Raw genomic sequence first — 60,948 nt, forward strand, 5'->3', positions numbered from 1 at the left:
CTCATTTCCCCCAAAGGCATGGACTCTCCCCGCCCCTCAAAAAACACTCCCACTCCTCAAGCACAATAGCTTGCGTTCCCTCCCCTCTAACGCCCCGGAGTCGCATAAATAGGAGGCTCTCCGGCGCTCTGTCTCACTCGAACTCAGCTCCTCCAGGAGAAAGTACAAACAAAGCACAACTGCAACAAGCAAACGAAATGAGTCCGAGCATCTCCGCTGAGGCTGGCCAGCCTCTTCCTGCGCGCTCCACTGTGGCCCAGAGAAAACAAGCCCACGAACTCAGAAAGGTAAGCAAACGAGAGATTCTGAACAAGCAGTGAGCACTCTAAAATGAAATGAACCAAAGAGCAGAGAAGATTTACAATCACTGTTATTCCTTCCAGACTTTGAAGCCCTTGCTGGAGAAGAGAAGACGCGCTCGCATCAATGACAGTCTCAGTCACTTGAAGAGTCTGATTTTGCCTCTTGTTGGCAAAGACAACGCGCGTTACTCCAAGCTTGAGAAGGCTGATATTTTGGAGATGACCGTGCGCTTCCTCAGAGATCTTCCTTCTTCCCTGGTCAAAGGTGAGCGCCATAACCCACTAAGAGGCTCTATTCCACTGACCCCCCCCCCCCCCCCCCTCTAATATTCTTCATTTTGAAATCGGTGCACTAATCACATCTCCAATCTTCTCCCTCCAGACTCTGCAGACAGTTACAGAGAGGGTTACAAAGCCTGTCTCCAGCGGGTCTCCGCTCTGCTGCCCAAAACCAGCCTGGACCAGGACGCGTGCCGGCGCGTCAACGACTTCATCCAGCAGACCATGTCCAGCACAGTCACACCGACCTGCCTGAACTGCTGCGCCCAGAGCTCCAGGACTCTCCCTCAAATCCAACACAGACTCTTGAGCCTCAAATCCAGCTTCAGCTCCAGACTTGAGAGCAGGTCCCGCAGCGACCTGGGAGCCGGGGCCCCCATCCGAGCGCAGGCCCTCCAGCAGCCTGTCAGCGCTGCCATGTGGAGGCCTTGGTAGAATCTATCGGACGTTTATCCCATCTTTGTCAAATTATTATTTTTGCCTGTTCTTATGTTTATTGTACGCATTCCGTCGTTCTAGCACTGAATAATCGATGGAACTGCTGTATATTTATATATAATGCGCTAATTTTGCTTTTGACTCGTGACGGGCGTTGAATGCCTGAAGGCATGAAGCACAGATCGCAAACAAACTGAAGTCTATGAACGTTTTAGGAAACAATCCTCTTTTGGGGTTTCAAAAGAGACGGGCTGTAGACAACACATTTGTAAAACCCCAGGGGTTATTTATCTTGGAGGGTTGCACTGTGGACTTAAATATATTTTGGTCTGTGCAACAGAACAGTCTGTAAACACTATGTGTTCAATATAAGTATTCATTTTCCATTTGTGACATAGAAACACTTGTTTCCTGACGTTTGCGATGTTCATTTTTTCTGTAAGATTTGAAATAAATGTACGCTAAACACAAACGACTGTCTTGCGTTTTTGCTGCAGTGGCTCAGATGTGTCATTGACCTTAATGAGAAGATTTAAGAGGAGGGCAAGGGTGGGGGGAGAGGAAGGGGAAAAGGCGCGCAATCGCAGAAAACCAGAGGTCAGAAAGAGCAAACTGGTGCCGAAGAGCAGCTGGCCTATTGTTGGTGATGGAATAGGCGCCTCTCTGTTTACCGCCAAAACTGTGGGAAGATGCGTGTGAAGGGAGCCACCCTGAGAACAGGAGCGATTCCAACTTAGGAAACACAAGCAGCCATTATGCTTCTCAATCCTCTTTGTTTTAGTAGCTCTTCATTAAAATTAATACCAGCTTTAAAGCCATATATAGATGTCAGGGACCTCTCCACAGGTAAGAGGAGATGTCATGGTTTTTGTTTGACATGAGTTTAGTTCAGAAAAACAACTCAGCCAATATTATATTGTATATGAACCATTTATTTTCATATAAGGTCTAAATGAAGACGTTGGTGCACTGCAAAAATCATTTTCTAAGAGTAATGTATATTGTGTGTCTTTAATTTCACTAAAGATGGGAACGCTGTAAATTCATTACCACATTTTTATATATTGAAAAATAAACTAACCAAAAACCTGATGAGGACTTTAATGTTGAGATCTTCTAAAAAAAAAATCATGGTTATTTAAAAATAAAATAAAAATCACATTTTTTCACATTACAACAAGCTGAAATAAATGTTATTGCTATTAGTATTTTATTGGGTTGGTAATAGGAAATAAATGTAATTTTTTTCCCCCGCACAAATAAAAAAATGAAAATGTTGCAGTTGTAAACTTTAAACTTTCAAACCTGAACTAAGCAGGCTACTCCCCATCTTGAGAGAATGGTTTAAAACTTGTTCATCCCAAACACAGAGAGCCAGGATGGTTAAATGTAACCTTGGTAAAACATTCTTTGTCTTTTCTCTGACATCAATTTCCACAGCCCATCAAAAGATCCTCTGCACTCTGCTGCTACCACAGGGATTTGTATTTAGTCTCCTTTACAAACAATGTGCCAGGTTTTGAACGCCTTACTGTTCAATCCATCATCTGCAGATGAAGAATATGACCCAATAGAAGAAGAACATTCATTGGATAATCAGTCAAAAGGTCTAAAGTAGCTCTGGAAGAGCTGCACAAATTCACTGTTTAAATTGACATTGGAAAAATCTGTCTACAAGGCAGCTTAGTTGTTCTCATAAACCTGTTCTTTGGCAAATAGGCATTGTTGAAAGAAATCCATATGCAATGTTTATGCTTAAATGTTCCAACAAGCCACATTGAGCACACAGCTGAATGGAGATGCTCTGGTAGACCATAATAGACCTACCAAAACAAGAACTTCCTGAAAGAGGATTTAGAAAGTTCTTTTTTTTTGTTCCAGATTCAGACTGAGTGAATCTTCGTACTGAGCCATTTTTTTTTTTTTTTTTACAAGAAAAATGACTTACTTCAACAGATTGAACAAAACAAGGCAAAACATTTCTGGTTTCTGTTGTGGAATGGTCCAACCAGTTTCCCAGCTTGAATCTGGAGGAGCTAAGAATTAGGGTGACGACATGGAGACCATTGAACCTCAAAGACATGGAATTCTTTACCAAAGTCCTCGGAATACCAGTGGAAACGTTCAATAAGCTGTTTTGCTGTAATGGCAATCAAGAATTTTTCACAGCTTTTTGAAAGACAATTGTCAAAATGAAGAATTTTAAGACAATTTCACATTGTAAAAACATTCCTTTTACATTACTTTCTTATCTTTCAAGTGTTTGTTTTCTTATCAGAAACAAACATTATGGTTGAATGAAAATTATCCAAAATTAATCCAGCCACACTACACAGGGTCCAGTGGAGGAGTTAATGGGAGCTTTGGAGCAGTTTTGGTGTTGCTCCAGAATCTTCCTTTACTACGAGCTTGAGGTTTCCCTCTCTGGTGCATCACTGTTCATGAGTTCAGGCCCTCAATGGTTGTGTTATCTTTGAATTCAATATTTTTATATTTGTTTGAGCTGTGGTTTGGATGCAATCTTGGGTGAACAAGAACACAAGGGTGTGTTTAGGACGCAGCTTTGGAGATCATTGGGTGCTGGTACTGATGTTAGGTAGGTTTGAAAAGCCTACCCAACATGAAGCGACACATCAAGAAAAAGGTGTGTTGTGTGTTTCAGCTCCTACTTTAACCAATAGCTGGAAAAGCTCTTGCGATGTCATTTTATCATCCATTTTCTAACACCCTTGTCCCTACTGGGGAGTGCTGGCACCTATCTCCAGCTAACGTTCCAGGCGAGAGGCAGGGTACACCCTGGACAGGTCGCCAGTCTGTCGCAGGGCAACACAGAGACAGACAGGACAACAACCATGCACACAACTAGGGAGAATTTACAGAGACCAATTAACCTGACATGTCATGTTTTTGGACTGTGGGGGGAAGCCTGAGTACCCAGAGAGAACCCACGCATGCACAGGGAGAACATGCAAACTCCATGCAGAAAGACCCCAGGGCCGAGAATCGAACCCAGAACCTTCATGCTGCAAGGCAACAGTGCTACCAACTGCGCCACTGTGCAGCCTACTCTCATTTGATCAAATAGTGTAAATTATTTTATAGTGAAAATAAATTGCATGAATAACTTGCCAAATAAGTTCTTAATTATCAAGTTTTATTACTAAATTCATACAAAGAAGAGTCATATTTTGGGGAGTTGGAAATTTTATCAGTGTAACATTTGTAGCAAACAACCTTTATGTCACACTGTTTTTGCAGAAACATGACCGAGTGAGCGCTCTAAGCAGCAAACTATCTTTTCCGGTAACCTAGTCAACATGAATTTAGGCAGTTCGGACAAAGGAAACGGCCCGTGAACACTTTGAATTTACTTTTTACGCTTTGAACCTTGGAAAACATTAGTCTTTGTAAGTATTTATTTGATTGGAAGACATGTGTTGATTTTTTTGGTTGATAAATAGCAATATTATGTCTATTGGCTAGTAAGGATGTTTTTCCTTTCTTATTTCAGTTAAAAACGTTTCGAGTGTTGCATTACCATAAGTGTATTACGATAAGTGTATTATCTTAATGTTTGTTCAGTAACAAAAACACATTTCTAAAAACTCTTCAGTTAAGAAAAGCCGGCCTTGTGTGAAGACCTGTTGTTAGTTGTTTGCTGGTTGTCTAACATATAGTCACATGCTGTGATGACTGCACAGCCCTCGTGCTTCTGAATGCTAAAATTAATACTATCATAATGGACTAAATGAAATATCAAATATTCTGTACTTTCTGTAGTATTTTTTAATATCTAAAATTTTTTTTGTTTCAAGTTTGCTTGCTTCCTATAGTAGAAAGCTTCTCTTTCATATAAAATAAGTCCAGTAGGCAAGGTTCCCTATTTGCAGTTGAGCTTTAGCTTTTCCAACTAAAGAAGAAACTTTTACATTTGACGCCTCTGTGTATACATATTTGGTAGATATCATTCTTACAAAATACTTGATTATTTTTGGCCATTGGTTCAGTTAGGGTAAACAAAATCCGTTTTATTCTCTTGGACCTGCCCTTATGAACATTTTAATGCTCTATATTTCTGAAGGAGTTTATGTTTACGGCGGTAAATAAAAAAAAAAAAAGAATCCTAAAACTGCGATTTTTTGTTAAATGGCAAGAAAAGCACTGAATCTGTATGGCGTCTCTCTCCCACCACGCTGCGGTAAAAGTCACTTGCTCTTGAGCTTGTGTTTCTTAATTCCCATGATGTGTCGCTCCGCGGTCAGACAAAGGCTCAATGTTATCCTGACCGCACAGATGGGTTTCTGACGCTGAATTTGCCTGAAAAGACAAACGAAGGGGGCTCTCGTCGTAAGAAGAAAACCGAGAGGTGCCGAGCCCCTCCCTCTTCATCACCCGCCTCTGTTGCTGCGGGGATGGTGGGGGGTGGGTAAGGGACGCGTGCAGCAAGTGTGCCGCTCGGTTCCAGGAAAGGGCTTATCTTTGTTACTTCACCACAAAGTCATGCTGCTGGTCTTCATAATTCAAATACATACCATTTATCAATGCAAAAAATGTCACATAAATTTAATGATGATGAAACACAATTTTAACCAATAAACAGCGTTGTTGAAGAACTAATTATAAGCAAAGTTTAAGCAGTTTGACATTGGCAATAATCTGGTTGCCAATTTTAACAATGCAGACCTTTTTTTTATCCCAATTTTCATGTCCATATCCATTGTTTTTTCTTTCGTATTACACTTAATTTTGCTCTTGAAGTGTTGTCTTGTATTTTAATAGTTTTCTACCATGTAGATTTTTTTTAAAGCTAACTGCGGTAAATGCTGTTATTTCTCCGCCTCTTTCTGCTAAATGTTATCCTTCCACTTAACTTTGCGTTAATATGCTTGGACACAGCGCTCTGTGAACAGCCATCTTTTTCAACTTTTTGTATCTTACCCTTGTGCAGACCAAAACACGGTGCTAACAAATCTGTATTGTCGATATATATTTTTAAAATCTAACTCTCATCGTCTATTGAATTTGTGTTTCATCAACTGTAAGCTATGATCATCAATCAACATGATCTTCACTATTCAACGTTTGAAATGCGTTTGCAATGAATTGGATCATTGAAATGAATAGACGTTTGATGTTATTCTAAAATACTAAGATGCACCTGTACATAAGGAAAAAAGAGTCAAATTACTGCTGTATAATATAGATATTTAAAAGAAATGAATAGAAGTTAGTTTTATGTTGTATCGTGTAAATTCTATTAATTTGTGCATATATATATATATATATATATATATATATATATATATATATATATATATATATATATATATATTTTTTTTTTTTTTTTTTTTTTTTTTGTCACCATTAGTGTCCACATGAAATTGAAAATTGTCCATGGGAACACGATGCAACACTCCTGTAGAAAGAATCTGAGTCATGCCCAGAATCTTTTGTCCTCAACAACTGACATATTTTTTTTCTTTTTTTTCTTTTTTTTGCCTTTTGTGACCAGAACGCTTTAACGAAAGCTTGGACGCTGAAAAACACCCAAGACTCAAGCTAAGAAAGAGTAAAATTGAGTTGGGGGAGTGGGAGAATCACGTGTTGTGATTGGACCGGAATAGGACGGACCTATGAGATGCGTGCAGACGGGATACCCAAGCCAAAACTGCGTGGAGATCATGTGTCTTGAATTTGAAGTTTGGACTGGAGGGGGGGTTGTAGGGGAAGGTGCACGCGCGTGTCCCACTGCTTCGGATGAGAATCGGAGGGATAGAGAGCCACGACGCAGGAGATGAATGGGGGAGGAGAGATGGTGGTGATAACATGGAGGAACAGGGTGAGGGTGGGGTCGGGGATTTGTAACAGACAGCCATCTGGTCCCCGTGGCGCGTGCTGCGCGCGTGGTTCCCCTGAGTGCAGAGGCATTTGATGGGCTGTCAATGTCGCTTCATTTTTTTTAAAATTCAAAACCAGAAACATTGGTGCACATTTTAGATGTTCGTTTGCAGAAAATTGAAAGAGAAACGACGCGTACTCAACGAATGCTTCGTGTCAAACTCGACTTAAACTTTTACAAAATTCAAGTACTGAAAAACAACAACCAAAAAAGAAGAAGAAAAAAATCAAAATGGTGTAATTTTTATTTTAAGCAAAAGCTGTTGTTAACGAGCACCCCCTTCCCCTTTTTATCCCCCGATTTTTCGGCCCCCACCTCTCTGCTTGAAGCGGTAGCTGGAGTCGGACACTCCCTACAGGTAGAGACCCTCCCCCGACCCTCCAGACAAAAACTGCATAAAAACGTCATATGGATATGCTAAGCTTTTGTTGTCAAAGTATAGGAGCAGATGTTATATAAAAGTAGCGTGGCTTGGGTGTGTGATCGAAGAATGAGTGTGTGTTTGAGGGAATAATTTTCTGAACACACACAAACCTGACCCCTATATGAGTGATGCACGTACTGCAACCTGCTTTGGTCTGGATTTTCATTCAGAATACATAGAACCATTTAAACTTTGATATTATAAAGAGGACCAGATAAGATCACAAAAAGGAACATTAGAGGGTTAAACGTAATTATAATCAAATTACATCCAGCGATTCAAAAGCCTTCTTCTCTATGCCTTATAGAAATATTGTTTGGAAATACATATATACAAATTAAAACATTTGATCTCAAGTTACTTATTATGTCAAACTTCGAGAAGCACCAAAGCTGTGTTTTGTTGCGCAATTACGCATTAATATTAGAGTTTATGTTCAAAGAATGAATCGTAAAATAATTCAACCACTAAGCAAAAAAGAAAAAGTGGTGTTGATGTCTGTTAGGGAGTTTTGAAAATTACTTTCTGGTAGGTAAATAACCCACCATATGATTTGCAATGTTGTGCGTCTTTACGCACTGATTTCTCCAGCTTTCTGACGCAGCTTTTGTTTGGTTTATGTCTGTGGATCAAATTGCAGACACGCAATTTTTTTCCACATACCTTATAAACTGTGAACAGATGGTCATCTTATTAAATTCAATGCTTTTGTGTTGATTTTGTCGCATACGGGCCAGTCCGGATCGTTTGAGTCGGCTTGGGGGCGTAGCCGTGACGCACGGAAACCGACGCCGCGGACTTGGATAAATACCGAACCGTCAGTCCGTTAGAGACACATCCTCCCCGATTTAGCTCCTGAACACTTCTGTGGTACAAAGACGACACTCAGAAATGTCTCCAAACACGATCTATGACGCTCTCCAGTCTTTTTCTCCAAGGCTGACTGTGGCCAAAAGGAAAGAGGCTCTGGATTTGAGAAAGGTAAGCTTAAATGCCTGTTTATTTTTCCGGAGGATCAGCTCCAATTTTTAGCCGTATGAATGTAAACTCAAACTCTCTGTGTTCTCTTCAGACTATGAAACCACTGATGGAAAAACGAAGGCGCGCCCGCATCAACGACAGCCTGAACCTCTTGAAGAATCTCATTCTTCCCCTCACAGGCAGAGACGTAAGCCTCTCTATTCTAATTTTATCATAAGCAAAGTTCAAATGTGGCTCCATAAACTCAAGATAACTCTGAGCTCTGCGTGTTTAACATTCGCTTTTGTGTTTTTTTTTTTTCTTAACAGAAAACCCGCTACTCCAAGCTGGAGAAAGCCGACATCCTGGAAATGACCGTGAAGTTCCTCAGTGACATTCCTCCTGTTAACGTCAAAGGTGAGTCCGAATTCTGCGCCTTTAAATCGTTTCAATCAGTACTTAAGCCCCGGACTCCATTTGTGAACATAAAAAACTCACGTTTATTCGTCTTTTCAGGTCCAGCAGACAGCTACAGAGACGGTTTCAAAGCCTGCCTCCAGCGCGTCCCCGCTCTGCTCCCCAAAACCAACCTGGAGCAAGAGGCGCGCCAGCGAGTCGAGGACTTCGTCCAGAAGTCCATGTCTGCGAACAGCGCGCCGACCTGCCTGAAATGCTGCACCCATAACGCCAGGGCTTTCCCTCTGCTCCATCAAAAACTCCTGACCCTGAAAACCTGCGTCAGCGCCAGCCTGGAGAGCCAAGCAGCGTCAGCAGCCAGCCGAGCGCAATCAGGCCCGCAGCCAGTCCGCGTTGCTGTGTGGAGACCCTGGTAGAGCTCCGCAGTTAAAGATCCCTCATCTTTAACGATGAGGAGTCTTTAATCGTGCTATTATGATGTGTTACTTTTAAGTTGAATTACTTGTAAATGTGTATGGTTCTTTAGAACTTATTGTTAAAGTGGTTTGATTAAGTATTATATACTTGAGTTTTGCGCGCAGGTCCGTTGTCTTGTGTAAGTTGACAATGTTAGACAGTCGTATTCTTCTTAAATCCGCATGTATGTATACGTTCAATATTTAGTCCTCTCGCTGGACTGAATGATGAAGGGCTATTGAAACAGCCCTGTAAGACCCAAGGGGTCATTATGTGTACGGATTTGCACAAAAGACTTCAGAGTTCTGAGTCAGTGCAAATGGACTTTGTAGACATTGAATGTCTCTGTAAGAGTATCTTTGTTTGGGGACGTGCTGTAGTTGTGCTGTTTTCAGCACCTATTGTATATATGATGTAAATAAATAAAACTACGATGTCGTGGTTACGTCTTGAGTTGTTTTTGGTTTTTTTCTCTGTGCACACTTAATGGGGATTCGCTTGCTGCATTAAGAACAATAAATGAATGAAAAATAAAATCAATTAAAAGCATTCTTTTCAAATTAGAGCTAAAATTAAAGGGAAACCAGATTTAAGAGCTAAGGAAAAAATAAAAATAAAAAGACACCATAAAAAGGATAATTTTTTTTAACCTAAACCCACTTTAACTGCAAAATCTAACCATAAAGCACTTAATGTTTTTTACATGTGCCTTTTTCTTATGTTTTCCTATGTTCTGGTTTATAAACTGGTGTAATTTTAATGTATTGTGCTTTTCACTACCCTTTGCTTCTTTTTCAAGCTTATTTAAACAGTTTTTATCATTTGGAGTTCGCTTTACTGCATATCTTATTGAGGGAAATTTATTTCAGCAGTTGAATTTTAGTTGTGTAAAGCACATCGCCAGACTATGCCTGTTAAAAAGAGACTCCATAAATAAATATTGATTAATGTAATATTACATATTGGTGCAAAAATAGCATAGAATGTGAATCAACACGGGCACTTTATTGAGTAAATAATTAATCACACAGTGTTATTAGCATGTCTGCTGTGGGACAGATGTTTAGTTCAAATGCGCCACCTACTGACATGATAAAATGTAACACTGGTGAGGATGATGTTAGAGCGGTCTCTGCTGCCCCCCTCTGGTACGTTAAAGTACTGACATAGTTTCAGTTTTTACTGCCCAACGACATCTTATTTCACCAGAGCTCGGTATATAAACGCCATTCAAGTTTCCTTTACTTTATAAAATGTAAACCAAGCATATGGAAGTTTGTTAAAAATATATGAATAATCTGGTCAATATTTTTGCGGTCTCCGTTACTTTCCCCTTTCAAACAGTCTTGAAAGAGGCACGGTGACCACAGCAGCCCTGGGACGCCGCCGGGGGAGTCTGTCTGATTTCTCAGTATCACGCAGGAAACCATGTCGTCGCCGGGGATGGACGAAGCATCCTCCCTCCAGTTATGCAGGTATGACGGCCATGGTTCATTTTCTAATGTGGGGCGAAGATAAGACTCGTTTAGTTTGTCGGTAATGATGAGCACAGCGCTTTCTGCTCGCGACGCCGTGTGACCGTTTGCTCACCCGGATGATAACCCGGATAATCCGCCGCTTCGGGACTCATTCTTACACAAGATGTCCACTTCGTCCGTGAAAACACTTCCTTTATTAAGTCAGCGCTCCACAATACGTATTCTGCTTCGGTTTGTCATACCCTGCAGCTGCTGTCTTAAGGATCTTAGCTGTGTGATGACCTTAGCTCGATTAGCTACCCGGGCAGGAAGCGCTTTAACTGCCAAGAACAACTCGTTATAGCCTAAAAGCTAAAATAGAGGTTCATTTTTAAGAGCCAGAGATCTCCTTTCCTGTGACTCCTGAAAAATCTTTGGACTTATGTTTTAAAGATATTATCCAAATGAACGACATAGAAAGAAACAGTCATTCAGCAGACTACACTGTAATGAATGCTAATCTAATAGCCGGCCGGCGTATTAAAAAAAATCCCTTCTATGAATAAACTCATCATGTACTGCTGCAGCTATTCTCTTTCGCCTGCAGAGGGCGCTACATAACTCGTTCACAATATTATGTGTCTCTAATATCTGAGGTCGTCACATCCCAGTCTAGCTTCAAGCTAACCAATGGTATACAGTTTTATCTAACCTGCCAATGCCATTGGGTTTTTACATTGTTTAATAAAACCCCAGTGACTGTAGATTGAATCTTCATTATTAATTGAATCAAAAATAAGCATTTCAATATGTTTGTCAGGTAAAAACACAAATGTCAATGTATTCTACTGGGATTTTAAGAGAAAAATTAAGACTAAGATTTATACTGTCGGAAGGCTTTTCCTTAGAAGGGATTTGGAAACTGGTTAGAGTTGATGAGGGGACAGATCAATCTAATGGAAACCTTTTAGAGACAGCAAAACAATTGGTACAGAGACAGAGGAATGCAAACTCAAGTGTAAGAGTGGCTCTGTCAAAGTTCAGAGTTCTGTCTAATTTAGAATTTGTGGCAAGTTGTGTTTGGGCTGTTTTACGAAGAAGAATGTGCAAAACCTCTAAATGTGCAAAGATTGGAGAGATAACCCAGCATAATGTTAGAGGTGCAAAGCTGATAGACATGCAGCATGTCCAAAAAGACTTGTGCCACACACAATTTTCCTTCTCCTTAAACATTATGCAATACTTTGTATTGGTCTATGACATAAACTGTAAAAGTGGTATGAATATTTTTGCAAGGCACTGTATACTGGCAGTTTTATGAAACACTTTTCTCACAGAAAATAAACTTAAGAGTACTAATTAGGATTTATGGTTGCATCCAGTTTAACAAGTTTAAAGCAGTCAGAACTTGAAACATTTCAGCATTTAAGCCTGCAGAAGCTTTGAAGTGATTCATGTAACGAACATTTAGATTATCAAAGAGTCAGTAAAGTTACACGTGTATAGAATGGCCGGAGCTGATCTTTTGTGCTTCTTTGAATCTTTCTTTCTACTATGCTGTACTCTACAACGCTGTAGAGCACTACATGCATGTGTATTTTAGAAAGCAAGAACATTTCACACGTGGGTGTGGATGCAAATAAGCAAAAGTAGTTGACTTGTTTGGTTGTAGGGAAAAGGAGAATACCCTAAAAGGAAATGTTTTGTTACCAAAATGTCCATTTATGGGTTGTTTTTTTTCCCTCCTGATGCTGACGATAACTCTGCCTTCTTAACTTAGTGACTGGGTTGTTTTTTAAAGCAATCCAGGAGCGAAGCAGCTAATTTGTTTGCAAAATCAAAAGTTGCATTCTAACAAAGGCAAAAGACAAATTGCTTCAACCTTATTTCAGTGCGGATTGGAGCAATCAACCCAACTCTAGTTTCAAATCCAATTGAAAAAAGCTTTTCATATGAGAGTAGAATGACTGCTACGACATAGTCAAAGGCGTGAAAACAAACAAAAATACCCAAGGCATTAATTACTCTAGGAGATACGGTTTTGTTTTAGCTGTAAATTTTATTAACCACATTTGAACAGGTTATTACAAAATTAATCATAAGGCAGATCTCCAAGAACTTTAGGTGTAATAATTCATAAAAACCACTAAGAGGTGGGTACAGTGTAGTAAAAAACTACAGTATGCTGAGTTACAAAAACATTAGCTTGAGGGTGTTTAAAAAAATCTTTCAAAACCAAATGACATTTTAATCTAGATTTGGGATTTATTTGAAAATCCAGGCTACTTTTTACTCAGGCATTTACGAAACAAATTGTGACCAACGGTGAGTCATTTTTTCATGTCCCTGCGTGATGTCATCATTTGACACATTTCCTGTTCTTCCTGTCCTGACAACGTCAGATTTTATTTGTCTGTTGGTGAGTGTCTGCCGAGATCGGGTTCGTCGTCTACTCTCTGGCATTTTTTTAAAGCCAGCTTGGGGTTTACCCTGCATGACATCAGCTGTAAGAACATTGCCAAAACCTAAGATCACAGTAACAGGGAGGCTTCCAGAGAGAACAGAGTCAACCAGGGTGTGAAGATGGATTGTAAAGAGGCAGCAGATGAAGTGGACAAAACAGTAACAGTGATGGAAAAACGGGAGCCTAGTCAAAGTCAACCAGGCTGCAGGGATGGCTGTAAAGATGTGGGAGCAGGATGTGAGGATGTGGTAAAGAAATTCCAACTCAGCAGGTACTTTATCGCACTGAGAAATATACACTTTTTTTTTGTTGTATTTGTTTTTGTTAAACTCGCATAGCCTAATTATGAAAAGAACAATTTAAAACCATAACTATTCACTGATCTTAAGTTTCAAACTAGTTTTCAACTTCATATCTAGACTTGTTACTGCATCCTCACCACCTCTGATACCACATAATACTACAACTGTTAAACGTCCATGAGACTCATCAGGTTTCACAACACTAACCCTGTTTTATGATCTCATACTTATTGTGTACGTAGTTGTAAAAGTCACTTTGCTTTGTTCTGAGTCATAAACACTCAGGTCACTGTGATCTTGGAGTATTTTCAGTGCTGATAACTAATTTTCCCCACCCAACTGAAAAATGTCTCACAGGAAGCCTTCTGCACTCATAGGAGAAGCTGAGTGAATGGAGTGTTTTATGGGAACTAAACCACATCGCAGTAAAAGATTAAGAATATTGTTATGAGATGGATTTCCTTTCATTATTAACTGCATTCTTCTGTGGTTAAGCATGACTTACTGCCTGATTCACAAGATTAGTGGGTCTTGTTAGACCCGTTCTTTAACTATGACGAATGTAAAAAAGAGAAGAAGTTTTCATAGGACTGCAGAGGATACTTTCTCCTGCTTTACTGTTTTCTAGCAATGAAACCCAGCAAGGACACAACAATCTGTTACAGTAACCTTCATCAGTCTCAGTTGTGACTAATCACTTACGGTCTCTGAGTCTTTCTTGTCTTTGTGAGACTGGCACTGTGCCTTTTGACTTGATCCATGCTAATTAAATGCAATCAAAAATTAGGATTATTAGTATGATAACTTGAAAGTAACATATCACAGCTTAATGACAAGAAATTTGTACTAAAATGTACGGTAATACAACAGTGTATAGCATGCTTTTGGATTGGATGCTTTTTGTTTAAAGGAGAAAAATAAATATCTAATACTGAAGAAACAACACTAAATATTGGCTGTTAAAGAATCTTATTATCTAATACTTGAGCGAAAAACAAAAAAAGGACAAAAAAAACCAAAACAAATGCTTATTACATTTAGTGATAGTTTTTGAATGCTTATTGCACAACTCAAAAATGCTTTGCTTTGTTCTTTGTATAGTAACACTGGCATAACAAAGTGATTGATTGCTAAGTTCTTAATCAAGCTGTCCACTGAAGGTCGCTCTGAGGTCGACTTTTTAACAGACGTTAAAGCGTGTGATGCGAGGCGGTGCTCCTTTACTTTCCATAACAGCACTGTTTGTGTTTTTCACCATGAAACAGCCAAATGTGTCTTTGCTGTAAATGAGGGAAAACTGTATTAAGTTTCTTTCAGCCAGTTGACCGGAAGTGTGCAGAAACAAGTAGGATAGGGGGCGTGATGTATTACTCTGTGCTCCATAAAGCTGGAAACAACTAGGCTCACTCTGGCCCTTTTTACTGCATCTCATTGAAAGTACCCTTTACTAGCATGAGGGAAGTTTTTTGCATTTCTGAAACCATAATTGTATAAAAGTTTGGTATACTTTGAAACTGGCAACTCATATCTCAAGACAGCATCATATCTGTGTGAGTGACTTTATTAAATAAAGACAGCATTTTCCATCAAAATGGACGGGCCACATTAACAAAATAGAAACGCGCGTCTGTATAACTGTTTGCTATTTAGATTTTATGTGTATATGTGGATGTGTGTGTGTTCATTTTAAGTCTTATTTTTTACCTTCCTTTAACTATGACTCCAGAATCCCACTCCAAAATAGTGGGATTCTTTATCTTACTCCAAAATTATTTATTAATGCAAACATATTACTATCAGATTGAGACACTTAGTCTGTTGCTTTGCTGCAGGCTTATGCTGCCAGATGACGCCAATTTTATGGGTAACGTTCACGGCGGCATCATTCTCAAGATGATCGAAGAAGCTGGAAGCATCATTGGCACGAGACACTGCAACACACAGAATGGAGTAAGTACTAACCATATTTAGTCCTCATTATTTTTATTCCAGTGGTAAAGTAAACAAAAATATTAGGAAGTCCTCTCAGACCTGAATCCCCACAATGCAGCCCGCCATGTTCAAGCATAAAACCATTGGCAGCATGACGCTGCATTATGTCACACAGACTGTAAATGCCTTCATCACTTGTTCTCATCCCCCATTTTGAAGGTACATTGAAGACAATATCCATTATATACAACAAGAAGAAAATATGGCTCATAAACTTGAGGCTGGTCCTCCACACAGCCACCAGGGTTTAATTCCTGGCCTTGAAACATGTCTTACCTCTTTTGTCTTTGCTCATTTCCTGTCTGCTGCAAAATGTTAAAACAAAACATTTTTTGTTTTATTTTTTTATTTGAGATATCCGCTTTATTTCAGATTGCTTTAAGTGACCCATATTGTGGAATGTGAACTTCAAATGTTAAAGGCTGTGTTTATATGATGATAGGTGGCTGAAAAATGTGGGAGCAAAGTTAGAAATTCATGAAACTCTACTAAATTTGACAGAGTTTTCAATTGTTTTCTGAGCTAATGAAGGTGAAACAGCTGGTGAAACACCATAGTTGCAGACTGAAACTGGAATTCCAAAGGTTTTATGTTAATGTTATTCAAGCTCATTTACAATTAGACTTTTATTCTGTTTTGAACAGAAGTTGAGTTGGTGGTCATTTATGTTGGATTTTGACTGAAAGATAACCTGAGATATAGAAATCATTATTTTTAGTTGAACACGGTGCTTTGCTAAAGCATAGTGGGATGACACAAGATGTCTTCCAGCATTATTACTCTAAGTTGATTATTTAACTGCATCACGAGAAAAATGACTCGTCTTTTATTCTTCTGTCTGTAATTACGCTAACTTTTCTTTTTCCTTTCTGTAGGACAGATGTTTAGCCGCTCTGGTTCGGGTGGAGAAGACGGAGTTTCTGTCGCCTGTATTCATCGGCGAGGTGGTCCACGTTAGCGCCGAGATCACTTACACATCCAAGCACTCGCTGGAGGTTCAGGTCAAAGTCATCGCTGAAAACATCTTGACAGGTGACTCCACTTAACACCGACATTCAGTAAAAGGACATGTCCATGCATGCCATTAAGTAAAGGTCAGAGACACCGAATGCAAAGCGGCCTATAAATCCCATGCTGCTGTACACTTTAACAGAAATGATTGATTTTATAAACACTGACGTTTCATGTCTTTGTGGTGCTTTAAAGGTCTTGCAGGGATTAAAAACAACATGAAACTGTCAAGTACTAGAGGATTTAAAAACAGAAACTCACACAAAGGCCCTCCGTCTGAAGTGAGATACAGATCAGGATAAAAGCGGTGAACAATGGCAGTTTGAACCTTTCACAGCTCAGGAGGACCTGTATTTTATTTGATCAGCATTGTAAAACTTTTTGTTGTAACAAAAAAATCCCCCCAAAAATGTCATTCTAGCAGAGATGGGAGGATAGATGAACTTTTCTTGATAAAAACCTATTATCAAATTTTCTATAGCTGTTCTGCTGTTCATGGTTTTGTAGGTTGGAGTTTATCTCTGCAAGACAGGAAGTAGGGGCGGACACACTGAACCACATTGCAAGCCAGAAATGTGGAAATGTGCAGAATTAAACCACAGTTCACTCCCTGAAGAAAGTGTTGAAAAAATGTAGTTAAACGGTGGTGGGAATTTTTTGGGTGAACTAACCTGAGATTTAATGACAAAATCTTTAGACCTCATTTCTTCCCTTGCAAACATGCACGGCATCTTGGAAGACCAGCAACGACATAATCCTGTACGGACCAATCAGAGTTGCGTACAGTGAGCCAGAGTTACTCAATAGTGTTTGGGCAGGGTATGAAAATGATCCTTTTTCTTTCTGAATAGTTTGTCAATGTTCAGAATTTTTAGCAATAAACAGTGAAGAAAAAAAAAACTTTCTTGTGTGCATTAAATAATATCATTTGCACCAGAAAGTTTATTTTTTTAGTTTTTCCTTCAATGTCCCATTAGGGACTCTGTAAGAGAATTCAGCACAGTTTTGTCAATGTTTGATCAATACTATCTATTAAAAAAAAAAAAAAATAAATAAATAAACAAATAGAGAAAAAAATATATATGTTACACTTCTATCCTAAACACACGAGTGTTAGGATTAAATGGCCTCAGAACTCCGTACAACATGTTCAGCCTTACGGTTTTAAACGTTCAGAAATATTTTGTAGAATCTGGATCTCATTTTCATCTTAGCAATTATTATATTTACCTTAATTATGCTTTGCACAATATCATATCCTTGTTATTTAAAGCAGTAATTTATCCCTTATGTTTCTACTGAGAAGGTTGAGAGTCTCACAATTAAAGATATTAGGATAGCATATTATCTTAATTATTATTATTTTTTTCACAAAGCATTGTTGAGATCATTAATGCGGGGGATTTATATTGTCATCTACTCATTCAATATCAGTAGTTAAAAAATACCATGTTTGTTCAGTAGAGGGCAGCAAATCATACTTATTGTGTTAATAACCTTTCTAGATATGTAAAAATCGCCTTAAAATAGCTTGAACTGTTTTAACAAGATGCTGCATTCTGCACTACAGATTATTATTACAGGCTACATAAACCAAGATTCGCTTCTGCAAGCAGGCTTGTATGAAGCTGCAGGAAAATTAACATTGAGCTGTGTTTTATATATGAACCTTTAAATACCATCTGCACACATAAAAAAGCAAACTAAGCTGCAACAGCCTATATTTATATAAAGGTATGTTTTATGTGCATTTACACATGAGACAAATGTTTATTATTATTAAGGTAGTTTTTGAACATATGGTTGAACTTTGACGAAAAAGTTGCAAATACTGCTGACTTTGCAGATTAGTTTCAAACTACATGTAGTGGTTGGTTGTGCTTAAAGAGGGTAAAAAAAGATGCAGAGTGCAGAAGATAGAGAGATGAGAGGGAGACTGAAAAAAGCAAACAGAGGGAAGCAGAAAGGCAGATGGATGTAGGAAACTGGCACAGGGAATTTGAGCAGAAGAAGAAATACTTTGCGAGTAGGGAATTATGGTATGATAGATGAGAAAAAAAGGACTTGTGAGAAACAAAAGAAGTATCCCCTAGACGGCTGTTGCCGTAGCAACAGGCTCATAGTGGTTGGTTGGCTCGTTGCTGGGCCGAGCTCTCATTGATGGAGGTGGAGGCAGAGATATGAGGTGACAGGTGTAGAGCGGTGGGCATACAGGCAGGCATCTGCAGGGGCAGTCCGCTGTGGCCTTGACAGGAAGGACCCCTGAATGGCGAAAAAAAGAAAAAAGAGCCCATTGAGTAAATTCATTCAAGACATGGGTTGAGGTTCAGAACACATTCAACCATAAAATACTGTGAATGTTTAATGTCAGAGGAAGTACCCTAAAAATACCTGTTGCATGTGGTGCTCAGTTTTTCCTGTTCTCACCCACAATCCTCTGCAGAGTCTTGGATTCATCAAAGTGCCTCTCGCACTGTTATGAATAATCATGAATAATTTTGAACGGCTAAGAGAACAAATCGATTAGCATAAGATTCATATGGATATTCTAGCTCAACATCCATCATTCTGACATGGTCTGTATTTCATAAACTTATTGGCTGCGAGTTTGCAGATCATCGGCAATCACTTCAGTGTCATTATGACTCACTTCTATCCTGCTGCATCAATCTAGTAACCCCCTGTTGCATGTACGAAGGTAAAAATGCCAGTCTATAAGTTGTTTTCTGAATTTATAATACAAAATAAGTATTAAAAAAAAAATCAAGTAAGCCCAAATGCTCCTGTAATATAGTTTTTTATCTCTACGTGTTTGTGTGCATGTCTAAAATCTTTTGAGTTTTGAGAAAATTTTGAAGTAAACTTTGTGAATGTCAAATCCTGTAATCTGGTTCTGAATGTGTGATGTCTTATGAGTTGCTGTCCTGTGGATATTATAATGAAGAGTGTACATTTTACTATTCTACTGCATTTCTTTTACCATGATGTAAACATCTAGTTCTATGTTTTTCTGTGTATTGAGAATCAGCTGACCACCTAGGAGATCACACAAGTAGTAAAATAATTAGCTAAATGAATCATAAAGCAGGTCAAGCTGCCGTCAGTTAGAGCCACTTCAAGTGTTCAGCATGCGAAGGTGAGTGAACCTTAATAAATGTAGCATAAGATCAATGCCATTATTAGGCTGTTGATTTTTGTTTGAAATCTGAAACGAGACAAGTATCTTATAAAATAAATTAAATAATATACAATAATTATTAATAATATTAATGCATTTTCTTTTCCCATCCAATTTAAAAATGGAATATTGACAAAAGATGTATACAGAATCCTTCTCAATAATCGGCGTAAAAACCTTTATTGGCTTTACAGCAATCAAACCCTTATAGCTGCTCACTAACTTTATACATGCTTTCACAGTATCTTTAAACATTTGTCCTTCACAGTGTGCTTTGAGGTTGGAAGATCCAATATAAACCCTAGTTTTGTTTATTATGTGTAAATTGGAATAACACATGAAATCCACAGTCTCTCACTGCATCACAACACTGTTAATTAACTTTTCTACTTATGTCACCATCTAATTTTTTCATACTTAATGATCACTTAAGCATCTTCGGCTTAAAGTGAATTTATCTATACCCCTAATGCATCAAATATTTATTAGTTGAATTAAACAGAAATTTGGTTGTGCCTTTGCATGAACTCCAAGCATTTGGCATGCTGAGGCAAGTAAATCGTTAATGCAGATAGAGCATCTGCATAATGTAGGATCATTTATATAATTTAATGAATGAATGAATGCAACGAATGAGTTTCTGCTGGCTATTTCTTTTGTAAAAACTTTTGCATTACACACTACGCACAACATCTGAGGCGTCTCAGCCGCTGAATTTGTCAAAAAACAAATGCATAGCAATCTGACTAAAGTGACAATCAAGTTTTATAGTGCGTACACTATAGTATAAAATGCATTAGATGAACATGTGGGAGAACTTTGTAATTAAACTTGCATATGCTTTTATGTAATTGAAGAACAAGGCGCACATGCAATAGGCTGATCTGTTTGGCCTACTAGAAGTGGAGCTGAATCTGACTGAATCTGATGATATTTTCCAACATTATTTTTTCAACTATAAACTGAGGAATTAAGGATTGAAAAATGGTTAGTCTCAGACAAGGTCACTGACATAACTACCGTATTTTCCGCACTATAAGGTGCACCTAAAAGCCTTCAATTTCCTCAAAAGCCGACAGTGCGCCTTATAATCCGGTGCACCTCATATATGGACCAATATTGAGCAATAACAGGTCTAGCAACTACAGTAAGCAGCTGCCGACTTCATTTTCGCCTGTAGAAGAAGAAGCGCACGGTGCATACTGGGATAGTTGTCAGAATGCTGGTTGGTAATCTTTTAATAAAGTTTGACTGACCTATCTAACTACCGACCATCTAGAATCAGGTCGTCTGCAGGTCATTTAGCACCACGTTCTCCACCAATATGCTGTGAGCGAATGGAGAAGGGTGACCATCGTCCGGCCACGCCCCGGCCCAGTCGCTGAAGGCTTTCCTCGCCGACCGGAGTCGGACTGTTTTGTTGACATTCACTTTAGTGCAGCTCCATCTAGTGGATGCATAACGTAACTCCAGTGTCTACTGTAACGTCTATTCTATGCGCCTTATAATGCCTTGTATATGAAAAGAGTTTTAAAATAGGCTATTCATTGAAGGTGCGCATTATAGTGCGAAAAATAACAGTATTACAAATTGCTACTTTTAGAATATTGGAGGCCACCATTTTAATGTCTTTTATAGCAAAGATGAGGTGAGATATTTTGGGATAACCATTTTATCTGTATTGTCCAAAACACAGCATATGCAATCACAGTCATTCCTATAATAGCGAAACAAGTTGTATACAGTTCTAATCATAGTAGTTTTAACACAAGGTAGTAAAACAAACATTCTAAAATATCTGGAAAATATTTACAGAGAACAAGAAGACCGGTTGTCGCTTTGTGCAGATTTTGGTCATATGTACTGAATGGGAAGTGGGTCATATCTGAGTGTATGTACGGACACACGCTCGTGTTTGTGTGCGTGCATTCAAGCTCAGTGTTTGAATGCATCTTTTTGTGTTCAAGCCTTAGTGGTATGTGCCCCTTTTTTTTTGGTGGGTGGGCATGTCTCCCGAACATGTAAAAGCCGGGTTTTTTTAATGATCTTCACTTAGATTCATCATTTTGTGACATGTGCACTTTACATATGCAAGCGCGTGTTTTTCATCAGCGTTTGGCCCTTTAAAAGGTTCCTGCGAGGCCGAGGGGGAAGAAGAAGAAGATAACGGGAGCAGACATTATTTGCTTCTGTCATGTCGGCTTAGCGTCAGTCCCTCGCACACTGTGGCCCAGTCAGATACGGATGCGCAAGTGGATGTACCTGCACACGCGGCCTGACGGGGACGCACGCGCGTACGTTCTCCACCGCGCCGCTGATGCAGGCCGACGAGCGGGGAGCGCTGGGAGGAACAGGGGGCACACGAGGAGCCTGAAATGCTGACACGTTCGACGCAGAGAGAGAGAAAAAAAAAAGTCGCACTTCAACGCATCCTCACACCCACATGGCTGCACTCTGAGCAGACATCCTCCCCCTTCTTAGTAAATGAAGCAGGACTGGCACCATTTTACACATTCAGGGCCAGACTTGAATAAGTGTATTTTCATGCAGAAGTTTGTTATAACTGAGCGTGCCTTTGTACAGCCGTGAGGGTTTTGTGGTTTAGTGGCTGATGAGTAAGACTTGTGTATATAGTGGTTTTTTTTTTGTAGATACATCTTTGTGTTTATGCATTCATGTTTATTGTCTGTGTGTGTATGCCTGCGTGTGTGTGTGTGTGTGAGGCAAAGCATCCAGGTTCCACAGTCAGTCAGGCAGCATCTCGTCAGGCGGGCCTCGGTCACAGACCCCCAGGGTAAGACTGCCTACTGTGGGCACGAGCCGTGATGATTGTCCCTGCTGGGGGATCGCACATGCGCACTGACACACGCATGTGCAGTCACAGTCATGCCACAGTGCTTAGAGATTTTCTTGTACCCACCCATGTACAAAACTGTCTCGGGACACACGGATACCTCAAGTGAAGTACACACAAATTCTGAAGAGCTACATGCGCACATGGCACCCGTAGCCACCCAGATCTGCTTTGCACACATGAGAAACACAGGTTGTTTCTATGAATAGAGGCATTTGGGCTTTGTGTGTGCATGCACCTTTAAGCACAGGTTTACATAAACATATAATAACCAGATTATGCCCCCTCAATACACACATAGCTGAGAGGATTGCATTGTGGATTGAGGCTCAGTAGTGACAGCTCTTGTTCTTGTAACACAACTACAGCTAACCCGTACTGTTTGTTTCATGCTCACATGAGACCATTTAATGTAAAATTGACATTAAGGTTTGAAAGACAAAGGACTTTGGTCAAAATGCTAGTAACAGTACACCATCAGTCCTTTCAAATTCTTATATCATCTTCTGAAAAAGATGAGGACACCTTTAGCAGCCTGGGTTTTTGTAATAGGTTAGAGTACAATTTCTGGTGAGGACTCAGTTATTCCGCATTTATCTCAATGTAAAATGGCTAAAATTACACCCAGACGTATCACATCAGTAGCACATGGTTAGAATATCATTACTCAGTGTTTTATCGTAGGTATACCCTGTTCAAACCTCAGACATTTTATTTGTTGTACTCCTGACTATTTGAAGCGAGAGTGAACACCAAGAAAGTGTTCACTCTCACTTGAACTAGATCAAAAGAGCTTTCTGAAGCCTTCAGAAAGAAGATTATATGCTATGGGATTTAAAGAGGTCTCAAAAGGATTTGAAATCATCCATTCAAGTATCTGGAAAATAGTCTATAAGTGGAGGATATTCACAACAGCTTCCAACAAGCCCAGGTCTGGTTGTTCACGCAAATTCACCCTGAAAGCAGGCTGCAAGATGCTAAAAGAAGTCTCTAGAAACTCTAAATGTAGTCATATGTGGAAAAAGTCAACCTCTACTCTCTAAGAAATACATGAAGATTTTACAAAAATTTCCTGGGACAACGCTAACAAAGACCAAGATCAACACAGAATGCACCATCGATTCTGCTGTATCAGAGTGTGTTTGTGTTCTGAAAAGTCAGGTGTTAAGTCAAAGTAAAAATCTAGATCTTGATACTGCAGGACCACTTAGGACAAGCTGTTCATGCAAGAATCCTCTCCACAATCTCACAGCCGAACGTCAGGAGTGGAGCAAACTTTCCTCAGACCAATGTCAGAGACTGGTAGAAAGCTACAAAAAAGCATCTCGCATAATATTAGCTAAAGGGAATCTCTGGGGGATTGTGCAACTTCTATTAAAACATATATAAAAAAAAAAATTTTAATGAATAAAATCACACAATGTTTCACCCTCTGCCCCAGAGCTCTGAAAGATGGAGGAGATTTTTGGACAGCTTTGGTGCACAGATTATGCTCGATTTAGATTGTTAAGCTAACATTTTCTTTATCTTACATTCATATCCGAGATTTGCAACAGGAACTGCAGTGGAGCTAGTGTAAGGATGAACTGCTCTGGAGTTCATCAGCCGTAGAGCTGTTTTTGTCCCGCAGTCGATGTAAATTTAGTTCGAGACATTAAGTGCTGACAAAGGTTTTCTTTTTCTTTCTCCTTTTAAACATCTAAAAGCACTCAGAGAGCCTAAAGTATACTGTCATGTTTAAATTGAGCATTGGAAATTCACAAGAAAAGCGCTGCCATTAAACGTTTCCTGCCCACATGATTAATCTCTTCCTATCAGGCTGTAACATCTCACAGGGAGAACATAGTAAAGTTAAAAGTAGAGTAGGAGCCTTGGCACAGTGCAATGGAAAAATCTGCGGTTTTGATCACCGGGACTGAGCACCAGGAATGATCCTCTCTGTGCTCCATCCAATCCTGGAACACATTGTCCAGGATGGAGGACGAAAATAATTTTTTTTACTCCCAATGTGGAAGAACTAAGAGCAGAGAGTAGGAGACAAAAGGGGGGAAACAAAATGGCAGTAAAAACCCTTTGAGGGGAAAGAAACACAGGCGGGCAAGAGGAGCAAGACCAGAGATCAAAGATGTTCAGATAGCAAGTCTGATCAAAGTGTTTGAGAAAAGAAACATGCTTTTAGGTATTTATCAGGAAATGCAGGATGCCATGATTGATGACTTAAACTTGGATAAAAGGGGATTGAATATGGGATAATCCATGCCGGAGGGAGTCTTCCTCCACATAAGCACCGGCCTTTTAAAAAGCCTCTATGTTTAGTCTTTGGTGTTTTGCCTTGTGTTTGGAAATTCTTCTGTGGCAGCTTGGATCTATCTGTCTTTTCATTCTTGCTCTTGGTTCTTCTCTGAGTTGACTTTTTATATCGGCCATCTTTGAGATGGTTCTCATCTTATCGCCTCCCCTCAAGTTGAGGGGACAAAACTGTCTCTTTAAAGGAGATATGCGTGTTTTTATCATAATCAGGAAATGAGTCCATTACTTAGGGATTTTTTTTCTCTTTTGTTCATGGACTTAAATCCAAGACTAGCTGTGTCTCGTCAGACTAAGGTCAATTTCAAAACCAAACGCACTCAGTCAGTGGAAATTTCAGCGAGCAGATTTGTGAGACTTCTGTTCCTGGAAGGAATGTAGCCAAAATCAGATCTGTAATTTATTTAGTAATCCTAAATAAGTGAACCAGCTGCCTGTTCTGCCATCTCTTCTGAGTAAATTAATTAAAATTTCATGTGACCACACATAAAATCAAAACCAAACCATGCTGGAGTTATTTTCTTAAAAACAACACAATTTCTCGTTTTCAAGGACAGTTTTTCCCTTGACCCCTTAAGATCTAAGATTCCTTATCATCTAACGCAATAAATAATCTCCCACGCATAACAGGGAGGAAGTTTTGCTGTTTTATTGGGGATATGGTGAAGGATAAAGGAGGGAGTCAAGGCGATGTCATGCTCAAACATCAACATTGTCTTCATGTGCTGCAGAGGGATTTGGCATTCAGAGCCAGCTCCCTGTTTCCACTCTGGTCAGAAAAGGTCATCAGTCGTTGTGGGAATGCTTCGTTCCGGAGATTCTCCCTTCTGTCTTCCTTTTCACTCCTCGCCTTCCTTCCTTGATTGCGAGCACAATTCACTTAAAACTTCCAGCAGGAGCTAATAATAGACCGGAGCTGCTCAGTCCTGGGTTGAGTCGAGGATATGTAAATACGTCTCTCTCACTCCTGTGGGCAACTTCCTGGTTGTTGGCAAGGGTTTGAGCCAATGGGAGGAGGAGTGGGAGAGAAGCACGGTGGGCATGGCAACGAGGCCCAGCTGCCTGCGCAGTTTTAACTTCAGCGCATAACATGAGCAGTGACCTGTAGGGTACTCTGTTCCCAAGAGTCTTTTGTCAAATGCTAAAGCCACGGCCCTTGTCACTAAGATGACCACAGGCCACATTAATAGCTCTATTCCTGCTTATTTTCAGCTTAGCATTTCTGTTTCTGAGAGACAATTTATTAGAATCCGTGTGGCTGAAATGTGCATTCAGTTCTGAACCACTTCACATTAAGACAGCCATTTTAAGTAATGTGTGAATATTTTATAATAAGGTTATTAGTTTGGTTGGGGCCAAACATACAGGAGATGTCATCTCTGATCTAAGTTTCAGATTGACATTAAAACCTTCTTTCTGGACATTAACTATGCAAGTAAATGGGTTGATGGTTAAGGTTCAGTTCAAAGTGTAAATGGTGTACTTAAAGCAATGTATTGTGCAGCTCTAGCTTGGACGAACCTCTCAGATTTCATCCACACATGAACACATAGCTATCAGAAAAGCTGATTCCCGGTCGGATTCTTATTTCTGTAATCCACTGTGTGAATTGCATCGCTTTCCAGACCAATATCCCTGAATTAATCGTGAAATTAACCTGTCGTCTTCTCAGTCTCGAGAGTCCAGCTGTGAGGCACGTTAGCAGCTGAATTGATAGGAGCTCTCTATAATGCAAAATAAAAGGCTCTAATTGTTATTTGCCCTGGTGAATCTAGCTGCTTGTTCATTAGCTACTTCACTTATTAGTCTGTTATACTGTTTTATGAAGCTGTTCACTCCAGTAATAACTTGGTTATTATTGTTATGAGTATCGTCTTCATTAAAATGCCTTGAGTGTTGGGGCTAAAATGGGTTATGTTGCAGATGCATTTGTTTGTACATTTACAAAAGTGATTATTAGAAGCTCCATAGTTCATTGCGAAAATCAGCTACTTGTCCACAAGTTAAAGACTAGAATAGCTTAAGAAGGTTATTTCCTCTTATTTCGTGTCCTCACGTGTGTGTCGTAATTCCAGCACTTTAAAACAGACCCTCTCTCTCTGTTTGTAAATTAAGTGACACAAAGTGTGGGATGAATGGAAATCGCTATAACAACCTCTCCTCCTGATTGCATGATTTCAGTGAGTTTCTCGTCCTGACCTTAAGGCACAGACACAAAACTGGAATGGCTGCATTCAAGTGCGAGGGCCTTTATTTGGCCTCGGTGTAAACAACATGGGTATTTGTTGGGAATATTTATTGTGTGGAATGTCATGGTATTTAATGTGTTCTACACTTGTGGGATTCACACTGTATAAATTATGCAGAACCTTGTGCTAAAAAAACTTAGTCTAAACGATCGTTTCTGCTCTGAACGGACGTGGACAATTGTCTCCGAGTCTTTGTTGTTCTCTTCGTCTTCTTTGTTTGCAGCAAAAGCCGGATCTATAAACCGCGACAAAAGGACGGCTGAAAACTAAATTGGCCGTTGCGTTTTGTGTGGAGAGTGGATTTTGCTCCATTGTTCCATTTAATAGAAAAAACATGTCAGAACGTCTTGACTGCCAAAAACAGCTGGAAGCTGCCCTGCTGACATAACTGCACAAGAATTCACTCTGTTCTTTCCTGTTGCAGGTGCAAAAAAGCTGGCCAACAAGGCAGCGCTGTGGTACGTCCCCTGTTCTCTGCAGAATGTTGACAAGGTCATGGAGGTGCCTCCAATTAAGGTATGTTAAAGCTTGTCTTGGTCGGCTTAGAGCTTTTGTTTTGGGCTCGCATTCTGGGGTTGTGTTGACCCCAGAATGAGAGAAATTCGCATCTTAACTCTGGTAAGTAGCAGTCTTATCTAAGTTTAGAGGGTTGGAGGAAGCTAATGGAGAAGCTTAGCTACCAGTAAACCGAAGTAGGGCCCATTCAGGAGAAACTCTCTCCCTGAACTCTCCAGGAAAGAGTTCCTAAACTCTGTCACTTTTGTATGAAACAGTTGTTCATTTTTATGTGTAAATTTAATTAATCAATGTTACAATGCTCTCACTACGTGAGTTATATTTTAACATTTAATGTTAAAATGTTATAAAGTTGATCAATTTGGTCCAACACAAGTTCTTCTTCTCTAACTGGCAGTTCTTAGCTAAAATTGAATTTATCATATAAAGGAATATAGATTTTTTATTTTTAATTTTTTAAATGGAGGTTTTGATAAACTTGCTAGCATAACTTACTTTGAAACATCTGTTGTTGTGTTGTGGCTTTTGCATTTTTGGTCCTTCTGGGCCATCATAGAAGTTCTTATACTGAGTTTTTATAAAGAAAATGGCTTCGATTTGAATTAATAGTCTAAAAATAGAACTTTTATGGTAAACTTCAATGATTGCACTGGCTTTGAAGTAAAAATGCATAACAAAAGTAGACTTCTTTTGTGAGAGTGCCATTGGAGTAAAATGGCACTGTGAGGTCTTTGTGAGCATTGCTAATGAGGAGGATATTAAATTCTCTTTTGGATTTCACAAGAAGGTTAGGGAAACATTTATTATTAAACAGTGGAGAAATATTATTCTTCTTGGCACCTTCAGTCATGCAAGGAAACACTGATCAGTGAAGTGAAGCTCTTGATGAGAACCAGGTTCACTTTGTTTTTGTGCAGGAATGACCACCAGCCTTCACTAATATTTAGTAGAAGTTTGTGCTGCGCAAGACAAAGAAGTAAATTAAGTCAATTAAAGTTTTCCTTTAGTCACATACGTATGGTTTCACAATGTTTCTGCTGTTATTTGACGAAAAATATACAAGTTGAATAAATCAGAGCATACATATGTTTTCACTGTATGTCTTCTGTGTTGCAGTATGCTAGTCCAGAGAAGGAAGAAGAAGGCAGGAAACGCTACGAAGCACAGAAAATTGGGAGAATGGAGACCAAAGCGAGGGTTGAGGAGCCGATGCCGCTTCGACCAAACCTAGGTACGCTGCAGCTGCTTCTACCTGTTCATGTCAGTGAATCAGGTTTCTTACAGTCTGGAAAAGTCTGAAATTTCATTTGACATTTTAAGTTCTGAATAAGTGTAAATAGAAGAGAATGGAATCACACTAGCATTTCTGTCCCTATCCTATCCTAATAATTTTAGTGTTTTAAAATCATCACAAAGTAGTGAGAACAGTGGGAAGTTGTCTCTGGGAAAGCAAGAACTTGATGTTGATGAGAGTGAACTGTTTATCATGGTACAATCTGGAAACAATATTCAAATTCTTTGTTGCTGTGCAGTTCATACTGCAATTTTGATCAGTGGTTGTAATTACGTGAAGAACAAAGTGAAGAGCTCGGCGCCATGTAGAATGCAGTGTTCAGTTTGTGTTTCCATTACGTTCTCTTTCCCAGATTACTGCAGTTGTAATGACATCCAGACCATGAAGTGTAATACAGACATACCACATCTGTAATGTGAAATACCTGCAATTCAGAAAATATGTGGCACTGGGTGCTGGCTTGGGAGTTGTTATTACTCCTAGCCCTAACCCCAACCCTACTCCTGTGATCTAATTCGAGTCACCTTACTAAAGAGAACAAAGACAAAAGAAAGAGAAATCAAACTGTGAAGAAAAAACATCTTTCAATGTTAAAGGGTTGTGCCAAAGTTTTACCTTTTATATGTGAAAAACACAAATAACATCAAATGTGTTTTTATAGACTTATTTTTGTGCTGCAATTTAAAATATTGAACTATTATACAACTCTTGTCATTTTTGCTAAACCATAGAGGATGCACCTCAGGGTAAGTGAACAACATCAACATGTATGTTGAGAATGTTGGTCAGAAATCAGGCATGCCTTTCCATTTGTAGCTTGGTTTAGGTGTTGTGGGAAAATTTACCTTTTCTGTTATTCCAGAATTTAGATTGTGATAAGATTTTGTTTGTGTGTTTGTGTGTCCACATGGCAGAAAGGCACACAGTCGGCTTCAGCCAGTCCAGCCTGATCCATTTGGTGGGGTCTTCAGACTGCACAGTAGTGGACTTTGTTTATGGTGGTGAGTTTATATCTTTCTTATGTTGCTTTTAATACATGTTACTAACGGGACAGTTTGTTCTGAATAATGTTTTGCTGAGATAAAAACTCAACTGGCCAGGAAGGGTTTACTATTTCCCCTCCATGGCTTTAAAGAGAACTTTAAATGGCTTTCCTTCAACAATGGTTTTCTCAGTAAAATACATTAAGGTTTTTAGTTCAAATGTGGCAAAATGCAGAAAAGTATAGCATGTGGAAATTCCTTTTCTATTATGCAACAATAGAAATTAATTCTTGAACACATTTTTTTATGAAAGAGCAACATAAACAACAGAATGTTTTTTCTACACAATAAAAGAAATACACGTATGAGTCACATACGTTCATGTAGGGGAGGTTAAGAAAGAACATATTAAGAAATTATGTCACAATTAAAACCTCAGTGATTTGGCCATTACCATTTCTCTGCTTTTTGCAAATACTGACTGTGTCATGTGTCTCACATAAAACCAACAGTGTGCCAGAACAAAAAAACAAACAGAACTTTCAGGTCAGGTTGGAGGTCCTGCATGTTGTGAGGAAGCTGAGAGCTGATGCAAACCAAGTGAAATCGAGGAATGTCCATCATGATGCTTTCTGGTACCTTTGAATTCAGTTAGGAATCAGTGGACTGTAAAAATGTTATTTTGAAAGTATCTATTTTTGTCGATTTTGAAAACTGCTTTAGTGTTAGACTTGAAATCGTTCCTAAAGCAGATAACATGTACGGGACAAACCTGAATATATTCATTGAGATTTTACATGTAATGTTTACAAATTTTGTCTACCTGAAACAAAAAATGTCTCTTTCCTCACAATATTTTATTTTAGATTAATTCCTGTTAAACAGCTAATTGTACTTGGACTTATTTTGGCTTTATCTATAAAGTTTTAGACTGAACAGAGGTGTTTAAAAGGAATTGAACGTCTTTCACTACATCAATTTTCTGCGGAGATTATAATAATTAAAAATGCTGTTGGGTTTTATCTAGTTTAACTGTAAACAATTAGCCTTGAGCATGATTTACCGTCTATGTAACTTAAGTAACTGCTTGAGCAGCTGTAGTTCACAGTTAACTGCGCTCAATTGTTATGAGAACAGCTGAAACGGGGATGGATCAAAATAAATTAACAGCGAAGAAAAGTAGGGCAGGAGTGTGTAGCAGTAGGAAGATAAAAAGGTGTTTATAACAAGAAATTATATTGTGTCGTTTGCACTTTCCAGTGCTTCAAGTTTGTTGTATAAAATGTCTAAATAAACCGCAGAAAACTTAATTTTTAGCTTGTAATATTCAGATGGACCTGATTTTTTTAAAGGGGTTTTCTTGAGAAGTTATGGATACTCAGTATCTTACCTCTTTCCCTTTGTATCTACTTCTCTAACTAAGCTGATAGGACAGTGTAAAATAAGAACATAAATACATATCCAGATTTGTTGGTGTAACTTCCTGTAGACATCGGATCAGACTTCTAGTGATTATAAAACAGAAACCTACTAGCATGCATTTGTAGCAAATCCAAAAATGTATTTTCCAACACAAAGCAGACGCTTTCTATTAGCTGAAGTATATTGTTTATGACTGGATGTTTGTGCCTCACCCTGCCGTTTCAATTGAGGTCAGCTATGTTGGGAGGCCATGAGCCCAGTCAAGAGGATGAACAGAAGAAAGATGTTGACTAAGAACAAGAGGAACTGAACTGAGCACTAGACAGGATAGGAGAGACAGGATAGGAGAGACAGGATAGGAGAGACAGGATGGAACGACGAAGGATCACGGACAGAAGGATAAACGTTGTAGATTCACAGTTGCCTTTTTAATTTTTAGGGCTCGCAAGTAAATGTGTCCAATTAAAATCAAATATGGTAAAAGCATGCAGGTCATTTAAAACGCACACACACACGCACGCACACACACACAGTTGACTCTTTCATGCCATTGCTCATTAGGCAATGTACCCTGTTGTTTGCTTGCTGCTGCTTTCGCTACACTTATTTTGTTTACATAACCGAGTCAGGTCAGGCAGTCAGGGTGCTCGCTCGCTCGCTCTCTCTCTCTTTTCCTCTCGTAGCATGTCTTCCATCCCTCCACTCTGTGAACGTACTGTATCCTCAGCTTAGAGAGCCAGTGGTTCGACAGTTACGTCATGGTCACTAACATGATAATCCAACTGTCATAGTGCGTTATCTTTTGTTTCGCAGTTGTTTGGGCTTCTACTTTTGGGTGGCTTTGATAGTCATTATTTAGGACACTTTTTTTATTTTGCAAGCTTCACCTTTTCCCTATTTTAGGAAAAAGAAAACGGCTGAAACATTGAAATTAAACAGTCTAGATTATCCAAAATAAACTTCCTCCTACAAGGTTTTAAATTGTGATTATGTTTCATAAATGCAGGGACAAACTCAAAAACAATTTGTATTAAAACACATAATAAATTAGATAGTCACGTGTGGTACATAATATAACAAAATGTATCATTTGATCTAAAATGGTCTCTGGATGGAAAGAATAAGGCTGACGACAAATATGAAATGGTTGTGATCTCCAGGCCCTGAAGCAGCGCTGCATTAAAAATAGACATGATTCTGTAAGTGGAAATCGCTGCACAGGCTCAGGAGCACATCAACTTTATTGTCGCTGAACACAGCTTGTTGCTGCAATCCACTAATGTAAAATAAAACCCTGTCATAAAGGGAAAAAAAACAACAACCTTATTTAGCCTTGAGTTTATTTGAGATGGGGTGAGATACAGACATGTCCTATAATTAAAAGCTAAGTTTTATATTCTATGTTCAAAAATCTGCTTTTGTGGCGATCTCAGGTATAGTTGTACAATGTGTCCGTGTTTTACAGCCACTAAACAAAACATTCTTCCAGAGAACACTTTGTTTATTTCAACAACTTTATGCCAAACATTGCTTGTGTTAGGACATGGCTGATGTAATTCTGGAAAATTCATGTCATCAGTTCAGAGTAAGCATTTGCATTATTTAAGATAAAAATAAGTAACACTCTCATTGGGTCACTTCTGCAAGTTTACTCTTGAAAATTCCTTAGAAATTCTAAAGTAGGTGGCAACTGGACTTTCCTTGTTTCTTGAAGGCGTTGCGCCACTCATCCTTCTTCAGAACTAAAGAAGCTACTTGGAAGAAATGCAAAATGTCTTCAAGAAACAAAATAAGTCCAGCTGCCTCATACTTAATCACTTGGGATTGGCATGTCTTGCATGAATGAGAATCTTCAACTTCTTAGAGTTGTGATGGTCCCGCTACACAATTTTACAACATGTCCAAATAAATCTGTGTAAAAAAAAAAATCCAGAATTTTAATCAGCTCGAGTATTATGGGAAAAAGCTAGCATAGAAGCACAATTATTTGTTTTGTAGATATTAGATTGTATATACTTGTAATTATGTAGCTTACTATATTAATAATTGTAGAGCGATTAATAGATTATATTTCATCTTCTAAATTGTTAGATTGTCCATTTTATTTTTTTTCCATAAATATTAATTATGAAATTGTAAGAAATCTTTCTAACTTACTTTATGAATGCAGTTGTGACAAACTTAATAGAAATGTTTTTCAGATTAATTTATTTTATTGATCAGTTTATTTCCTCTGAAGTTGTTTGGATAGCTGATATTCCTAACACAGTAGGGAATATTTACAGAGTCACACAAGCACCGTTAGATCTGAAAGATCATCACATCTTTGGAAACACGGCTCTTGAGTTTTTGCTCTGTAGCTTCAGTTTTGAATCTTATCAAGGCCTCTGTAAAAATACATAGAAGACAAGAGACGACCTGGAGAAAAACAGGCTGAATCAAAGTTTTTTGTAACTGGAAATTAAAATTCGGGCTTAGTTTACATGTCGTCCTAACACAGTTTGTAAAACTCTAAAGAGCATTGAAAGTTCAAGGTTAAATGATGGACGCCTGGGGCAGTTACAAAACATCAGATGTGCCTTGAAATATTCCAAATAAAAGGAAGGTCAGAACATAGAACCCCACAGAAGTCTTGACTCTTTCTTTGCTCTCCTTTTTCTTTTGCGTCTTTACCTCTGCTCGTTATCTTTTGCTCTCTTCTTTCCCCTTCCTCCCTTCGTGTCGTTAACAAGCGTGCCACCTGTTTCCATGGACACAGCAGCTGATTGCTACATGTGCGCTAAAGCAACTAACTACAGTTCATCACCAGCTGGATTGTGCATTGTAAAGTTTTACAGGCATATTTAGCACAGAAGTGACATTGGCAGTTCTTAGGATGGTAACAAGAGAAAATGTAGATATTTTATTATGAAATTTGATGAAGAGAGCGATGCTGAACCTCTGAACACAGAGCATGTGCTACTTGGTGTTCTAACATTTGTTCTCTGCTCTGGTTGTTGATCAGGGAGTGTTTAAGCATTTCAGTGCCTGAGGTGGAAGTAATCTTGTATGTCAAACACTTAGTTAAAAAAAAGATTGGAACAGAAGGAGTGGTATTAATTCTGGCAACATAGTTAGATGATTTCCTTAAAACACTGGCTACTTCTAATAAAGAAATCATGTGTCTGATATCATTTCATAATGATTTTATACCCTGAGTGTTAAACCAGTAATGACTGATATATATATATATATGCGTGTGTGCGTGTGTTAAGTTGTTGTTGCAGCTTATTTATTTAAAAATAAATAAAAAAATAACAATTTATACACATGAATATGAGGTCTATTCAGTCCAATCTTGGAGACAGAACAATTACCAATTACATGCATTTCAATTTGATTCTGCTTATAAGACAATGCAGTCAGGATTGTCTTCTATCAAAGGATCTTCAGTGGTTGATTGAAGATGCTGTAGAGATTTGGTAAATGTACCTATAAAGGGTAATTTAAGTCTAGTGGGAGGACAAAAGACACAAATGTCATCATTATTGAGTTTACAAATCATGTTGTCATGACAGCTGCAGAAAAACAGAAAGCCTACTTTCAAATTTGCCTCAACAAAAGGAAAACAAGCTATCTATTGTGCACAATGCAATGAAAGAGAACCTCAGCACCAACCCATCTGTTTGCATTCTAGATTAGGGAATAAAACAGAAGTAGATATTCTGCTCCTTTATGTCTGTAATATGTGATGCAGGTTTCAGACAGGTTGACTGATTTCAAAAACGTTTTACTTTTTTACGGGTTGTCGGCTTAGACAAGCCTTAATTAAATTAACTAAAGACCCAGCAAACCATGTTTAAACTGGCTGAAGAGAGATTCTGTTTATTTGTGCTGAATGTTTGACGTAGAATCAATGAAAGAGAAAACCACCCACCTTAATTTCATCAAATTGATTTAACACATCCGTAGCCGATAGGCAGATGCAGCCAGGAGGCCTGGGTCCTGAGTGTGGATGTGAACAAATCTTCCCCTGACAACATCATCCAGTACACTAAGCTGTTTCAGCAAGTCTAAAAATGTAACGATGGGCTTATTTAATAAGGTTGGTGTCCTTTTTTAAAATAAAAATAATAATAAAAAAACTATCAATGCGTTTTAACGTCTGTCATCTTAAAAAGAAACAAACAAAAAAAATAAATAAATAAAAACACGCACACAAAGAAAACAAGCTAGTTTAAGTTTAACAAAACAGTTAACTAGTGCCCATTTTCTGTAGCCATGTTGGGTTTAGCTGGAGATACAACTCCTGAAGGCTTTACCATGGATATTATTATTCACACCAAGACATCTGCTCAACCAGTTTAGCCAATACTAATTGGGACTCTTAAATAAAAAACACATGATGCAAATAGTTTAAACCTTTGCATGGATTCATTTTAATTATTTAAAATAATAAACAATGTAATTAGCCAGAATTCAACTTTAAACTTCCACACTACTGCTTACACTTTTACTAGTTCATCAATGAACGCAAACCAACTTTTTTCATATTTTACGTTCAAGTTCCGCCTTTCTGAAGATGTATTCACAGAAGAATTGTATTTTATGTTGACACTAGGTTTTAGATGTAGTTACTACGTGAAAAGCCTTTTCGCTGATTAATGATGTGTTCAACCTGAGAAGTCAGGGAAACACATTTGTTCAGCTTCAGCGTTAAAGTTTTTTTTTTTTTTTCCCCTCCACGGAAACATGCTCAGCAGGCAATTGTAATCTTCTTTTTTTGCAGCTACCAATCACAGCTTATTGCACCATCTTGATTGGTGATGCTGGAGGCAGCAAAAAAAACTAAGTCCAAAGTGCAAGTTGCTGCCAGACAGAATATTCTGGCAGCATTCTGAGAAATATACACTCGGTTATAGGTGAAATATACATTCACTCAGATGAATGTATATTTCATCTGAGTGAAATATACATTCATTGAAGTATCTTGGATCTTTTTTAGTCTGGATGGGATGTTGAGGATGTAGAGGAGATAAAATTGGGAATTTGAAAAGTACCTAACAGATCAATGCAGATTTTTGGAGGTTGTAAAGCATCGACTTGGAAAACACAGAAAGCAACCAGATATCTTTAACTATACCAGTTTTAACTTTTTAGAGTATGGACCTGCAGCATCACATGGCCTTTATCATCAAAGATATGATGGTTGAAACTGACATTCTGCCATTTTCTCTGGTTGCTTTTAGTAGATTCTCCATTTAGTTCAGAAGTGACAAATCCCACTTTTTACCAATAGGATAGAAAATGATCTCCTCCAACATTTAATAAGACTGAGGGATACTGAGACAGGAATCCTAGACAAGCATTCTTTGCAGAGAATTCATGTTGAAATGCACATGAAGAGGACCTCCTTATCAAAGATCTGCTACTTGTTTCAACAGTTATGTTAAAGCACTTTTCAACATATTCGTTCTTCAAATCCACCAGGACTGTTTTTTTTTTATGCCAACAAAGCTCAGTGTTTTTTTCATTTGACCAAAGAACACTGTTCCAATTAAAGTCCAGGTAGGTTTAAGCAAATCCCACATATTTGAATGTGTGAAGACCGAAAAGGTTTTTTTCCTTGCATCACTCCCAAATAGCCAGTGCAGCATGTAGTCTGGTAGTTGTTATGGTAACAATGTGACCCCCAACATGCCACTGTTTGCTGCGGTTTCCCTGATCTGTGGAGAATGTTTTTCCTTTCTTACCGTTCTGCTCAGTGTGCAAGGGGGACAAAAGATACATCCTCATCCACCTGAGTGGCGACAAGAAATGTGTCAAAAAAATAAAACTTACACTTATTTGTTGGGAATTCCTGTGTTTTTCAATGTGAGATTATGTTACTGCAACAAAAAGAGGGATTCTTTAGATGGCTTTTTAAACTTTTTACCTTTGGAGCCAATAAATATGGAAAACGCTGCTTTTCGTGGGGTTTACAGTTAATAAGAAAAATTATCATGAGCTTAATGCGATTTGCAACAACCTAAAGCCACATGCAGATTTGTTAATAAGCCGCCTGCTGTTTACTAATGTTTACCTGGAAGCGGGATATGTTGGAGCAAACGCAGCCTATAGGACTTTCGAAGGAAATGTGGGTGGGATTGGGTGCATTGCAATACCGTTAACAGGAGCGGTTTCCATAGAAACAGCTCATTAGGAGGCAGTTTGAGCTGTTTGATACCGTCCGTGATTAAAAGACTTGCTGGGGAGGGAATGAGCATGACGGGAGGAGGTGGAAAATCATCAATAAAGATTGACAGAGAACCAAAACCAGGAGAAAGAGAGGAGAAACCGAAGCATAGTGACGAGAGAACATATAAAAGAACCGAAGTTAGTCGCACTTTGTGGAAGATGTTCCTTGTAGTGTAGGGTGTTCTGTATCTTAGCGAGTGATGAATTAAAAAGCTGGAAGTCGGAATACATAGTTGAGGGGCAGGGAGAGCTGCCTTGAAGACTTCTTTCATTGTAGCCTGTGGACAACACCGCACTCAGTTTCTGGGAAATCGTCACAAGGCATCTAATCACATAGGTATTCTGCCTTGTGGTAAACTGGGCTCCACTGGGGACTTGGTTGCTAATTGCCCCCTTTTCCCTCCATTTAGAGTGAGCTGTCTTCCCTCTTCACACACACCACCGCTACCCCTTCCCTCCGCCTTTTTGTGTTCCCACCCTATGGCAAAGAGAGAGTCATGAGTGCCATGTCATCCAGTGAATGTGTAACGTCAGGCCCAGGGCTGTCTTGGCCTAGGCTGTCCTCGTTTGCAGTCTCGCATTGAGGATTACTTCAACCTTCTACTCTGACTGTACAAGGAGAATGTTTTTTTGCAGGAGTTGCATTAATGCTTAAGCCGGCGGTAGTGATTAGCAAAGACAAGCATCTACAGTCGTTCAGGACAGCATTGTCCTTGACTTGCTCTGTTCAAGCATTTTGGTAAAATGTTTTTTATTGAGTAGGTTCTAATATGGATTTGTTGGGTCGAATATAGTAGACTAATTTGGTGCATTAAGCAAGAATGTAAATGGTGATGACTTTACATTCAGTTAATTCTTGATGCTGCACCTTTTGTTCAATTCAGTTGAGTTCATTTGAGTTATATAGCACCAATTCAAAGCCTGTAATCTCAAGGCACTTTAAATTAGATTAAAAAAAGTATCTTTAATCATGTATACATTTCAGTCGATCCAAATAATCAAACAGTGCAGTCAAATTGGCTAAAGTCAGGGTTTTTCAAACCAATGCTAATTTGTAATCTCTTGTAACACAGTACCTTTATTTGCTGTCATCATTTTATTGAGGTCACCAACCACCACTGTTAAATGTTACATGCGCAAACATGACCACTCTAGGGTTTGCATGTGCGGCACACCTCGGGGATATTTTCCATCCCAAGTGAGATCTCATCAATTTTCAAAACATAACAGTGGAAAAGTAAAAAAATATCTTCTCAACAGACTCAGGAAGATATGCATGTTTTGTTGCATACAGAATTGGGGAGTCTGCCACCAATTTGAACTGTGAGTTGATCATTTTTGGTTGACAAGTTGGTTCATTTTCTGTCTTGAAATATCTGGTCTCAAATTTGCATACATAACCAGAGTATAACTCCTAATGGATATACTTTAAAAATTCTGTTAATCAGTTTAAAGATAAGACTGTTGCTGGATGTCAAATTAATTGCATCTTTAAATCTTAATCAGCTCAGTGGACCCAGTTTCATGGCAAACGCAAAGCAGCACATTTTGTTTATGCTCCCACACACTTGGCTGTCTTAAATAGAGCCACACAGTACAGATGGTATATACCTCAGGGAGCAGAATCAGCCTTCAGCAAGCATCCTTATTGATTTTCTGTAACATAAAAGACACATAACGCAGCTCAGAAGGAACAGTCGGGGCGGCCGAAATGTGTGGCGAACGGTTTGACTGTCTGTAAATGAGCACACATTCACAAACAGACATGTCACACATGCTCACAGACTGTCTCTGAGAAGCAGATGTCATCCTCTTGTTTTTCCCTCATCTCCATCCCACCCACTCCATACAACGTGTCCCACTTTATGTGAGAAATCATCAAACAACTATTTCCTTTACACATGTCACCAGCTGCCAGGGCTGAGTGTGTGGTATGGGTGTGGATGTGTGAACTCCTCTGCTTCCACGTTCTGAATTGTTGGTAAGCTTTAACTCTGGCTTCCAGCTCAGTGATTTAGACTAAAATCTTCAAGCCTGAAATTTAGAGATGCGCAGATACTGTATTTACTCTTGGGCCTGTTAATGTAGCTAGAATGGCCAATGACCGATTTTATAGGACATAGTCACCACCTTTTTGCTTCCAACTTTCTAAAACGCATAAAAAGATTAAAATAAAGATTAAAATAAATGCTGGTTTTTACTCATCAGAACAATACTAAAATTTTAGTATTGATTAAATGATGTTCATATCCCTGCCAAAATAGTAGTTCCACCTAGTGCCATTCTTGAGGAGAAAGAGTTTGCTAAAACATTAATTAAAACATTAATGCAAGAATGATAAGCAATCAAAATTTAGAGAAAAACTGATGAGAAACTTTTCATTTTAAACAAAAGTTGGTATTTGTTGAACTTCCTAGATTTTCCGGTAAGACTCAATAGGTTCTTTGAGATTTCTGAAGTACTCTGCCACTCTCACACCATTATGAAGTCCTGTTAAAGGTCCTTTAAGTTCACCAGTGCGATTGGATTTGGGTTCCCACTTACGTCCATCTCAGAAATCTCTCTTTTGTGAAAAAAAAAAAAGACTGGCAAGGTGCTCTTTGAAGGCGTAAAGCAGCAGCCACATGCACTGCTCTGGGTATTTCAGAAACTTCTGATTTTCTGTGATACTAAAACTCATGATCCATCTTTTAGGCTTACAAAAAATGGTGCAAAGAAGACAAAAATAACCAGCAGGCTACAATTGTGAGGATGAAAATGCCGTGTTGATGTCAGAGGTCAAAGGAAAATGGGTAGATTTCAGCTTTGACATTCAGGTGGAGAGCATTTATCCATCCAACTTTGTATTCACAGCTCAGGCTGCTGCTGGTGGTGTAGGCGATGTTTTCTTGGCATACTTTAGGCTCCTTAGCACCGTTTAAGAATCGTTTAAATGCCACAGCATACCTGAGCAGAGGTTGATGTCAAGATGGCTATTTGTGTCTTTTATTTCTTAGAATTTTAAGCAGTTTGATTACTAAATCAGACTTTTATCTGATCCAACTTGTGGCAGTACTAATTATATCAATGAAGAAATTAATAAGACCTGTTTTCTACGTGTAATGAAGTGCACATCTAAAAATCATCATCTGTAAAAGCTTCTTTGTGCTTGTGTTTGATACAGGTGTAGCCATGAAGCTGATGGACGAGGTTGCTGGAATTGTTGCCGCTCGGCACTGCGGCACAAACATCGTCACTGCTTCTGTGGATGCCATCAACTTTCACTGCAAGATTAGAAAAGGTAAGGATAGAGTGGTGAATGCACACTTGGATTTCTATCACTCATCTATTAAAGTAGCAGTGGTGAAATGATCTGCCCTATTTGAATTTAGCAAGTTCAGCAATTACACTGGATTAATAGAATGGGTAGGGATTATAATTTTGCTTTTGAAGTTTAATGAAGAAAAATTAAACTTTCCATTAAGTGTTTGACACGGTGCTGGTCATTTTGACACTTTGCCTTTTTGCACTTTTCATCCAGGGAAGTTTTTTTTTTTTTTTTTTTTTTTTTTTTTTTTTTTTTTAGTGCGTTACAATAATACACACATAACCTGAGTCAAAGGTTTTCAAATGGTTTCTCGAATGTACTTTCTAAAGCATGAGGAATCGCATTTACCTTGAACACTATGATTTTTGCAGAAAATGGTGGCTTTTATATGCGGCACCTCTGGTGTTTGAAATGATGCCATCTGGAGAATCACTGCTTTTACGGAAGAAAGTCTAAATAGACAGTTGATTTTACACCAATGACCTAGTTTGCATGACCAGATCTACTTAAATATTTATGTTGTAATTTATATCCTGTGTTTGAATTAAGTGAGTCAGAAAACGCAACCATAGTATGATATATATATATATATATATATATATATCGCATATAAGTGTATGTCAACAATAATAATGACTGCGTATACTTCTTTCTAACCAATACAACTAATGGAATAAACATTAAAGAATAAATAGTATTTTGGCTTTCAGATTGGAAAATAAATGATTTTTTTTACATACCCAAATGTTTATAAAGGTATAAAACCATTTCAAAAGCAGCACATGCAGTTTTCTTTCTTTCTTTTTTTTTTCTTATTCAGACAGAACCTTGTCTAGACATCTAGTCCTAATGTTCAGATGTTGTGATCCCCCAGGATAAAAATGTTAACAATAGACTGGCTTCATCTCTACCCATTGTTGAATTATGAAGTGGAAAGGAAATGTCACAGCTCAGCACGACTGTGCCAGCTCAGCTTTGCATTTACAGTACACGTGTTTTCAACTACATCTCCTTCATTCAAGCAGGATAACTCACTTGTGCTGGTTTTGTCAATCAAGGTCTAAGGATTTAAAAGCAGCAGTGTGCAGGGCCTGAGATGCTAAAAACACAGGAAAACGGCTCCGGAATAAGCTGAAGCCGTTAGAGGTATCAAGCAGGATCGGACCGCCTAGTCACCATTTTCAGAACTTGTTCTCCTCTGCTTTTTGTTCAACGTTTCACTTCACAAAGAACTGCATACAAATCTAAAACGAAGTATGAAAAACAATTTAATCTAATCGGTACAGATTGTTTAAAATCCACATGCATGTCCTCTACTTCTAGCTGTACCAGTGTTGCTCTGGTGTGCAAATGTATGTGCACATTTGTATTTATCTTTTCTAGATGGTTTTGATGAAGTAGTATCATTCTTAAGATGTAGGAGGTCATCAAGGCGGGTTGGGTATCAATAAATACCCAAGCAGCAAAGAAACTTGAATATTTGGCGTTATTCGTGAGTTGGCAATGTCTACCCACTAGTTTGCATTCATAGTCTCTATGGTAACCACGCACCTGCTGTGCTACTTTGGGTTTTAGCTCAGATATAGGTTTTCCCAGTAAAACCTGCACCGACTTGGACTGATTGATGTTTGTTACCAGAATCGCTAATAGATCAAGTAGGAAAAATTCACAGAACTCTCTTACTGGCAGACATGCTTTGTTTGTGTTTCCAGCTGGAAACAAAACAAAACAAAACAAAAAATCATCCTATTATCCAAGTGACAGAAATCATCTGGAAAAACATGTGCAATTATTTCCTTTGAGGTAATCTCTAATGCCCAGCTGCTCAGACTGTGTCTCCAGTTTGTGCAAGAGGATCTTCTGCTAATCAAAAAGAAAACGCTCTCAAAAGGTCACCGGCCATATCAGCTCAGAGTTTCTCCTTTTCTTATTGTGTTTTGCTCTTTTATACATTTTCCCAGGGCTCAAGCATCAGTGTTAGTTTTATTTTAGCCTTTTATAACAACGGCCAGTAACACTTAGTTCTCCCTGCTGTTTTGTGGAGTCATCTTGACCTTGGATGATTAAGCGTGCTGGTTGAGAATGATTTCTATACTGAACACATTTTTTGAACAGCTTTGGACCTTGAACATGAAGATGGACTTTAAAGAATAAGATGTTTCGTGGTATATGTAACAGATCCCTGTAGTGAGTGTTTCAGGGTTGTTTAGTCAAACTTTAGTTCATTTTCCTAGAAAGTCTCGTCCGTTTGGGGAGGTGTGAATGCGTAATCGAACTCTGATGTGAGCCGAGAAGAGTGAACTGTGGTCCATCTAAAAACCCAAGTCTCACTTCGGTTGATTTAGAGGGTTTACCATTAAAATGTAGTTTTAATTCCTTTATTTAATTTTTTTGGGGAATTTCTTTTCCATTTTAAAATAAAATACAGATTTGTCTATTTTTAAGATTTACAATAATACGTGATGTATTGTTACAAAAGTAGACCTTAATAAAACAAAGCCCAAAAACACCAGCCTGTTTCATGGCTAAAACATCAATGTCACACAATATCCAAACCAAACTCTCTACAAAATGTACAGCAACTGTAATGTCAGATTGAAAAAAAACAAACAATAGTTGTTATTTAGAAGCGGGAAAGAGATGTTAGATTCTACCCATTGATGTCCCGTGTATAGTCACTGCTCTTTTTTGTGATCAATTACTACGAAATAGCCAGAGGTACAAATAATGAGAAGAAATACACAAAACCTCAAAAGCTGAATGTCAGATGAAAGGACACAGCAGGGAGAAGGAGAGAAAAAACAGCAATGAAGTTGGGGGTAATGACAATCTTAAAATTATGTTTTTGTTTTATTTACCTAAATAAACATGATTTTGCTTTTATTCTTGTACAGTTTGAATGTTTTATGGTTTTCTTCATGATAAGCACTAGAGTCGAGATGAGAAAGTAGTGCAACTTCAACCAATTTAATACTCTAGAAAAAAAGAACATTTTTGCTTGTTGTTCATAAGATAAATGTTACTAACACAGACTGTCCCAAAGAGGGCAAATCTTCCGTTTTGCACGCTCAGCTCAATGTATACTTTAAACTTCTACCGCAGGTTTGCTGCGTCAGACGAAAACGTGAGCTGACCTTCAGAGCTGCACACATGCAGGATGTTTCTGCATGAATCAATTATTAATCACTGAGGTCTTTAAAAAAAAACCAAAAAAAACCAGACCCATCATCAAGACTCATTTTTGTCATAATGCCATTGAGCGGATCTCACTTCTCTCTGCTGAGCTGTCTACATCTGTGCCAGAGGCGATTTATCTCGATGAGACTGGACTCGGTCCTGGTGGTGACATCTTAAAACACTCAAAGGGGCAGATGACAAGGGGGAAGATAAATGGCTTCAGTGTATCAGCCCGTCTACTTGTCGCTACTCATCCTGATATACAGCCATTGTACTACATCACCCTTTTACAGTTTATCTGGGAAAGATGTTTTCGATCTGGATGTCACAGTTAATATATCATCTTTTATATATCCACCGCCCTCAGAAGCAGCCATGTTTTAAATTAAGTTAGCGAAAAAATATCATAATTGTTGATATTTAATCTTCTACCATTTTTAATTTCTCATTGTCCATTGTTTCACCAAGAATAAAAAAGATCAGGAGTACCTAAACACGTCATAGTTAACAAGCGCAATATTTTGATTAAAGCCACCAGCTTGTATGTTTCCACATTAATAGAATTTTCCATAAGAAGAGCATTTTTTTGCATTTTGTACTTGAGTAACACGTCTAAATTGTTTCTTAAAGCGACCATTTTTGGTTGAAAACATTCTCTTTTATTACTCTGGCTTTTTATTGTTTTATTAGAGCTTCAATATTAAGCCAGGATCTTTCTCAGCCTGCAGAGATAACACCTTCTGTCCTTGTCTCTATGGCAACAGTGGTAATAATACAATGCAGGCACATCAAAGAGAATAAAGGAATAGAACCAGCCATGCCCAGTTATAGTGGCAGACTGGTTCTCCTACCGCCCTGTGGTGAACCTGAGAAAAGAGCACAGTTTTCAGAGAGAAAAGCAGCACAGATTACATTTGTGTGAGCAGATGAATTAATAAACTCTCCTCTGCACTTGTAAGACTGGCCGTCTCATATGTCTTGCTGTCAGTAAAGTTTCCTCCTGCTCCAAATGTCCCACTGTCTCGCCTCTCTGCAGCGTGTCGTAAGAAGCTGCTGAATGTTCGATGAGAATAAAAATTTCCCCCTTATCCTCTCAGCCATGCATAACAGCTTTTTATCTTCAGCATATTTCTCTCACTCTGGCTTTTTTTCTTTTCTTAATAAACGATGCTCATGTATTTCTAAAAATCTTCCCTTGTTGCAAGGCGTATCTTTGCAACACTGAATGACGGTACACCCGATTATCTACAGGAGCCTCAACCTGTTACTCAGACCAGTTGTTGATGAAATTGCTGTTTGGATTGATGAGAAACGTTAACACGTAGCGTGCAGGAGTGAGAGAGAGTCTGAAGTGAGCTGGCTCTTATCCATATGAGGTTTATCTTCAAAAAGGGGTTGTATTTTTTGCTTAAAATACAGAACAAACTGTTTCCCATATCAGTTTAACGTAACCTTTTAAAAAAGCTCACATACAGGACAGTCAAGTGGTGTATGGGCCAGTTGGCAGCCCTGGTCATAGTGCCTGGAACTAACTATAACTAGCTACGAACTAATTTTGCAACCCTCTCTGAAAGGGCTCAAGTTTTTAATTTAGACTAAATAATTTATCAGATTTCTAACAAAATCAAAACAGAAATCAACAAGTTATCCACTCATTTCACAATGTTACATTGCAACCGATCCGTCGTGTTTGCTACAAACTAAATGTTGCATTGTTTAGTTTGACTATCTCTGCAAATATTGTATTTATTTATTGATGTAGTAGCAAAACTAATGCTTAAGTTGTTCAACTGTCAGAATCCTATGCAGTATTCCTAAAATATAGTTTTTTGTTTTATGGTTGGATTTGGGTTTCCCACATCAAGTAAAAGAATAAAATTGGAAATTAAAGGTGTTAACTTGCTAAAGCTCAATGTGTTTCTGGATCAATGTACATGTTCTTAATTGAATGTTCACTCAGTTTTTTTTATGATTTCAAGCTTTACTTTCCTATATGAATGGGTGTTGCTGGTCCTCATTTTTTGTCCATTGCAGTTTATTGTATTTTTTTTTTTATGAAATTGGACAACAAAGTACCTGAAGCAAGTAACGAACGTCTGAGAAACAAAAGTGATTTTGAGATGTAAAACTAAATCGCATCGATAAATGCTAGTATTTAAGACAAAAACTTGTTAAACCAATTTTTTCAATGCCCTTCTCTTTTCCTCTCCAAGGTTGCGTGGTGACGGTGACGGGCCGGCTCACGTTTGTCAGCAACAGGTCCATGGAAATAGAAGTGCTGGTGGATGCCGATTCGCTGGTAGACAGGCAGACAGGGAAATATCGTGCTGTCTCAGCCTTCTTCACCTTCATCTCGCTTGACAAGGAAAATAAACCGCTAAATGTCCCGCCTCTAAAGGTTGGTACTAAACTTTTTTTCCCCCCTGCATTTCAAACCATCGTTGGAAAAAAAAAAAAAAACAAGAGTCACAGTATCATGTTTCAATGGTCTGGCTCAAAATAAAAGACAAAAGAGGTTTTATTTAGATTTTGTAATCTACTAGATTTTACTGTGGAAAAGGATAAATAGACCATGAATTTCTAGTAACACATCATCATTTAAATGTGTGATTTCTGTCTTGTTTATTTTGGACGCTGATTGCTTCACTCTGATTGCGACAAGGTTATTATTGAAGACTGGAGCATGCGAACACCTCCAATCTAACCTTTTCCTTTCCTAACTTAGCATTTAAATATGTTTGCTGTATATATTTCACTTCGCAAGAAATGAAAAGAGTTATTCTGTCTTCTAGAACTACAAGAAAACAATGGATTATTTTCCTTTTCTTTTAGCTTTTTCTTGAAACATTTACCTGGACAGAACTTGTTCCTTCTGTGCTTTCAGACAGCTAGCATGTTATTGGTCAGAAATTTTAAATGCGCATGATTGTAAGTCTGAAGTGGTAGAGCCATTTTGACGAGGTACAGGGAGTCCTGCTCTTCAGTTTCATTAGAAGAGTTAAATCTCGTGGCCAAGAGGAACTTTGTTCTTGTTTTTCCCACATCAGGTAAAATAATACATTTCTCTAGTCTTGCAGAATAAACACGGGCCTGTTGGGAAGACTAGACAAGAAAAAACAGAACACAAATCCAATAAGTTTTATTTCAGTCAATAAAACTTATTGGATTTGTTTTATTGTTTTATAAAGCAGCAAAAAAATCTGCTTTATTTTTGTGCACAGCGCTTTGTATTTTCTCACCTTTCTTGTGACATACAGTCAGTTTCTTGTGTTCCATTTCCTGCCTATCTCCACGTGTTCAGAGCATTACTCAGTGACTTTATTTAAGAGCATTTCGTTTTCTATATCTAACTTTGCTTCGGGGTGATCCAAAGTAGGTAACCATCCACTGACCTGTGCGGGATATGTTAGCCAAAACTTCCCTCAACCCCAGACCAGCCTTCAGGCTGCAGAGCAGCTGTCGTGCAGGGATTGCTCTGTCAGGGAGTTCAGGACAGTGAGAACCGCAGGTCAAGAGATCCAGTCTGGGTCACTGAGAGGTCAAAAAAGATGATCCAGGCCTCAAATTAAGACCCTCTGATTATTTTGTTTAGACAGAACTCAAATTTATTTTGGATAGTCTTACTCAAATTAGGCTTTTTTTAAACTTCAGCAAGAGGTCAAGAAAACCTTTGATTAAAAATTGTGCCTTAAATCACATTAAATATTGTTCCGAATGTTTATTTCAAGCTATATAAATTTTCCTTTAGGCAGTAATAGTTTGTCGCTAATGGCAAACTGACTGATCACTTATTTGGGAGCCTGATTGATTTTTTTCATTAGATACAAGACTGATCAGTTATTTAGAAGATTGATATTTATTGAGACTTTTTAAATTACCGGTACTTTGATACAATTAAACATAAGCTATTAACCGACTGCAGTAAAGGAAAGAGTTTTTAGTCATTACCCTGATCTGATTTCGGAGAATTAAAGGCCGTTATCCCTGAAAACAGTCCTTATTGTCAGTGACTGTCTGACTCGGCAGTTCTGGGGAGTAAAAGCAGAGGTTAACATGTGGACATGAGAGAGATGGATGCTGTTTGCCCTGGCTCTGTGCTGCATGGTGATCCTAACCCTGTTTATTATGCAAACATTATGCACACGAGCCATCTGCTTTGACCCGATGTATTTGAATTATTTCCTGGCGCCACTCACCCGCCCTGACTCTCTCTATGATGATCCTTTGAAATCCCATCCAACTCTTCAGAGAGATGTGAATTCATCCTGTCAGCGTGTGATATTTCAACAAGAGAGGGGCCCTTGAGATCCTGTTCCAAAAAATAAACAAAGGGTTCAATGGATTGCGATTAATTTTAAATGTAATATTTATTTTACTGTAAATGCGTAGAAATGTCGTGATTCCTAATTTCCTAATTCAATAATTGCTGTTTTTATGTTCGGTTTGGTTGCAAATTTCCCCTTTTTAGTTTCATTTGTTTCAGGCTTGCCCATTGCTGTTGGATTAGATCGTTCCTTGTGATGTAATGATGATGCTTCTCTCTTTGCTTTGCAAGCCCAGAAAAAGCTGACAACAGCGACATGAGCTGAGTAAGCAGCTTCAGAGAAATTTGAAAGTCCAGCAGTAGGTCATTATTCTCTCAAGTGAACACTTGAACCACATTTACAAAGTTAGTGCCTGAGCTCATCATTAAACTTTAAGTACGCGTGGCTCGCTGCAGAAGCCAAAGAGACGCATTAATAAATGAAGCCAGAGCAGCAAAAATGGTACCAGGCTGAAAGTGAAGAGTGAAGCAGATTTCTACCTAAAAATCCATTCTCTCTTCTTAAACAAAAATTTAGTCTCTGTAAAATCTCCCAAAAAAAATCTTTAAGCTTGAAATTGTCATTTTAAATGCGACCACAATCAAAGATGTTCTAAAACAAAGACAAACTTAACAGTGTCAATATCTGTGAATTTCAAAAGATTTATCTCAGATCAGTTGTCTCATAAATTCTGCATCGACTCTTTGGCTATAGACATCCAGTAGAATTTGAAGGTGGACAGCTATTTTTAAAATGTTTATTTCTTCCTGCTACATCTTTTAGTTTTCACTTGTGTCCTGACTTGAAGCTCATGATAGTTAGATATATTTGTCAGATATAATCTGCTTGAAATTAAGTTACATTCTACGCTCTGGTATTGGCCAATGGACAAGGTTCCCTTCAAGTTTGACCATTTCTAAATAAATAATTTAAGTTGCACAGATATAAATACAACTTATATCTGTTTTTTTTCTCTCTTCCTGATGCATTTTTTGACTGATGCGACTTATACTCCTGAGCTACTTATAGTCCGGAAAATACAGTAATGACACGATTCAGAGATATCCGTCAATATGTAGACACAGGAGCCAAAAAGCACAAAAAAGCTCATGCATTTTCTTATCTGAAAAATCTTTCGGCTGACAAGCAACACTTGTGTTGACTCCCTGCCTAAGCTGTCTGTCATCACTATGTCATTTTTTATGTACACTCATTCTTAATCCTTGGGTTGTTACTTCGCCTGAATCCTGATTCCCAATGCAAAGTGGTTTTGAGCATACAGATTGTTTCTGGTAGATCAGGAGAAATCTTCCCTTTCTGCTTTTTTTTGTTAGAAAACAAATTTTCTCTTTAAAGCAATTGCCAGTCACTTTCAGCTGTTTCGTAAGCTTCATTATCATCAATTTTAGGTACTATTTTTTGTTTTATATGAATACAAAGGTTCTTTTTGTTTCAGGAAAGTATTTTGAAATGACTTATGTGCTTTAAAATACACGGAAAGTCCAATTTTGATTGATTTATGTTTTATGCTTTAAGGATTTCTATATCTTCCATCTCAAAACCATCATACTTGCCCTTTATAAAAAAAAAATAAAAAAAACGACATGCTGAACTACGAGACATCCTTCTCTGGTGATGCATAAGCTAGATAGTAATGATCATCAAACGTGTCTCCTGCAGGTTGGCCTTTTCAAAAGCTCCGATGTTTCTTCCTATTTCCATTTCACAAAACCAGCCCTTTAGTTCGGCCATTGTCTGCCTCCCCCTCTGTGCATTCATTACCAGGTTTTCCATCTCAAACAGGCAGCTCGCTGCTTGGATTTCAGTACTTGAAGATTCCAGTAATAATGTGAGCCTTTGTACATTTTAATAAAAAATGTCATCCTAAGGAAAACGCAATGTTGTTTTAAAAAAAAGTCTATTCGACACTAAAAAAGGAGAACTAATTGGATCCCTTACTGCTGATGTAACATGCCAGCTTAACAAGAAGAAGAAGAATAGAGAGAAATTTGCACAATGATGCATACACTGTAGATATATGTACCTCGAGTAGAAGGAAGCTGCCTTAGCAAGTACAGATCTGTACGTGTGAGCCTTGGCTTCATGTGAACCGATCACTGAGCACAAATGAGCGAGAGAGGAACGCCAAAGCTCACTCTGTGCTATTTCCAGCTTTCTATTTACTGTGGGCTTTAACGTGGCATGAGGTTGATTCAAAACGAGGGAGCGTGCATTCAGTTTCCATCAGTAAGAGCAACTATCGCCAATGTCAACCTCATATAAGTCCGTGTTTCCTTTAAGAGAAATGATATCATCCACAAGATCTGAAAATGTAGTAAAGACATTCATTTGGATAAAATTGAATGAATTTCACCTAGGACTACTTTAATGTTGTGAAAATGGTCACCTAGTAACTTCTGTAGAGGATCAATTGAAAACACTAAAAAGAAAAAAAAAGTACTTTTTCTAATCCATTTGGCATGCCATTAAGGACAATGGCTTTTCCCGTTTTTGTGCAAAAAGAATAGGAGAAAAGCCTTCCAGAACTTCCTCCTCACTTAAGGCTTTTCTGTATGGTTGGTTGAGCTGAGTGTTTTATAGCCAGAAGCTGGTTAGCATGGAAACTGGGTGGTTCTTAAATAGTGATCCTTGGATTTTATTCGGTTCTCCAGTCGACCGTTAAAAACAGACAAAATGCTTCTGATGACTCGACGCTGTGCTGATGGAACAAAGTGAGGCAACTTGGCTGTCCTGCAACAAAAACCAAAGAAATGAGTGTTTTTTAGTCAAAATGTAATTTAGATTTTACAAAAAAGATTTTTCCAAACTTTTATATTAATCTTAACTGTGCTTCAACATTTTTGTGTGCTACAGTGTAATAAATATAATGAAGCTGCTTAGCTGATCCAGCTTTATGTCCCATTTAGAAGCAGTTACTGTCACATGGCTGTCTGAAGACGATAGAGGTTGATCTGCCAGCCCTGCTATTAGAGCTAAACGGTCTCCTGCCCGCAACTCAACTGATCCCAACATCGTTGTTTCTCATCATTCAGTACTGACATGTTAAAGGACTATAGTGTTTATAAGACCTGAATCTGTTATCAAGCTCTTTGTTTTTTTTCTCTTCGGTTTGTGATCATTATTTTACCAAATGATGTACATGTATAAAATGAACTTTTTATGCTGGCACCAATCACTTTTTGGTTCACTGTGTCTGCATTAATGACTAATGGGCTGATATAACTTTACTTTTCCACCGTTATACAACTGCAATGATTGGCCTGAATCCATTTACCTTGAATTCTGGTTGACTGATTAATTCTTAAGCCAATTAATTTAGTGGAGCGATTTAAACCAACTTCCTTACTGAACTCGATTTTCAAATTGATTTTTTTTGTTTCCACTTAGCACTTTGATACTTTAAACCGTTAATATACAGTATTTGGGATGACTTTGGGATAACACGCTATTAATTACCCTTAGATATTAAAAGCTGCCATATGGATTTTGTTTCTTGGGGCTATGACACCTGATAGTTTCCCTGCTATTGTTATAGGGATTGATTGTTAATCTGTAAACTGATACCTGGCTGCTTAGAAAGTCTGGATTGAGTTTCATTGATAAGCTGATGGTGTTACACTGAAGAAGAGGACATGTTTGTTTGCTGAAGGTCATAGAGTTAGGGGCTCTTGAAGTTCATTTAAATGTGTTGCTGCTGATTCAGACCAGTGGTAACATTGATGCAAGTTAAATTGAAATGTGTTGGAGTACTGTTTAATGCCTAGTTCAAACTATTTTTATGCCATTTTTTGTCCCAATTTTCCATTTCAAACAATCTTAGCATGCCTTGATTATTGGGAGACATTTAAGATCGTCTTAAGAGACACTCCTGCCATGTGTGGTGTACACATGGCAAAATTTGTGAAAAAAAGTTGTTGTTGAAAAGGTTAAGTTGTCTTTTCAGGTTACTGCCGTGGAACTGTTTGAGGATTGGTGAGAAGTGGCCTGCCACCACCGAAATTATTTAGGTATACAATTATCTGCGCTCCCCTTTTAACTCTGAAGCCTTTCTATTGTTTGGGAGTCTGTTGTGCAAAGCTGTGAAGCACTTTGCATAACATTTCCCTCTTATTTATTTTTAGTTTTACAGGACAAAGACAGCACAGGCAAAATTAATGTGAGAGTTTTCAAAGCTTCGAATTTGTATACTGGCAGCAAATTGTTTTGTTGCGCCGGAATAAAAAAAAAAGATCTTAAAAGGAACAAAACCAAAACATTTCTCTGAATGTATTTATCTCAAAAGCATGTTTTCTCAGCACAAATGGAGGGAGGCTTTCCTCCTCTGTTACTGCATGTATGAATTTTCCAGTTGCTTGGTGTTGCTTTCCATTTAGTCTTGCCTCTTTCAAAGATCTCTTTGCTGAATCAACTTCAGAAAAGCCACAAATTTCCCTCTTTCAGTAACAGCTCTCTCTCTCTTGCTCTCTTGCTCTCTCGCGCTCTCTCTCTCTCTCTCTCTCTCTCTCTCTCTCTCTCTCTCTCTCTCTCTCTCTCTAACAAGCTCACGTAAAAATTCAAATTGAAAAGGCCTAAACCTGGGTGGATATCACCGGGTTTTCATTTCCTGCCGTGTCCTATAAAAGGATTGAATAATGTGGGGAGGTCACACATAATGAGATTCAGCTTCTGTTTTATCTTTCTATTAGTGTATTATCTGACTTTAATTATGAATGATTTGCACAGAAAAAAAACATTTCCCTTTCAAGACTTTGATTAGCTTCTTTTCACTCTAGAGCTCCACTCGTTTTTCTTTCCTCTCCATCCCCCATATTCTTTATTAGTCTAATCATTAGATTTCTTTCCTCTTGGGCAAAATATAACAAACCCTGAAAGCTAGAAAAGCAAGTGTCAGACCATCCCTGCTAAAATTTTTATATCACCTAGGCGGTTTTTGAGCCAGTTGTGTTCTATAAATAGCCTGATCGAAAGGCCTGCCTCTGCTATTTTTAACTGCAGGTGCTTTCCCCCCCTCATTCTCAAATCCTTAGTGTCTCTCCAGTGAACTCGCCGTGGTTACTATCTTTAGATTTTCCTTTTATAGCTCAACACTGGGGGGACGGAGGGGGGGGCGCGGTGAGGGACTATACAAGAGTGGGTGTGTGGAGGGGATGGGTGGGGTGGGGGGTTGTGGTGATGTGCGTGCACTGCTGGTAGAGCCGAAGTGGGGCATGAGGACAGCGTGAGCACGAAGGGCTTCAGGGGACTGTCTTCGCAGCGGTACCCTTGAAAAGTACCGAAACGATGTATGCGCTTTGCCGGTCCAGTTTGGAAATAAATGAAAATGTCTTCTAGCATCTTAGACCTGAACAATTTTTTTATTCTCTTATGGATTTGAAAGGTTCTATTAAAGCGAAAGGGTCAGTATTTCCTCTGCAACTGGAACGAGGCTAGCTGCCGACATCTAATGAATAAATTAAGCGCATTCATCCCTTTTGAGCTGGCAACAGATTTATCTCTTTTCACCTCTTTTATCCGTTTATCTTTGATTTTCTTTGGTCATCTGTCCTTCCCGACTCTATTCAGATTTCCCACCTCCCTCTTGTTCTCCTTCTATCCTCATTTTACTCTTTTTTTTTGTCCTCTTCATCCTTCCTTCCCGTCTTCCTCGTTCTTCATTGGCAGAGATTCAGCTAGCCTCCTCTGACACAAAAACAAGCCCAGTTCTCATGGCAACCTTCTGTGGTCCACATGAAACGATGCACATTTACTTCTAGATGCCCACCATTGAAAACGGCCACGCGTGGGTTAACGGGTGCACTCGCACCAGAAACTCCAGTAAACCAAAGCACGGCACAGAGACCACGGAGCTGTTTGTTCTCACAGAAGCAAAGCTCATGAGTCTGGAGTGGATGATTAATTATGCATATAAGGTTTTCAACATACCTTATTCATGAATTTGCAAAGATGCTTAAATATTTATGACAAATCTAAAGAAAATCCAGGCTAAAGTGTTTAAAACTTGGCCGCTATTTTCATAAGCAAACCGTTTTGTGATAATGCGCAGTTTTAGTGCAGACACCCAGAGTGTGTTACATCTTTATGTAGGACACTGTTTGTTGTAGAGAGGAGGATAAGAACCATGCATGGGGAGAACATGCGAACCCCATGCAGAAAAAAAAAACAGGCTAGGATTTGAACCCATGACTTTGTTGCTGCAAGGCAATAATTCCACCATGCAACCCTTTCAGTCGGTTTATTTTCTGTCAGTCAAACATTTCTCGTATTATTCAAAAGCAGTGTTTTGGTAAGGAATGCAGCTAGAAATGTGTTTCCTTTCAGTAACGGTACAAAGGTAACAGATCCACAGGTGGTTAATGAATTGTGAATTTCCACAGCTGGATTTCACACACACACACACACACGCACACACACGCACATAAATGGGCTTCGAAAAGGAGCACTTGGAAAGCTCTGCAAGTGTTAACGTGTGTATTTGGGCCAATGACGTCACATTAAGCGGTAAGACTCTTAATGAAAACTCCAGTAATCCAAAGCACGGCACAGAGACCACGGAGCTGTTTGTTCTCACTGAAGCAAAGCTCATGAGTCTGGAGTAGATGATTAATTATGCATATAAGGTTTGATATGGTGGCGAGGATCAACGGTAAGCAGTGAGCTTCAGCAGTAGGCTCCGTGGCTCAAGGTGATCAGCCTAGTAAACACCACTGCAGACGGATTTGGACCCAAATTCTGAAGCCTTTCAGAGACTTACTACTGGGGAACAAAACTCAAAACAACAAAATAAAAAGGAGAATATGATGAAGACAGAGCAAGAAATCAAATTTTTGGTCAGTCTCTTGATTCCCAAACCCTGATGGATTCTTCTTTAAGATTATCCAATTGGTTTATTTGAAACATAAAATCATAACATTGCTAATGCTAAAACAGTACTTTAAATTCATATGACTTATAATTTTTGAGAACAAAGTTCAGAGTACCTACCTGTTCTCATGACAATTAATTAAATATGTTTCTTTTAAGCTAGAGAAATTTAGAAAAATTTGGACGTCTTTTGTAAAAATATTACAAAGGAGCGCGAGTGCGACAGTAGTGTTTGACTGGTACAGAGCGACTGTGTTCCCTCTGGTATTTTCTATGGTGTTTTGTAAAAAATAATAAGTGAGTGAATGAAAAAATGAATAGAAGAATTTTATGCTTTAGCATGTGTAATTTTTTTTTATTCATAACTTACCTTGAGACAGCAACTGTTCCAACACGGCGATGCTGCAGCAGTGCATACAGTTGTATCATACAGAAAGGATGAAAGCGCTTAACTAGATAACTTTTTTCTTTCAGGCTGCAAGGTGGTGTAGCTTCACTGGCGTGAACTGTTCTGTGGTGCGGGTTGCGACATGGTGGGGCTGACTGCTACAGCGAGTCACTTTCAGCAGTAGCTTAGCCGTTCTGCAGCTCCCAGTGGAGTATTTAATTATTACAGGAACAATTTGCACAAAATAATCACAGCGGGTCTATGATTATAAAATCAAACTTTTCCTCCCTACCCCGATTCTCCTCTCAAATAGATTACATGCACTTGTTAATAAACAGCAAGCTGTTTTATGGACAAAACTCAAAGCAGATCAGTGGCAATGAATGCCAACTCTTCATCTGATTCAGTAAAGAATGAACATGCCAAAAAGGAATACCTTAATAAATTATAAAACACCCCTGTCAAAAATGATTCAAAAATACAGTGTGTGCTTATTGTTACGGCCCTGGGCCTTAAGGGCTGGGCTGCAGGTGTTGTTTTTGTCTCTCCTTGTGCTCCTCCCCTTTACAGGTGCTGCTGATCAGGTTGATTGGGAACGCGGAGTACTTAAACCTGGCTGTCTCCATCTTCTGGGTCACCTTCAGCGTCCACTCTGCCGCCGTGAAACTAATCTATATTAAATGTAAACAGTGCATATGACCAGCTTTGCTCAAAAAATAAAATTGAAGCTCTGATGAGGACCAGGTTAGGTGACCAACACTCCGGATGGCAGCTTCACCTAAAAAAAAAACAAACAAAAAACACACACACACACACACACATTAAACACGGCAACAAGCAGTGATAAAAGGGCTAATCAGTCCACTGGTGTGCAGTCGCCATGGCAACTTGATCGGATCATGTTAAAAACACAGATGTTGGTACTGATGTTGTTTTTCTTTCCTGTTTTTATGCAGTTGCTGTGAAACTTGTTCAATGTTCCTTTAGTTTTGTCTCTTTATAATCTTTGTGTAAAGCTCAGTTGTGACAGACTGATCTTTGTAAAGATGGGTTAAAAATATTCACCATCACCATTTAGAAGAATAGTTTATTGTACACAAAGTAATCAAGGTTGCTTTAACAATAATACTATTTGTTATCGCTGAAGCTCCTGGTTGTGAAATGATTCTAGGCAAAGAAAACACTAAGTCTCTGATAAGGTCTGATAAATGGATACCATTTGTCATGTAAGATCAACGGCTTTACTGGAAATCTGTAGGTTTTATCTATTGTCTATATTAGCTCTCATCTATTTACAACTTTCTCCAGTCTCTCACTCCCGCCATGTCTTGTCACCAACAATTATCCCAGAACCCAAAATAAGCACAGTCAAGTGCTTATTTAATTACCATCAGCCATTTTCACTATCCCTCATCATCACCAAGTGTTTTTAGACTCCTTTTTTTTACATTTCTGTTCCATTTCCCTGTTAATTTGACCAGCATTAGTCTGCATACCAAGCAAACAGCTGAGGCAGTGATTGGCTCTCCACACATGGTTTGAACAGGACCACACCTACAGTTGAAATCACATATTTACACACAACAAATATGAAGACCCGCACATTTTTCCTCACTGCTTAAAGTTAAATCAGACAAGACTTCTCGTAATTTTGGTCAGTTAGCAAACCAAGATTTTTTTCTCTGTGCATTTACACCCATGACCTCTCTCTATTATATAAACACAATCATTCAGTTTTTCCTGATTACCACCACCTTATGGCTAATGGAAAGTGATGACAGTCTATTGGAAGGAGGTTTTTAACACTGAGAGTGGTTTTCTTGTATTAACCTGAATGGAAACATCATCACATAAATAATAACAGATTCCAGAAAATAACAACATGCTGAGAACTTAGCACACAAAGCGATGATGGTTGAGAGCTTTAAAGTTCTCTGATTACACATCTCAACTGACCTCAGCTTGACCACACAAATCTCCCACAGAGACCACGTTTCCTCTAACCCCTAAAGCACCGTCAGGATTTTCTGACCACTTTCTGTCGGTCAACAATAGAGAGCCTCCTCCTGACCTACTGCTGCACAGTGTGATTCAAAAGCTGCGTTGGTCTACACAAGAAAGACCTGCCGTGAGTAGTAAAGGCGGCAGAGCACATCAGTGGCACACAACTCCCTCTTTTCAGCAACTTTTCACTGTGACTTTCTCCACAGAACAGCCTCTTACATCTCAAGACCAAGTCGGAACATAATTCACGCCATCATTTGCCATCTGGTAGAGCAATGAAGGCATATTAAAAACATACTAACAGATTGTGAAACAGTTTGTTCCTCCAGGCGGTCAATAGTGAAACTGCCTGCCTTCCTCTTTTTAACCTCAGCCTAAAAGGTGAAGCATCTCTCTATCATTACATACATAACTAGTTTTTTTTCCTGTTTGCACAATATAATTTTTTGTCTATGCAGGAAGTGATAAACTCGCTGAATTTATGAACACACTTCAGGTTTGGTTGACAAACTTAGTTAAAAACAATGAATGGCTAGTGTACATTTCCTTAAAATACTGAACTGTGTTGAGACTTGGCCTTCCTCCCTTTTTGAAACCCAACGAACTGGAATTATGCATTACTTTCAGCTGAATGGCAACAAAGCATAACTGACTGAGCAATATGTTGACGGTTATATAACTGGTATACGGCAAACAAACCAAGAACTGCAGCTGCATTCTTCTCAACCTGTTCTTCGACGATACGTTCACGCTGGTGTTTGTTTTCTTGTCACATTGGAGTCATGATCCCCAGTGTCTTGAACCTGCTAGGGTCTTGTGCAGTGGCGCAAAAAGTGGGTATGCAGGGTATGCAACGCATAGGGGCGCAGCACCAGAGGGGGCGCCAAAACCCCGTCTGGAGGGGGCGGCGCGCCGATGACGTTTTCCCGTACACTTTTGGCGCGCCTTACCCTCCTTCACCTCGCGCACGTAGCGAGTTTTACCCTTCACGTATCGTCGCCTCGGGGGGGAGGGGCTGAGTGAGCGTTGCTCCTTCACCCTGACGTTCCTTCCCTCGGTCGGTGGGGGGGGGGGGGGGGGGGGCGCCGATCTATGTTTTCGCATCCACCTGAATAATGTGTAGTTGCGCCACTGGTCTTGTGGCACAGTTGTTACCAATCTGCCAGGTTTGCACCTCACCCATCAGACTGGTATCTGCTTTTCCGTTTGCAATCTGAGTGTGTCCTCAAAAAGAAATTGATCTTAACATAAAAGTTCTGTTTGCAGTTTAAGTCACGTGAAAGGATACAGGAAACATGTGGAAGAAGGTTTTCTTGACAGAGGAGACTAAAAAGGAACAATTTGCCTGATGTGCAAAAGACTATGTTTGGAGGACAATTAGCACTGCACATCACCTTCAACACATCATTTTCAATGAAAATATCGCTATTGTATCATCAGGTGGGAATGCTTTCCTTCGGCAAGGACAGAGAAGCTGGTTAAAGCGAAGATGGACACTGGGCAAACCTGGTCTTATGGGCAACACACATCAGCAGATACAGTCAAGAAAAAATATACCGTCATTGTTTTCTCTCAATCATCCTCCACCAGCTGCATCCTGTCAGCGGCTGGTGCGAATTTGGAGAATTCAAAGAGGGGGAATTTTCCTCCTTCGGCGTGTAAAGCTACTAGATATGTCAAGGCTAAAGCATGCAGAGCAAAAGTTGATACTACCAAAAATTCATTCCAGGGGGGCAGAGTAAAACAAATTTTTTTTACTGAAAGTTTTTAGTGAAATCTGTGTGAAATTTTGAAAAGCATGTCTTACTTTCTTTAAAAACATTTATATAGTGGATTTAGTTTCATTACAGACAATGAAGCTCTGTGTGTTTAAAGTTGTTGGACAGCAGGTCAAGAGACAGCATCTGAGGGCTTTGTAAGAAGATAGCGTTAATCTCAAAATAGTAAATTACATTTACTGTAATATTAACATAAAGGTTTGGTGATCTTTCAGCTCGTCCAAATTACACTGTTTTCCCACCGTATTGCTGTTTAATACGACACTAGAGTCTAGAACCTTACAGAATCGCCTTTAAACACTTTTCAGATGTGTCGATGGCAAATGTCCTCTGCAAACTTTCCGCGTGTACAATACAGAATGCAGAAAGACCACCTCACCGAGATGATGAATGGTGATTGCCAAGCGCAGGCTGGTAAATTAGATCAGAGCTTTCGCGCCTTTGCATAATGTTACAGCGGAGGAAGCATTCCTGTGCAGACTAATGTGAAAGTGACGAATGCGCGTCTTAAAGCAAGTCTTTTGTCCTTGTGCTTTTGTCCTCAGATCGAAGGAGACGATGAGCAGAAACGTTTTGAAGAGGGCAAGTCACGTTACCTCCAGAATAAAACAAGGAGACTTGCGGAAAAGGAGCGTCAGCAGTGACACTGTGGCTCAACAGAATCAAAACCCACGCAGTACGCACACGTTACGACGGAGTTGATGCTTCTCTGTTACTGTAGCCTGTTAAACCGTCTTCTGTGACCCCGTTTTGCAGCAGCGCTACTCACCAAAGTGTTCCCGTATACATGTGTGCAATATCAATGTCAAAGTAATAGTACTTTTTTTTTAATTTAGGGAGAGTTTTACGACTGTACTGCATGTAAAATCTATTTATTATTACTGTTTGCATTAACTGACAGTGGGATTGTAGAAATACTATGTCGTTTTGCAGGATCTCTAACTATACACATTTGGCTTCGATGTCAGCCCAAAGTAATACTGAGAGTGGAAGGGAAATGATGAATAAGTGAGTGAATAAAAAAATTTTTAAAAGCCAAGCGTGAGTCGGGGGCTCTCGCAGCGTGTCCTTGCTTGTTTGATGATAATTATGTCATTGTCTTAGGCATGTCTTGGCAGAGAGGGCACATGCCAGCCATCTTTTCAGCACTGTGTCTTTCACAGAGAGTTCATCGGAGCTCAGGGGTTTTGACTCATCCAGCATCTCTTCCCCCACCTCCGTCTTCTTCCTCCTCTGCCTCCTCCTCCTCCTCCTCCGCATGTCTGTCACACTCTGACTTCAGCCCGTGTCATGCCCGCATCCGTCTCCATCTCCTCACAACGTCGCCTTCTTGCTCATTTACTCTATTTATCCTTAAGGCTCTTCTTCTATCCCATCATCTGCCCGCCTCACTCTCAGTTTGCACAGATGAGATATGAAGATTGCTTTCGGCCTTATAAGAAACAGAAAGTATTATTATTATATCGCTTTGTGCAGAAGGTAAGATCGGGACAATGAATTATTCAAGAGAAGAGTCCATGTTCATGTGACTGTGTCAAAACTGAATTATCTTTCCAGTGAGAGGACCACATACAGTCTCCATTTAAAGAAAAAATACCCTCTTTCTATTCTAAGGCTTATGTGTGAACACTTATGTTTCTAAAACAATTTATATCAAATTCGGATTGTGGAAACCACCCTCATTAAAT

The 60,948-nt window shown here is 38.9% G+C and overlaps 3 protein-coding genes and 1 long non-coding RNA gene across 6 annotated transcripts in view; 3 read left to right on the top strand and 1 right to left on the bottom strand.

Moving 5' to 3' along the window:
* Positions 1 to 1,019, top strand: part of LOC103467274 (transcription factor HES-2) — a 1,206-nt gene extending 187 nt beyond the window's left edge. The window contains exons 1-3 of the mRNA XM_008413509.3: positions 1 to 287; positions 384 to 567; positions 685 to 1,019. The exon at positions 1 to 287 is cut by the window's left edge and continues 187 nt beyond it. Coding sequence (XP_008411731.2) covers positions 198 to 287; positions 384 to 567; positions 685 to 1,016 — 606 coding nt within the window. The 5' untranslated portion in view covers positions 1 to 197 and the 3' untranslated portion in view covers positions 1,017 to 1,019. The remainder of the gene's footprint in view (positions 288 to 383; positions 568 to 684) is intronic.
* A 3,321-nt stretch (positions 1,020 to 4,340) lies between these two features.
* LOC103467276 (transcription factor HES-2-like) lies at positions 4,341 to 9,620 on the top strand. Its single transcript, XM_017305645.2, has 5 exons — positions 4,341 to 4,426; positions 8,080 to 8,323; positions 8,415 to 8,510; positions 8,632 to 8,719; positions 8,819 to 9,620. Exons 2-5 carry the CDS (start codon positions 8,234 to 8,236, stop codon positions 9,133 to 9,135), a joined length of 591 nt encoding a protein of 196 aa, XP_017161134.1. The 5' UTR covers positions 4,341 to 4,426; positions 8,080 to 8,233; the 3' UTR covers positions 9,136 to 9,620.
* An 899-nt stretch (positions 9,621 to 10,519) lies between these two features.
* On the bottom strand, positions 10,520 to 13,129 carry LOC145552210 (uncharacterized). The gene is made up of 2 exons (XR_014088165.1): positions 10,766 to 13,129; positions 10,520 to 10,673 (listed from the first exon to the last, which is right to left on the bottom strand). It is a non-coding gene; the product is annotated as an uncharacterized LOC145552210 (long non-coding RNA).
* On the top strand, positions 10,563 to 60,299 carry acot7 (acyl-CoA thioesterase 7). 3 transcript variants are annotated; one of them, XM_008413512.3, is made up of 10 exons: positions 10,563 to 10,650; positions 15,231 to 15,348; positions 16,266 to 16,422; positions 27,414 to 27,505; positions 28,622 to 28,736; positions 29,531 to 29,545; positions 29,714 to 29,800; positions 40,584 to 40,700; positions 46,118 to 46,302; positions 59,806 to 60,299. In XM_008413512.3, exons 1-10 carry the CDS (start codon positions 10,604 to 10,606, stop codon positions 59,902 to 59,904), a joined length of 1,032 nt encoding a protein of 343 aa, XP_008411734.1. In that variant the 5' UTR covers positions 10,563 to 10,603; the 3' UTR covers positions 59,905 to 60,299. The 3 variants fall into 3 exon arrangements, with proteins under 3 accessions (XP_008411734.1, XP_008411735.1, XP_008411732.1); XM_008413510.3 differs by lacking the exon at positions 10,563 to 10,650 and adding an exon at positions 13,196 to 13,367; XM_008413513.3 differs by lacking the exon at positions 29,531 to 29,545.
* The last annotated feature ends 649 nt before the right edge of the window (positions 60,300 to 60,948 follow it).

This window comes from Poecilia reticulata, chromosome 7, assembly GCF_904066995.2.
Source record: "Poecilia reticulata chromosome 7, P_reticulata-male-v2, whole genome shotgun sequence".
Classification (NCBI taxonomy): domain Eukaryota; kingdom Metazoa; phylum Chordata; class Actinopteri; order Cyprinodontiformes; family Poeciliidae; genus Poecilia; species Poecilia reticulata.

Coding starts and splice junctions, on each gene's coding strand:
- LOC103467276 (XM_017305645.2), top strand. CDS start 8,234: ATGTCTCCAAACACGATCTATGACGCTCTCCAGTCTTTTTCTCCAAGG. Junction 8,511..8,631: donor TTCCCCTCACAGGCAGAGAC/GTAAGCCTCTCT, acceptor TTTTCTTAACAG/AAAACCCGCTACTCCAAGCT. Junction 8,720..8,818: donor TCCTCCTGTTAACGTCAAAG/GTGAGTCCGAAT, acceptor TCGTCTTTTCAG/GTCCAGCAGACAGCTACAGA.
- acot7 (XM_008413510.3), top strand. CDS start 13,216: ATGGATTGTAAAGAGGCAGCAGATGAAGTGGACAAAACAGTAACAGTG. Junction 27,506..28,621: donor TGGAGGTGCCTCCAATTAAG/GTATGTTAAAGC, acceptor TCTGTGTTGCAG/TATGCTAGTCCAGAGAAGGA. Junction 40,701..46,117: donor TCACTGCAAGATTAGAAAAG/GTAAGGATAGAG, acceptor TTCCTCTCCAAG/GTTGCGTGGTGACGGTGACG.